This window comes from Mesocricetus auratus, unplaced genomic scaffold (assembly GCF_017639785.1).
Source record: "Mesocricetus auratus isolate SY011 unplaced genomic scaffold, BCM_Maur_2.0 Super-Scaffold_100020, whole genome shotgun sequence".
In the NCBI taxonomy this organism is placed as follows: domain Eukaryota; kingdom Metazoa; phylum Chordata; class Mammalia; order Rodentia; family Cricetidae; genus Mesocricetus; species Mesocricetus auratus.
In genome coordinates this window covers 5,169,438-5,241,526 of record NW_024429201.1, presented here as the reverse complement: position 1 = coordinate 5,241,526, position 72,089 = coordinate 5,169,438, and the positions used below count along the sequence as shown (strand labels likewise).

At 41.1% G+C, this 72,089-nt stretch overlaps 1 protein-coding gene across 5 annotated transcripts; it reads right to left on the bottom strand.

Moving 5' to 3' along the window:
- Positions 1-57,475: 57,475 nt before the first annotated feature.
- Fst (follistatin) lies at positions 57,476-63,821 on the bottom strand. Of its 5 annotated transcripts, none has more exons than XM_040729043.1 (6): positions 63,287-63,821; positions 61,138-61,329; positions 60,478-60,696; positions 59,940-60,164; positions 59,080-59,307; positions 57,476-58,348 (listed from the first exon to the last, which is right to left on the bottom strand). In XM_040729043.1, the coding sequence occupies exons 1-6, from the start codon at positions 63,369-63,371 to the stop codon at positions 58,242-58,244; spliced, it is 1,056 nt and encodes a 351-aa protein (XP_040584977.1). In that variant the 5' UTR covers positions 63,372-63,821; the 3' UTR covers positions 57,476-58,241. The 5 variants fall into 5 exon arrangements, with proteins under 5 accessions (XP_040584977.1, XP_040584976.1, XP_005082828.1 ...); XM_040729042.1 differs by having other exon boundaries at positions 59,080-59,310; positions 63,287-63,810; XM_005082771.4 differs by having other exon boundaries at positions 57,476-58,324; positions 63,287-63,810.
- Positions 63,822-72,089: the final 8,268 nt, after the last annotated feature.

Sequence of the window (72,089 nt, the reverse complement as noted above, 5' to 3'; positions counted from 1 at the left end):
CCAAACTAACCAAAAGGGAGAACATGAAAATGAACAGAATCAGAAATGAAAAGGGGGACATAACAATGGACACTGAGGAAATACAGAGAATTATCGGTCGTACTTTGAAAACCTGAATTCCACAAAAAAATTAGAAAATCTAAAGGAAATGGACAATTTTCTGGATAGATATTACTTACCAAAATTAAATCAAGAACAGATAAGCGATTTAAGTAGATCTATAACCCCCAATGAAATAGAAGCAGTCAGCAAAAGTCTCCCAACCAAAAAAAGCCCAGAGCCAGATAGCTTCGGTGCAGAATTCTACCAGAAATTCAAAGAACACCTAAAACCAATTCTCCTCAAAGTGTTCCACACAATAAAAATAGAAGAGGCATTGCCAGACTCTTTTTATGAGGCTACAATTACCTTGGTACCAAAGCCACAAAAATACATGATGAAGATAGAGAATTACAGACCAATAGCCCTCATGACCATTAATGCAAAAATACTCAATAAAATACTGGCAAATCAAATCCAAGAACGCATCAGAAAAATCATCCACCATGTTCAAGTAGGCTTCATCCCAGGAATTCAGGGATGGTTCAACATACAAAAATCCATCAATGTAATCCACCATATAAACAAACTGAAAAAGAAAAACCTCTAGATCATCTCACTTGATGCTGAAAAAGCCTTTGACAAAATCCAATACCCCTGCATGATAAAGGTCTTGGAAAGTTAAGGGATAATAGGAACATACCTAAACAAAATAAAAGCTATATACAGCAAGCCAACAACCAACATCAAACTAAATGGACAGAAACTCAAGGGGATTCCGCTAATATCAGGAACAAGACAAGGCTGTCCACTCTCTCCATATCTCATCAATATTGTACTTGAAGTTCTAGATAGAGCAATAAGACAAGAAAAGGAGATCAAGGGATACAAATTGGAAAAGAAGAAAATGAATTTTCACTATTTGCAGATGACATGATAGTTTACATAAGTGACCCAAAAAAACTCTACCAGGAAACTCCTAAAGCTGATAAACACCTTCAGGAAAGTGGCAGGATACAAGATTAATTTTTTAAAAAATCAGTAGCCCTACTATATACAGATGATAAATTGGTTGAGAAAGAAATCAGAGAAACATCACGCTTTACAATAGCCACAAACAACAGAAAATATCTTGGGGTAATACTAAACGAAACAAATAAAAGACATGTAAAACAAGAACTTTGAGTCTATTTTTTTTCTTTTTTAAAAAATTTAAATTAGAAAAAAGCTTGTTTTACATTTCCATCCCAGTTCCTTCTCCTTCCCTCCACTCCTCCCCTGTCCCCCACCAACCTCCTATCTCATGACTTTTCTGCTCCCCAGGGAGGGTGAGGCCTTACATAGGGGATCTTCAAAGTCTGTCATATCATTTGCAGCAGGACCTAAGCCCTCCCCAGTGTGTCTAGACGGAGAGAGTATCCCTCTATGTGGAATGGGTTCCCAAAGTCCATTTGTATACTAGGGATAAATATTGCTCCACTGCCAGAGGCTCCACTGCCAGAGGCCTCCTACCTGATACCCACAATCATAACTTTGAGTCTTTAAAGAAATAAATTAAAGAAGATACCTGAAAATGGAAAGATCTCCCATGCTCTTGGATAGGTAGGATCAACATAGTAAAAATGGCAAGCTTGCCAAAAGCAATCTACAGATTCAATACAATCCCCATCTAAATCCCAGCACAATTCTTCACAGACCTTGAAAGAACAATTCTCAACTTTATATGGAAAGACCAAACTCCCAGGATAGCCAAAACAACCATGTACAATAAAGGAACTTCTGGAGCCATTACCATCCCTGTCTTTAAGCTTTAGCATAGAGCTATAGTCCTGAAAACAGCTTGGTATTGACACACACACACACACAAAAAGGTTGAATTGAAAACACTGATATGGACCCACATACCTATGAACACCTGATCTTTGACAAAGAAGCTAAAATTATTCAATGGAAAAAAGAAAGCATCTTCAACAAATGGTGCTGGCATAACTGGATGCTGGCATGTGGAAGACTGAAGATAGATCCATATCTATTGCCATGCAAAATCTTAAGTCCAAATGGATCAAAGACCTTAACATAGATCCGGCCACACTAAGCCTCTTAGTAGAAAAAGTGGGAGGTACCCTGGAACCACTTGGTACAGGAGACTGCTTCCTGCACATAATACCACTACCACAGACACTGAGATTGACAATTAATAAATGAGACTTCTGAAACAGAAGCTTCTGTAAGGCAAAGGACACAGTCAACAAGACAAGAAGGCAGCCCACAGAATGGAAAAAAATATTCACCAACCCCATATCTGATTTCCAAAGTATACAAAGACAGGCAGTGATGGTGTTGGTCATTACTTCCAGCACCCAGGAGGCAGAGGCAGGCAGATCTCTGTGAGTTCAAGGCCAGCCTGATTTACAGAGTGAGCTTCAGGACAGGCTCTAAAGCCTTACAGAGAAATCCTGTCTTGAAAAACAAAAATAAACAAACAAACAAACCAAAATATACAAAGATCACAAGAAGCTAGTCACCAAAACACCAACTAATCCAAATAAAAAGTGGGGTACAGAGCTAAATAGAGACTTCTCAATAGAAGAATCTAAAATGGCTGAAAGACCCTTAAGAAAGTGCTCAACATCCTTAGCCATCAGGGAAATGCAACTCAAAACAACTCTGACATACCATCTTGCTCCTGTCAGAATGGCTAAAATCAAAAATACCAAAGACAGTTTATGCTGGAGAGGACGTGGAGAAAGGGGTACACTCCTCCACTGCTGTTGGGAGTGCAAGCTTGTACAACCATTTCAGAAATCAGTGTGGCAGTTCCTCAGGAAAATAGGAATCAGTCTACCACAAGACCCAGCAATTCTACTCTTAGGCTTAAACCCAAAAGATGCATATTCGTACAGCAAGGATATCTGTTCAACTATATTCATAGCAGCATTATTTGTAATAGTCAGAACCTGGAAGCAACCTAGATACCCCTCAACAGAAGAATGGATAAAGAACATTTGGTACATTTACACAATGGAGTACTACTCAACAGAGAAAAAAAAAAAAGGAATCTTGAAATTCGCAGGCAAATGGATAGAACTAGAAGAAACCACCCCGAGTGAGGTAACCCAGTCACAAAAAGACAAACATGGTATATACTCACTCATATATGGATGTTAGACATAAAGCAAAGGATTACCAGCAAAGGATTACAGTCCACACTGCCAGAGAATCTAGGAAACAAGAAGGACCCTAAGAGAGACCTACATGGTCCCCTGGAGAAGGGGAAAGGGATAAGATCTCCTGAGCTAATTGGGAGCATAATGGGAGGGGAGAGGGTGTTAGGAGAAAGAGAAGGGGAAAGAAAGAGGGGAGAGGAGGACATGAAGGAGCAGGACGATTGAGTCAGGGGTAGAATATAGGAGAGCATGAAAAGAGATACCATAATAGAGGGAGTCATTATAGGTTTAAAGAGAAATCTGGCACAAGGGTAATGTCCAGAGATTTACACGGATGATCCCAACTAACAATCTAAGCAACAGTGGCTACCTTAAATGCCCTCTCCTGATAATGAGATTGATAACTATCTTCTATGTCATCTTAGAGCCTTCATCCAGTAGCTGGAAGCAGAAGCAGACACCCACAGCTAAATAGTAAGCCAAACTCCTGGAATCCAGTTGTTGAGCAAAGGGGTCAAGACCAGGGTGGAGCAACCCACAGAAACAGCTGACCTGAACAAGGGGGGAGTTCATTGACCCCAGACTGATAGCTGAGAAACCAGCATAGTGTGACTGATGCAGACCTTCTGAAAGTGGGTGTCAGTTAGGAGGCCTGGGCAGTCTATGGGGCCTCTGGCAGTGGATCAGCATTTATCCCTAGTATATGAATGGACTTTGGGAGCCCATTCCACATAGAGGAATACTCTCTTAGCCTAGACAATGGGGGAGGGCCTAAGTACTGCTTCAAATGAAATGACAGACTTTGAAGATTCCCCCATGGAAGGCCTTACCCTCCCTGGGGAGCAGAAAGGGTATGGCACAGGGGTTGGTGGGGGACAGGAGAGGAGGGGAGGGAGAGAGAACTGGGATCAACATGTAAAACAAGCTTGTTTCTAATTTAAATAAAAAAGAAGAAGAAAAAGATGTTTTAATACAGATTTTAGCAGCAGTATTAGTAAAAAGAGGTGCTTAGGGTAAAGACAGTGACCACACAGTTAAGTGTCTTTACAATATCCGTATATACAATTTTAGTGGTTTCTGGAGCTATATCTAAAAGAATTTTAAGAAAAAAGCTTCCTTCTCTTTCTCATTAAATGAAATCACAGAATGGTTCCTGAGATGCCTTAAATGGGATTGCAGCTTATAATGTAAAATCCATAGTTCATGTAGATAACAGGGTCATTAAGATGCATTTTTACTGTATGTGCGGGTTATCCTCCTGTTCATGTGATTCCCAGGAAAGTGTAGGTTTACATGTGGGAAATAAATTCATATATGCATACTACTCATTTTTATTTGAAATACTTATGTATAAAAGGAATATTGTCTCTATGAACACAACCTTCATGGCAAATTTTATTTATTGTGCTGGAATCCTTAACTCTTGGCAAATGAGAGACCTCAACCAGACTTGGGAATAAAAGACTCCTTCCCCTTTCCATAATCTCTTATTTTTTCCTGTTGTTCTATCTTGCTTCAATTTGACTGCCGTCCTAAAAAACTTTGCAAGAAATGTACCTTCCCTACCTTCTTCTCCTAATCATTATCTCACTTCCATGACTTTTTTCTCTCCTCAAGCCTCTGTTTGCTGTCTATTCTATCCTCACTTCTTTTTTTATATTTTAAAATTTGTTTTTATGTTTTGCACATTGGTGTTCTGCCTGCATTCGTGTCTGTGTGAGGCTGTCTGATTCCCTGGAACTGTAATTACAGACAGTTGTGAATTTCCATGTAGGTGCTGGAAAGTGAATCCAGGTCCTCTGAAAGAGCAGCCAAGGCTCTTAACAGCTAAGCCATCTCTCCAGTCCCATCAATCCTCACTTCTTGTCAAGACTTTAGACTTGTGGGAAATGAAGCAATCAGAAAACCTTTTCAGACAAAGCTCTAGTCACTTATCAGCAACTGCATGCACATTCTCTCTCTACCTCCTTTTTGTAACTGCAGATCAGCCAGCCATTCAGGTCTCTGTCTACAGCCAATCCCTCTACATAGTAAAGGAGACATGGTCTCATCTTGAAACACCTACCTAAAACCTGCCCTTCACTTTTATCTATAGATACTTCACTCGTTCCTGAAGCATGCTCTTTGGTTCACAGGCAAACTGTTATTTCTCCTATTTTGATTATCAGCTATACTTTTACCCAACTTAACTCACCAACTATTGCCCTGTCTCTTTGCAGCAACACCCCTCTAACTATGCTCACTGCCTCTGTTGTTTCTACTTTATTCTCTTTTCTCTGCATTCCAGTGGCACTTTCCCTCCTACTACTCTACAGAATCCCCCCACCACCACCCCAGGTCACCAGTCTTCATGTTGATAAATCAATAATTAGTTCTCTGGTTTTCGATTTTTTGCTTATCATTTGACACAATTCATTTCTCAGTCCTCATATATTTTCCTGGAGTCACAGGACATCATAGTGTCTTGATATCTCTACTGCCTTGCTTGGATGCTTTCTTTTAGACTCCAGTGCTGACTCCTCATTCTCTTCTCAACCTGGTACCATTACAGAATCCATGACTCAATCTTTGTTTTCTTTTCCCATCCCTAAATGACATCATCTGCTCCGATGGTCTTCAAATGTCATCTGTACATGAGCAGCTTCTTCACCCATGCCTATCCTTTCTCATAAATTTCAAAATTGTATTTCTATCTGTTGGTTTTCTCAATTGGATATTAGATGTTATAAACCTAACTCAGTATTTCCCCAAATCTGTTTGACCTATAGTCTTTCCTGTTTATTTCTTTAAAAAAATGTGTATAGGTGTTTTGCCATATGGAAAACTGCGTACTGTATGTGTGCAGTGCCTATGGAGACCAAAAGAGGGAGTCAGATCCTCTGGAACTGGGATTATAGATGGTTGCTAGACACCATGTGAATGCTGAGAACTAAACCTCTTCCACTGGAAGAGCCCAAGTATTCTTAATTTCTGAGCCATCCCTCTAGACCCAGCCTTCTCTATTTTTAAAGAAGCTACTCATTTTTCAATTGTGTTTCTGTGTGTATATATACATGAATTCAGGTGCTCCTGGGCCCCACAGCCATTTAGCCCCAAATAAACACACAGAGGCTCATATTAAATATGAAATGCTTGACTGATGGCTTAGGCTTCTTACTGGCTAGCTCTCTCTTAATAATTAACCCATTTCTATTAAACTATGTATTGCCACGAGGCTGTGACTTACCTATAATCCAGCATATTGCTTCTTTGGCAGTGTGGCCTGTGTCTCTCTCTCTCTTTCTCGTAGCTTCTCTCTCTGTCTTCTCTCCCCAGAATTCTCCTTATCTCGTAGCCCTGCCTATACTTTCTGCCTGGCTACTGGCCAATCAGTATTTTATTCATCAACCAATAAGAGAAACATATATACAGAAGGACATCCCCCACCATTTCTTCTTTTCTGTCTAGATAAAAAGAAAGGTTTTAACTTTAACATAGTAAAATTACATATAACAAAAGTTATCAAGTAAGAACTAAAGTTAGCAATATTTAGTCCATTAACATTTGGTAAAATTTAAAGAAAATATTCTATCATCTATCCTGTCTCTGTGAGTCTAAAGCTTTATGTGTAATTTATCTTTTATCAAAACTAAGGGAAACGATAACTATAACTATATGTCTTCAAATCCATCAAAGACCACAGAAGGATAATATATAAACTCTAGAATTGACAGAGACATCTCACTGCCTAGACAGTCACCCAAAGTTCTTCTCTAACTTTGGAGCATCCATCTTCCGTCTATAGTTCTAGAATGTCTGGCAGACTTCTCAGTGAAGCAGGAAATTTGAAACTGTCCATAACAGGGTTTCTAGTTCCCTGGAACTTGAGTTTGTACAGCAGTTGCAATGGGTCCTGGGGACAGAACTCAGGTCTTCCTGAGTTCAAACTAATAATTCTGGAGTTTTCCTTAACTTATCCTCTCTCTTTGGAGTATTAACTCTGAAATATATTTGGATAGTTTTGAAAAACTAAATTCCATATTAGAGCATGGCCACAAAAATCCCTTTACCTGAGATTTGACAGTAGAAAAGATCTAAAAGCAGTTTTCAGAAGCTACTTCAATGACTTTCTGTAGAGAGAAGCCTTTTTCTTGTCAGCCGCTTTGGTTTTCCCTACAAGTCGCCTGGGTTCTGCCACGTTGTAGTCCCCAAATAACACACAAGACGCTGTATTAATTATGAAGCTGTTGGCCTTGCTTGTTTCTTACTGGCTATCTCTGACTTAAGTATTTACCCCATAACTGCCAATCTAAGTATTTCTCTTACCGGAGAAAAGGGTCTGGGCTTCTTACTCCTATGGTGGTTACATCTTGACTCCCTGTGTTTCTCCTACCCAAAGACCTCCTCGACTCCTAGTCCCACCTATCTTGCTTCCCTATTGGCCAACAGTGCTTTATTGACATATACACAGGTCTTCCCTATCAACTTTCAACCATTCACTTTGGAAGATGTCCAGAAAGAAATAAGAAGGAGCTGGAGAGATGGCTCAGTGGATACGAATACTGCTCTTCCAGAGGACCTGGGTTCAGTTCCCAGTAACCACATGGCAGCTTACAACTCTCTGTAACTTCAGGTCCAAGGGATCTGGCACCCTCACACAGACATACATGCAGGCAAAAGACCAATGCACACTAAATAAAAATAAATCTTAAAAAAAAAAACAGAAGGAAATAAGAGAAAGATTTTATACCAGTACTAGAGGATCCCAGTGGCAAATCATCACTGAACTTCCTTTTAACACTTCCCTTAGGGCCGGGCGGTGGTGGCTCATGCCTTTAATCCCAGCACGTGGGAGGCAGAGGCAGGCGGATCTCTGTGAGTTCGGGGCCAGGCTGGACCAACAGCCTCCAAAACAATACAGAGAAACCCTGTCTTGTAAAAACAAAACAAACAAACAAACAAAACAAAACAAAACAAAAAAAAACCACTTCCCTTGGTCACCCAGGGGCTCTTGCCTTAAAAGCTCAACTCCAGCAGGACTACTTACCACCTATGTTGTTGGCACATGGGGCCAAACTACCATCATCTCTTGCTTGGATTGACAGCTTGAGTCTTTTAACAACCTTCCATTCTTCTATTTTCCCTCCTACAACATCTCTTCTTTTTTTCTTTCTTCCTTTCTTCCTACCTTTCTTTCTTTCTTTTTTTTTTTGGAAAAAAAATGCCATCTTAATGTTGCCTGTTCCTATGTAAATTACATTGTCATTTTCTGAGGCTCCTAAGAAGTCTTCTACTTCTAATGCCTAGCATCCCTAGCCACCAATCTGGCATGCCCTCTGTCCTGGAAATACAGAACTCTCACATTGAGTTGCTTCTTACTCATCCTAGGAGAAGGTTGCTGGGGAAAGTGTCTAACTCCCTTGGTTGTATCGTCCTCTGCATCCTCCTAATATGATGGAAAAGAAGAGAAGAACCAATGTTCATTGTGCGTTTACTGTGTTCCTGCCTTTTTAGTCAGCTACTCTGGGTGTTTTCTCATTTGATCCATCCTCAAAGTAAAAAGAGCAACTGAGATTCATCTAGGTTGAAAACAAATCTCAGAGTCATGTGGCTAGTAAATAGCAAAGCTAGACTGTAAATTCAGGGTGGGGCAAGCTGAAGCCTTCATCGTACTAGCCCATGGGCCTTACTTAGAAAGATTTGAGATGGCTAGTAGTCATCCATTCTGCAATGTGTTGGTCCACTATCTGACTTGCCTGTCTTCTACTCGTGCTTTCCTTCTAATTCATCTTTTTTTTTTTTTTGGTTAGCATACAAAATAATGAAGTTGATTATGACATTTTCATAATATATGTTAATATATGTCGCTCATATTCACTCCTCACTTGTCCACTCTGAGTCTCCTTGCTTTCTGGTCTACTTCCTTCACCTACAATAGTTTCCTTTCTGATTTCATGTTATATGTGGTATGTGTGTGTGTGTGTGTGTGTGTGTGTGTGTGTGTGTGTGTGTGTATAGTTAAATTTATATTCTCTATATGTATTGATTAGTTTTGGTTGACTTGACACCAACTAAAGTCACCTAGAAGAGAAAAACCTCAATTGAGGAATCAATTCCATCAGAGTGACCTGGAACATTTTCTTGATTAAAATTGATATGAGAGGACCCAACCCACTGTAGTTGGTGTCACCCTTGGGTAGGTGATCCTGGGGTGTTTAAGAAAGTAAACTAAGCAAGCCATGATATGCAAACCAGTGAACAGTGTTCCCTCATGATCTCTGCTTGCTTCCTGCCTCCAGGTTCCAGTCTTGAGTTTCTGCCTTGACTTTCCTTGATGATGGACTGTGACCTTTTTCTAGCTAGTTTTAGGTCAACTTGACACAAGTTAGAGTCATCTTAGAGGAGGGAACTTCAACTGAGAAAATGCCTCCTTAAGAGTAGACTGTAGGCAAGCCTGGAAGGCATTTTCTTAATTAGTGATTGATAGGAGGGCCCAGTCAGTCTGTTGTGGGTGGGGTGGTGCTATCCCTGGGCTGGTGGCCCGGGTTTTGTAAGAAAGCAGGCTGCATAAGTCAGGAGGAACAAGCCAGTAAGCAGCACCCCTCCATGGCCTTTGCATGAGCTTCTGCCTTCAAGTTCCTGCCCTGTGTGAGTTCCTGTTCTGACTTCTCTTAATGATGAACAGTGATGAGCAATGAGGAACAGAAGTGTAATTTTAATAAACCCTTTTCTCCCCAAGTTTCTTTGGTCATGTGTTTCATCGCAGCAATGGTCATCTTTACTAAGACAAACTTATAAGCCAAATAAATGACTTTCCCCCCAACAAGTTGGTTTTAGTCAGTGTTTTATCACAACAATAAAACAAACCAGTTCATTTTATGAAAGAAAACATTTAATATCTGTATTTCTGAGTTTGGCTTATTTCTTTAATACTCTTTCACCCAACTATTAGGTAGTAGTTGAACCTAGTGCCTCATATGTGCTCATAAGTACTAATGTCAATACACCACACACTCATCCCCTTTATTTCTTTTTTTACTTTGAGAAAGGAGCTCATTAAATGGCCCAGGCTGACTTTGAATTCACTCTGAAGCCCAGAATGGCCTTGAACTTTTGATCTTCCTGCCTCAGTTTCATAAGTAGCTGGGATTGCGGACCTGTGCCACCAGGCCTGACCCTACAGCACATTTTCAGTACAGCTGCCATCATTGCTTATCTTGAAATACAAGGCTTTTGTCAGCCACTCCCTCAAAGCCTTCCAACAGACACTTGGCGGCCCTTCTGCTTTCATTTTCTTCTCTTACCTCCTCTGCTATTACTCTTCCCATTTTCACTGTTATTTCCTTAAATGTGTCAGACATGTTCTCCCCTTAGGGTTTAGTAATGATTGTTTGTCTGCCTGGAATGTATTTCTCTCGCATATCAGCATGGCTAACTTTATGTCTTTGATCAAATGTCACTGTTTTACTGAGTCTTTCCGTGACGTATGTATTAGTCAGTGTCCTGTCAGGAGAACAAACCACCTTAGCTATTGTAAACAGACACATTTAATCCATGAGAAATGTTTATATAGGTGATTGCCTTGTACAGAAGCCAAATCAGGGAGCTCATGAGTCAAGGCATATATTACAATCGGTTGGTAGGCTGTTGTGTTATCTCCCCTAGGGCTAAGACACCACAGAACGTCAAAGTTCATGGGATCTGAACTATAGCCAGGCAGGTGTAGCAAAAGCTGTGATCAGGGAAAGAGAGAAGATTCCAAACGAACCAGAATCATGGGGAAGAAAGCATTCAATCTCTGCCAAGGCTGCTCCTATCTGTAGGCATAAAATGAGAGGTGGGGCTGGTGATAGGGATGGAGGTAATGTTCCTGCTTTTCCTGTTAATCCGCCAAAAGTCAGAAGCAGGAAATTGTGGAGAAGGAATCTACCTACATCACCTGCGTCAGTTACTTTTCTGTTGCTGTGATGAACACCAGGACAGAGGCAATGTATGGGGAAGAAGGGGTTTCTTTAGCTTACAGTTTCAGAGAAAGAATGATTCCATCCTGTTGGGAAGGCATGGCAGCCACTGGCAAGTGTGGTGGACAGATCAGGAAGCTGAACTCACATCCTCAGCTAAGCACAAAACAGACTCAACTTTAAACTCTCAAAGCCTGCATTCAGTGATGTACTTCCTCAAGCAAGGCCATACCTCCTAAAGTTCCCCCAAACAGTGCCACCAACAGTGCACTAAGTGTTTAAATACCCGGGAATATGGGGAGACATTTCTCGTTCCTACCAGCAGCCTATCCAAAAGCGTCTGGCTCTCCATCCTCATCCGTACTCACTCCCTGACAATCTTCATCCTGCTCTCTGATTTTGTCTACAGAGATTCTGAGTTACGAGAGAAGCCTGTTATTGTTATAGAAAAGGAAACTATACATCCAATCCAGGGCCCTGTGTGGAGCTCTACCCCACCCCCAACCCTTCACCCCAGGCCCCTTAGCTAAGTCTAAGCAGGGCTGTAACAGGGAAAGCTGGGCAGATGAAATCATGCCACAAAAACTAGTCCAGTGAATACTCGGGTGTTAGGCTGAATGCAAGATACACAGCTGCTCATGTTTACCCTCTCTGACCACTAATGCCACATGTCTCTGCAGCAGGTTCTCTGCTATCCTGGGCCCTTGTTGGCTCATTGTCCATGACCTGAAGCAAAATATACTGAATACCTGAATCTAACGATATTGGATGTTTGTATTCTTTTGCAACACGTACTTATTTTCTCCACTCAGTTCGACTAGTGTTGAAGTTTTAGGGGCTCCCTACTTTCATTCAGGTCCTTCTTGGAGGCTTGTTTTTTTTTTTTTTTTTTTTTTTTTTACTATGTATTTTGCTTCTAGGTGTCACTATTCACAGTTTTTCCAGCTCCAAGCTCAGTTTCCTCTTTGACACCAAGTCACTAAGCTGATCTCAACAATGTTCTTATTTTCAGCAATATTTTACTTCCTATATGAAATATATGGTGGTTCAGAAATGATGCAGATTTCCAATTCACATAAAATCCATGGAATGAGAGAACGTCTTCTTCCCTTTGGTTTGGTGGTAGCCATTGCGGGGGGTCAAAATGGGGGCATACAAGTACTTCCAGGCTCTATGGAGGAAGAAGTAGTCCAAGAAGTGAGGGTCGGCTGCTGACAGTACCCCAAGGTCTCTTGAACTACACAGGGAGCCTTAGCCCAACCGTGTTCAGCCTGGGATACAAGACCAAGCAAGGTTATATTATATGAAATTCATATGTGTACCAGGCTTTTTCTTTTGGGCCATCAATCAGCTCCTAAATCAAGACACGGAGACTCAGTATTAGTTATGAATGCTCAGTCTTATCTTAGCTCTTTTTTTTTTTTTTTTTTTTTTTTGGTTTTACGAGACAGGGTTTCTCTGTATTGTTTTGGAGGCTGTCGGTCCAGCCTGGCTTCGAACTCACAGAGATCCGCCTGCCTCTGCCTCCCACGTGCTGGGATTAAAGGCGTGCGCCACCACCACCCGGCCTTAGCTCTTATTTTAATCTGTTTCTTTTCGTGCCTATTTTGCCTCATGGTTTTTACCATTCTTCCTTTCAGTCTGTCTTACTTTACTACTGTCTCCATGTCTGGCTGGCTAGTGGCTGCCTGGCTTCTGGTCTGAAGCATGTCCTCTCTTTCTCCCTCATTATCATCTCTCCTTCTTCTCTTCTCTCTCCAGCCTAGATTTCTCCTCCTACTTACTCTCTGTGCCTGCCAGCCCTGCCTGCTCCTCTCCTGCCTAGTTATTGTCACTCAGCTGTTTATTAGAGCAATCAGGTGCGTTAGGTAGACAAAATGAAACAAATGCAACACATCTTTACATAATTAAACAAATGCATAGTTAAAATAATACTCCACAACACATGTGTGTTGCCAAGACTGTAACTACCTGTCTCCGAACCATGTAGCTTATCCAAATCTGTCCATTATGGCCCTAACCACCTAAAAGTTTACCTAACTAAGTTGCTGAGGAGAAAGTCGGATACTACTCTGGGGCTTCGAGAGTCTTGAACTCTTACTAGGCTTGTCTTTGAATATGAATTCTTTGAGGGTATCCTCAGAGTCTTGAATTCTTACTAGGTTTGTCTTTGAATATAAATTCTTTGAGGTTATCCTCACTGGTTCAGTCCATAAAGCTACCCAGTGGATCGCTCAACCAGTCCACAAGCACAGGGAGACACAGATGTGGGATCAACTGCAACCCACATTAAAAAAAATTGTAAAACAAATTAAAATGAAATTAACTGAGGCATTAGAGTACCACTCAAGTTCATAATGCTGGGAGCTCCAGGATCTGTGGGGTCTGGAATCTTGGTAGAGAGTAAACATTGCACCCAAACTGGTGCACTCAGGGCAGTAGGCAGCAAATTGAACATTGGGCAAATTATGTTCCTTAAAATTTGTAAACTGGGGATGAGCACCAGAGTTGAATTCAATTAATAGCAATCAGTGACCTTAGAAAAAGTTTTGATTAAGGTATAAATTTTTAGTTGGACATAGTGGCTCATGACTTCAAGCCCAGTATGCAGGAAGCAGAAGCAGGTAGATCTCTGTGAATTCAAGGCCAGCCTGGTTTACATAGTGAGTTCCAGGACAGTCAGGGCTATATAGAGAGACCCTGTCTCAAAACACACACACACACACACACACACACACACACACACACACACACAGACCTTGGGTCAGTTCACAAGTTTCCCACAAGGCTGCCAAGAAAAGGATTTCAGATTTAATTGTTTCAAATCAAACCTCATGTGTTGTCTGTAGTTACTTTTCTCATCTTGGTCAAATTACCTTGAAAGTTCTTTCCACTTCACAAAGCCCATCAATAAACATGCTGCCACATTGTTTTGTTTCTGTTTGGGGCATGTCTTGGTAGACTATGCTATTTCTTAGAATGAACGTGAATGTGGAAGAAATGTAAAAGGAATTGCCCTTATTACAGATCTGGATTTGTTGTCTTAAAAACATAGCTTGATTTTAAAATCCAATTAATCTTTTCCTTAAACTGACTTTCCTCTATGGTTTGTAAAAATGTCACTATTAATATCTAGAAATTATCCATAGCCAACTTAAAATCCTGAGATCTAAAATTCTTTTCCTTCTTTAAAATTTTAGATTTACTTTTTGTGTATGAATGTTTTGCTTGTACATGTCTGCATACCACATGTGTGATTGGTTTCTGCAGAGTTCAGAAAATGGCGTGGAATCTCCTGGAACTAGAGTTATAGATGGCCATAATCTGCCATATGGGTGCCAGGAATCGAACCAATGTCCTCTGCAAGAGTAAGTTCTTCTCGGCACTGAACCATCTCTCCAGCCCCTAAAACTTTTTTGATATATATATTTAGTTTTCCGAAACAGGGTTTCTCTGTAGCTTTGGAGGCTGTCCTGGAACTGGATTAGTAGATCAGGCTGGACTTGAACTCACAGAGATCTGCCTGTCTCTGCCTCCTGAGTGCTGGTATCAAAGGTGTGCACCATCACCTGGCTAAAACTTTTTCTGTTGAACAAAGCAAGCCAGATTATGTGTAGTATTTATTTAACTGAGGAAAAAATGTCTGTTAAACAAATGTGGGTGGTGCTGGGTGATACATTATTTGTATTCCTGCCCTGCTTGTGATGGTCTCCTTAAAAATATTTCTGAATCAAGACTTGTTCCAGCTCCTGGCTCAGTTTCACCAAAAGTTTTCAAAGTCACCATGCTCTGAGCCAGGTTGGCAAATAGAGGAAGGGCATAAAGGAACAACTATGAGAAACTTTAATGGGCCAGGCTTGGCAGTGAGGAGTACTCTATTAGGTAAACATACCGTATTAGATGAAACTCAGTCACATAATTGCATCAAATTGCAAAGGAAGACAGGATGTGAGGTCTAACTCTGTGTCTGGGAGAGGAAAGGAGGAGGAGGAGAAGGAAGAGGAGGAGGCTACTGGCTTTATTTGTTTTGCTCTGTTTTCTGAAAGGCCAGTCAGTCTCTTACTATTTTAGAAAAGACATGATTTTACTTAGTTATTAGTTGTACAAAATGCGAGGGTAAAAAACTAAATAATACTGTGCATTGGGCTTTGAGAGGTAATTTCTTTTTACATTTTGATATGTATGGGGTTTGTATTCTTGGGATGTCCTTCTTAAATTAGATATGCACATTACCTAGCTCTTGTTAATGCTGGACCCTGGACCTGGAACTGGTCAATTTCTCCATCCACCTCTTTATAGAACCATTTATAGATACTCTAAAAGTGTCCCACCTTTCAATCTTTGGAACCAAGTATGTGCTATTTCAACAAGCATATTGGTTTGCAGAGTAGATGTCGATCAGTATAAGACATAATAAAATCAGTGATCTGTCAGTATAGAATCAGATACTGTCTGAGTCATTTCCTTTCATTTTCAAATGACTGTTTTGTGCTTATTCCATTGTACTATGCGTGCTGGCAGTTAATCAGCATGAAAGGAATATTTTTCAGGAAATGAAAAAGAGACAGTGCTGGGAATTTAAAAGTTGACTGTACAAAGAAGTTCAACATTGTTTATCTTTAAGCCAGTTTTTAAAAAATTGCTTTCCACGTGTAATTGTCAAAAATGTTTGCAGAGATTTTAAAATCGAAGGACATAGCAGAAGCTGTCAACAGGCTTACCAGACAGATTAGGTCTGCCTTTTTAGACTCTTAAAAACTAATTAGAGGAGAAGCTAGTGGTTTTATTTGCTGAGCTCCCCCTCTCCCCATAGCTCTGGATCATGTCCTTGTAAGCATTAGAAGACTGAGCAAGAAGAGTCACTAGATTGTATTACCAGAAAGAACATTAATTTCTGGAAGACATCAAGATTCCAAAGTTTGCCTTGAAATTATCAGTCAGTCACGTGGCCCAATTGCAACAATTGAGGAGAGCAGGATGGAGCTATCCCATGCCACTAAAAGGCTTAGCATACTAATGGCCCTTTGACACTACCAGCCATTCAGAAATCAGACTTTGTCATGCTGAAGAATAGGCCCCTCACCCCCAACAGGAAGCATTGGGGAGGCAAACGTGACAGTAATTCCCTGTCAGATAAAACTGAGGTATTGTTTTGGATTCCCGTCATATGGGAAAAAGAATTATCTAGTCATAAATTCAAAATATTTCTTCTTTACCTGTTGGACACTCCACGTTCAAGTGAAGGATTGGCATTAAAATTGTGATGAGCAATTTTTAGAATCGAGGCATCGTTGAGCAGGTCATGGGAATTGGAATTGAGGCAACCTGCTACACTTTCTGGTATTCTAACTGTTGATAAAGGTTACAGATACAGTTTGGGGTGGGGGAGGAAAAATTAACCAAACACCCAGTACTTTCCACTTTTAATTAGCTAGAAGATAGAAAGCAGTGTGAGAAAAACCGAGACACCAACAGGGGCAATCTGTTTCAAGGTTACTTTTCTGTGTATTTCCACCGTTCCAAGTGATTTGTATTAATGCACAACAAAGCAGGAGAGACAAGCCAGCCTGGAGCCCGCCTGGAAACCAGGAACTGCCCTTGGAAACGTAGGGAGGTGAGGGGGCTCTCACATTAACACATCAAAACTAATTTGAAGAGGGTTTAATTGATCCGTGGGCTGTCAAAGGAAGACTTCAGCTTGTAAATTACAAGTGGCTGTCTGCTCATTACCTCTCCCTTTTGAAAAACAGAGCAGAGAGAAATAATCTTGGTATTTTTGTCTGCTTGGATTTATTATTTCTCCACTTTAGCCCTGTGTGGAGTGCCTTATTTTGCCCAACTCTTCGTTTGTTTGAAACATTTTTCAAAAGGGGGAAATATTTATTTCAGGGCGATTATCCCTTGTTCTCTGAAGGAGGAAAAAAACAGGTTCAAATGAGGGAGACTTCGTCAAAGACATTTGTAACCCCCATTGTGTCTGTGCATTCTTCCCGTCAGTTGGGGATAAATATCTCTTTGAATCAGGCATTGGTACTTTAAGTTTCCAGTCCCCGACAATTTAAATGTGATGCAAAAATAGTCTCTTCAGATACAGTAATCTGTGTACTGCATTGAGTTGCTTTTGATTGTTAACAACAAAAAAAGTCTACTTGCTCTCTTTAAAATGTGGCTTTCGACTAGAACCAGATTAATTTTTTTATGAATTTTATCACAATATGTTTTGGGAGGAGAAAAGGAAAATAAACTAAGATCACCCTTTGTGACTCAAAATGAGTAATTGCAAAAGAAAAAGAGAGCTGAAGTCTCACTCAGCACTGAAAACTTCCTCAGCTCCAGCAAAGGCCCCCTTGACAGCTTCAGCACAGGTTTACGACAATATGGGTGCATTTTTCTTCTTTTCAGAGACCACACTTTAAGAAAAAAAATTGCTTTCTAAAAGTTTGCCTGATCTACCTTCTGAATTGTTTTGATTTAATGTTCACCACTGGCCCCTTTATTGCTCCATGCTGCCTTGCTCTTCAGATACAATGTTGGTTTTTTTGTTTGTTTGTTTGTTGTTTAAACCAGAAGGGTGATCAACGTTATAGGTAGATGTGGAGTTACCTGTGGGCTTTATTAGAAGTTTAGTTTTGAAAAATAATTGTGATAATAGCTTTCTTGAGATAAAGTGCATGCAGGGCAGTATAATATGTTTTTCCTGGGGGCTAGACACAGCATTTGAATTTTGTTTCATTGGCCCAGCAGTAGACTTGAAAATACTTCATATTAAAATTAAATTTGATATTGTGAGTAGTAATAACTGGGGTCTTATTTGTTAGTTTCTGTAAACATTTTACAGAACAAATCTACACTGAAGGGGTAGTATTGATAGAATACCCATAAGTTCATCACACACAAACACACACACACACACACACACACGTTTCAGGTTTACCTCTAGTTTTCTCTTTAAGGTCTTATCAAAGCACTCAGTACTGAGAGAGCATATTTTACAAACAGCACCGCCCCCACCCCACCCCCGCCGCCCCCTGTATTTTCTTCTTAAACTGCTATTTTAATTTTCAGGATTTGGATGCTGAAAAGAGTTGATGAGGCAAACAGTACGTTTTGCGATAAGGGTGAGCAGAAGCGGACGTATTCCGTGACGTGATCATCAAGAGTTTTCCTCCCAGGTGCCGCAGTTCCCATCGGGTGTCTAAGCCCTGGGCAGAGCTGGTGCTTCAGTTCATAGCTGCTTGGTTCCTGGTGACGCTGCTAGTAGCCTCTGCATTTTCCATGCTAACTCGCCTGCCTCTGGAATGGGGGATGGGTATCCAGCCACTCAAGCCTAGCAGGCTCCCAAAACTGTTTCTTCGAGGAACTTCTGTCTTACTCTTGCACCCGCGATATAAATACCTCTCTTCGCATTGAAATATTTGATGAAATACAAAGAAAAATTCTCATAATGGTTTACAGATAAGCTAAGACTTGAAAGAAAATCTGAGGTGGGAGAAAAACATCAAGCCATCTTCTGAGGCTCTGTGCCATTGAGACACCCAGGCAGTGAAGTGTGACAGACCCTGAAATAAGCCAGACTGTGGTGACTTGTGCCTTGAGTCCCAGCACTCGGGAGGCAGAGGCAGGAGGATCTCTGTGAGACCATCCTTGTCCACAGAGTGAGTTCCAGGACAGTCAAGGCTACACAGAGAAATCCTGTCTAAAAAATACCCTGAATTAAGCATAGGAATGTGAAGTCAGGCTTCAAATTTTCTCATCTAGATCCTCCTCTGTCTGAAACTTGGGCTTTTAAACTTGTAAATCCCAGAATAGCAGTATGAACTCAGCTAAAATCCGAACTGAGTGATTAATGGTTATCAGGACTATGATAGCATATGACTTATATGTTGGGAGATGGGTGGTAAAACTGTTAATAGCTTATTTTCTTTTACAAATATCCCTTCTACTTCTAGTCTGGCAGTGGCTCAGGAGACAGAGGCAGACAGGTCTCTGAGTTCAAGGCCAGCCTGGTCTACAGGGCAAGTTCCAGTACAGCTGGGGCTACACAGAGAAACCCTGTCTCAAAAAAACAAAAACAAACAAGCCAACAAAATTTTTTTTCTATACTTGAAAAATATTTGTTTACTTGAAGCTAAAACTATAGCACAGAAAAATAAAAAGAAAAAATTAAAACTCATCCAAGTCATCTTTATGACATTGGAAATAATACTGATTGAGTGTTCACTGTGCAACAGAAAAATCTTTCCACATATACCTATGGACAATTTTACATAGATATACTCCATACATTACTTTTATTACTTTTCACAAATAAGAAAACTCTATCACAAATAACAAATCCATGTCCCTATGATTTCTTACAGTTATCTAGTTCCTTTATAGACAACTTTTTTAATTTTAATTTTTAAATTTAAATTTAAATTAGAAACAAGGTTGTTATTTCACATATCAATTCCAGGTCCCTCTCCCTTTCCCTCCCCTCCTCCCATGCCCTCCCACCAACCCCTCATTTCCCCAGGGAGGGTGAGGCTCTCCATGGGGGTGTCCATAGTCTGTCATTTCATCCAGGGCAGGGCCTAGACCCTCCCCTGGGAGTCCAGAGTGAGAGTGCATCTCTCATTGTTGGATGGGCACCCAAAGTCCATTTGTATACCCGGGATAAATACTGATCTACTACCCAAGGCCCAATAGATTACCTAGGCCTCCTCACTGACACCCGCATTCAGGGGGTCTTGATCAGTCCCATGCTGGATTCCCAGCCATCAGTCTGGGATTCAAGAGCTAACCCTTGTCAGGTCAGCTGATTCTGGGGGTTAAACGAGCCCAGTTTTAACCCCTTTGCTCATTAGTCCTCCCTCTCTGTCACTGGGTTCCTTGAGTTCAGTGTTTAGCTGTAGGAGTCTGACTGTTTTAATCAGCCACTGAATGAAGGTTCTGTTTCCCAGACTCTCTGGTCATGGGTTTGTAGGCTGGCACTCCCCAAATCTATAGACAACTTTTCTTTAAAGAGTTTTTTTTTAAATAGAGCCCTAGACTACTTACATAATTGGTTTTCTTAATTCCTTATGCATTCTTAGCATCGTTCCTGAAATAAATATTTCCACCTTCTTAAGACTTTTCAATTGAAAATGGCAAAAGACAGCCCTTTCACACACTTAGGAGTTAATTTCTCTATATTCGTGTCTGTTTGAAATATGCATATCATTATCAACTTTAGATTCCATTCTCCATTTTAAACAATTTTCTCCTCAAGTAATAATAAGAAGCCCTAGATATCTTTACAGTCATCAAAATAGGTTGTTTCCTGAACATAAGTCCCCTGAGCACAGCAGCTGCTCCCTTTGAAAGAGACCTTTCAGATCTGGAGCGTCTGCCTTGAGAACCAATACATTTACTGAATTCACAGCGTAACTACACAACCTGATCATGTCTTCTAAAGCGATTCTTCTCCCCTTCTCTGTATTTCATCTTCTCATGGAGTTAATCACCCAGACTGATTTTTTTTTCTCCTCTGAGGAAACTGTATGCACATTTTGTGCATAATCTCTAGAGGCTAAAGGGTTTAGGGTCTTGGTACATAATGGAAGAGGAGAGTCCTTTGACCACGTTGTCTTAATCCTTAAGATGTTTTGTGTGTCGTGAATGGGGAAGCCATCATGTCTTCTAAGGCATCCTGAGACACAGTCTGCAGGATATTTGCTTCTTGGTGAATTTATTGAGTAACACATTGAAGAGTTGAAGTTAATAACTACTAAATAAGCTCATGCTAAGTAGATTCTCTGTAGGCGTGTTTTAAGGCTAAGTGGTACCTTCAGATCCTATCTTACTATACATGTCAGCATGATGAAGGCATTTGTGTCATTGAACAAAGTAATTTCTTGAAATTGATAAAAGTAAAATACATCACTTCTCATTGAATGTAGGAATTTAAAACCTTCTTCTTGTAATGTTTCTGATCTTTAGTTTTGGATCTTTTACATAAAGATAGCCTTCCTAATAATTACTTTGTTACCAGTATCTTAAGTCAGAATTCATATAGGAGTCTGTTACATTTATAAAATAATTTTACACTGTTTGTTGTGAGATTCAATATAGAGTTAAAGGAACATCCCTCCTCCATTTTTAAAATTGTTCCCCAACGAAAATGCATAGACTTGCGTATTTCCTCTAGTGTCTCAACCTGCAGAACCCTCAAATACAATGGATGTATTTAAGAACATGGAAGCTCAATGAATACTGGATTTCTCTTTCCTAAATATTTATCTTAAAAGAGACTTAAACATATTTCCTAGTGTACAGTTTGCTTTTGGGTAATAAAGTGAACTTCTTAAGATTCCCTCCAGTCTAGTAATGGGTCTTACAGGCCATGCCAATTCTACTTTATCTCTCTTATTTTTAGTCTTCTCTAGAGATAGCTGAAGCCTCGCATCTTTAGAGGCTTAATCACAATTCCTATAAGTTTGATATAAAATAAAAATTGCCTTTGCTTTAGCTCTGGAAATGTTGACATATAAGCCTTTGAACACTTACATAATTAATTTTCTAAGTTTTTATGCTATTCATGTATTCCTTTTTGTGAATCCAGTCCATATTTCAGCAACTAAACTGAAAAATATACAAGTGATTATTAAAGTAACGCAAACTCATCATAAAATAGATAAATAACATTACAAAATATTTAAGTAAAAACAATTAGATATGTACGTTTGATAAATAAATTTGAATAATCTGTGTTGAAATATATTGTCTAAGACAGATTTCTCAATGAAGAATTATTAAACAACAGTATAATGGTATTTTTTTCCTGTGATGCTGGCAATCAAACCCCAGGAGCTTGCACATTATTGGTGAGTGTTCTATTACTGATCTACACTTCCTGACCTAGTATGAGTATTTTTCATGGTCTTGGTTCATGGTAACACATTGCTTTACGTATTTATAATCTTCCTAATTCTTGAGACAGACAGACAGACAGAGATCTGGGAGAGTTACCTTTCCTGTTCACATTGAATCTTCAATTTAGCTCAACTAATTTGATTGGTACAGTGTGCTGAATGATGAGATTGCCCCCCCCACGCCAGTCCCCAGATAAGTCCACATCCGAATCCCTGAAATCTGTGGCTATAATTTTCTGTGGCAAAGGGTGGGTATCACCTTATATGTAAAAATACACAATTAAGTTACAGAGAGGGAGAGGATGGGTTACCATGGGACATTCAGGTGAGACTGAAATAGAATCGCATACATTCTTGTAAGGTAAGGGGCAAAGGAGGTTTTAAGGGAGACACACAGAAAAGGAAGTGATGGGAACAGGGGTCAGAGGTTGGAGTGCTGTGGCCACAAGCCAAGGATGTCATGTTGGATGTTCCCAAAAGACAAAAGAAGTAAGAAAGGTATTTACTCCCAAGTCCCCTGAGAGAATGTTGCCTTGGCAACATCTTGATTTTAGACTTTTGGCCTCCAGAATGTGAGAGAATAAAGTTCTGTTGCTTCAAGCCACCAAGCTGTGGTGACTTGATATTTAAGTCTCAGAAAGTAAATACAATAGGTTTAAAAGAATGAATTATATGTTATAACCAGTGCGATTTTTTTCACTAAACGTTGAAAGTAATGAAATGTATACTTGATTATTGCTTTAATCTACGTTTCCTTCACTAGAGACAGTTTTAAACACACATGCACACACATTATTGATTGGGTTAATAATGAGGTTGGAAGAAGATGAAGCACAAGGCAAGAAGGGGAGGGGCGAATCCTTGTTGAGGCCACTGCGGTGTTTTAGAAGAGAAAAAGGCCTCATGATCTGAGATGAGGCGATGGCAGAGGATGAACAAACAGACACAGGAGATGGGGCTACAAAGATCCTCGTGGGTCATGGTGAGGGACTGCAGAGGAGGAGGAGGGGACAAAGCACGAGGATGGGTAAACATGCAGTTTCCTGAGACACAAGGTGGTGGGGGGCTAGAAAAAGGTATGGAGGGGAAATAAAGACCTCAACTAGGACTAAAGCACCCATGATGTAGGGAAGCGCAAATGTTAGGTGTATGGGCCAAGAACTTAGGATGGAGAAGTTGACCAGAGTAGCATACTGAAGTTGTTGATGTGAACAAGACTTTTAAGGCAGTGTGGGGGGGACAGAAAGAGCAAAACTTGAGGCATAAACCTAAAGGGCATCATTTGTGGGATGCCTAGAGAAAGTTATCTCTAAAAAGTGGCAAGGAGCTGATCCAGGACAATCAGACAATGATTCTTAAGGACAAAGTGATTCATAATATAAAAAGCCCTGGAATGTTATGTAATTTTATTATTTCGATTTACAGCAGTCTCAATCATTTAGCAAAACAGAGGTTTCGGTGGCTAGGCACTACTTAGGTTTTTTTTCAAACTGAACTCAGTGTCTAATAAGCATGGCTAGAGCTCAGCTGTTAGCACCTCTGGATGCTGCCCCGGCTTGCAGAGTTCTTCTTGGGTAATGCCAGCCAATGATGGATAGAAACATCAAGTGAGACATTTCTTCTCCCCAACTCCAAGTCCCGCTGGACTACCTTAGAAAGTTCTCAGATTTGCCAGGCATTGGTGGTGCATGCCTTTAATCCCAGCACTCTGGAGGCAGAGGCAGGCAGATCTCTGTGAGTTCAAGGCCAGCCTGGTCTACAGAGCGAGTGCCAGGACAGCCGCCAAAACAATACAGAGAAACCCTGTCTTCGAAATCCCCCCCCCAAAAAAGTTCTCAGATTTGATCACCATATAAAGCCTTTCAGCCTCAAATCTTACTTTCTCCTCATTTTATGTTTTCCAGATAAAGCTCTCACTCTTAATATGTGGCACGGTGATTTAATGTGAGCAGTTTCCATGGAGTTACAAGAATTTCCAGAGTACATATATAGTAAAATCCACGACATTGGATGAAAAGAGGAAGATGAGAATTGAAGACCACCTGGACTAAGAGGTTCTTCTTTTGTAAGATGGGACAAGCATAGCCCAGTTAAGTCTGGTAACTTGGAGGAGGAGAAAGGAAGCTTGCTAGGGCATCAGGATGGCCAAGCAGTCTAAAGTCCTATCCTCAAGCACGATAGCCCAAAACCCATGAGAAACATGAGAGGGGTGGAATCCAAAGCACAGATTGAACAGAAGTTTCTCCTCCTTTCATCGTAGAAAGGGGGTGGGGGTAGGAAGGAAGGGACAAAGGGAGGAGGAAGAATGTATAGGGAAGTTTATGGATGCAGTAGCTAGAACTTTAGTGTGTTACTCCTGAATGACTTTGATGTGACTTCCAAAGTAGCCTGTGTGATGAACTATTGTGGGGGGGTGTTGGATGGGTGTTCAAAGATAATAGAGTTTTCTGGAGTTGTTGCGTAAAATGGTTAACAGTAGCTAGGAGGTGGTGGCACACGCCTCTAATCCTAGCACTTGAGAGGCAGAGGCAGGCAGGTCTTTGTGAGTTCAAGACCAGCCTGGTCTGCAGAGTGAGTTCCAGTACAGTCAAAGCTACATAGAAAAACTCTTATCTTGAAAAACAAAAAACAAACAAAAAAAGTTTAACAGTAGAGCATTACAAGCATTCCAAGTTGAGCCAGGGATGTATAGAACTATTCACTATAACTGTTGGCATGTTTTAGGCTTCCCACAAGAAACAATCATACTTGTATTGGGATATTCAGAGAAGAGAATGAAAATGACTATTTACCCCAATTTAAGGGACATGCAAGAACATTGGAAGGTTGGCAGAAACACTCAGGACTGACAACCCAAGACTCTGTGATACAACTGCCCAGACTGAACCAAAAGGAAAGCAGACATGAACTGATGTTTAGAAAACTGCCAAGGAGTCTGAAGTTCAGGAGCACAGATTCCTTCCTTCCTTCGTTCCTTCCTTCCTTCCTTCCTTCATTCCTTCCTTCGTTCCTTCCTTCTTTCCTTCCTTCCTTCCTTCCTTCCCTTCCTTCCTCCCTCCCTCCATTTAGTTCTTCCTTATTTCCTTTTTCAACAGGGTTTCAGACAGCCCAGGCTAGCCTCACACTCACTATATAGCCAATTCTCTTACTTAGGATTACTATCACTGTGATGAAACACCATGACGAAAGCAACTTGGATCCGTGGGGGGAGGGTTTATTTGTCTGACATTTCCACATCTCTGTTCATCATTGGAGGAAGTCAGGACAGGAACTCTCAAACAGGGTAGGAACCTGGAGGCAGGAATTGATGTAGAGACCATGGAGGAATGCTGCTTACTGGCTTACTCCTCATGGCTTGCTCAATCTGCTTTCTTGTAGAACCCAGGACAACAAGCCCAGGGCTTGCACCACCTACCATGGACTGGGCCCTCCTTCGCTGATCACTAATTGAGGTTTCCTCTTTTCAGCTTGGGTTAAGGTGACATAAAACTAGCCAGGACACCAACAATGACCTTCAACTCCTGATCCATCTGCCTCCATTTCTCAAGAATTGGGATTAAAGTGAGTACTACCATACTCAGTTTTATGGGGGAGCTGGGAGTGGACCCAGGGTTTGATGAATGCTAGGTAAGTACTCTACCAGCTGAGCTACCTTTCAGTCTTCTGAACATATGCCCCCTCTACAGAGAATAACATGTGGGGAATTGGAAGGATATTTAGTCTCACCATTGTTAGTCTCTCCATCTGCTTATTGGCTGGGCTCACTCAGAAGTTTGGAGGCCAATGAATCTGTGTTATCTGTGTTGTAATTCCAAAGAAGTCATTTTCTTGGAGCCATGTCCAGGTGAAAAGGATAAATCTAGAGAGGTATAATATACCCCCACCATACATTAAAATGTACTGTAGAGCTTACATTTACAACAGTGTGGCTGGGCCTGGTAGTATAAGCCTGTGACCTCAGCTACTCAGTAGACCAAGGCAAAAGAATCTTAAGTTCAAGGCCTCCTTTAGTTATAGAGTGAGTTTGAGATCAGTCTGAAAATGTAGTGAAACTCTGTCTCAAAAAAAAAAGTTTGAAAAGGTGTAAGAACACACACGCACACGCGCACACATACACACACACACACACACACACACACACACACACACACACACACACGCACACACACCAATATCACCAGACCCTGGTGGTGCATGCCTTTAGTCACAGTACTTGGGAGGCAGAGTCAGGTGAATCTCTTGAGTTCAGGGCCAGCCTGATCTACAGAGCAAGTTCCAGGACAGGCTCCAGAGCTACACAGAGAAACCCTATCTTGAAAAACTGAAAAAAGAAAAAAAAAAAGAAACAATAAAAAATAAATAGGAAAATATATTCAACTTTATCAATCATCAAACACCTATAACTGAGATCTGTGAAAGATAGCTTCCACATCTAAAAATCTCTAAAAGACTTCCATGGTCCATTTGTTGCAGGAGGGAAAATAGACCTTCTCATTCATTGTGGACATATAAATCAGTAAATCTCTTCCCGAAAGGCAATTTAATACAATGCATCAGGAAAGAGCTAAGTACAAAGGGGTGATTGCACAGTGCAGAATGTCTTAGGTAATATTTTAATGGCTGTGAAAATACACCATGACCATGACAGCTCTTATCAAGACAACATTTCATTGAAGAGGTTCAGTCCATTATCATCATGACAGGGAACATGGTGGCATGCTTGCAGATGTGGTGCTGGAACTGAGAGTGTTACATCTTGCAAGCAACAGGAAGTCAACTGAAGCCTGAGCAAAAGGGGCCTCAAAACCTGCTCCCACAGTGACATGCTTCCTCCAACAAAGCCACACCTCCTAATAGTGCCACTCCCTCTGGGTACCATTTTCTTTCAAACTACCACACAGGCCAGGTGTTGGTGGTGCATGCCTTTAATCCCAGCACTCAGGAGGCAGAGGCAGGCTGATCTCTGTGAGTTTGAGGTCAGCCTGGTCTACAAAGCGAGCTCCAGGACAGCCTCCAAAGCCACAGAGAAACCCAGTCTCAAAAAAAAAGTCTACCCTGATTTTGTTGATATTAGCTCACCACACCCAGTCCATTCATATGGGGACTGGACAATAAAGTTAGGGCTCAATCTTGCAGTAGATTTCTATGTGGGTGTTAAAAATAATATCTGGTTCTATATTTAGTCATATAAAAATATGTTTGCAAGATCCCATCAGTTAGAAAGAAGGTAAGCATAGAATGATTCCAAATTGATAAACTCAGGATTTTGAAATAATAGAACATGGACAAAATTGAGAGTAGCAACTTATAGCAGGTATTGGTTTTAGTATTTAAGGCTGTTTCTTTCTCTTTTTTTCTTTCTTTCTTTTTTCAAGATAGGGTTTCTCCGTGTAGCTGTGACTGTGTAGAACATGCTCTGGAGACCAGAGTGGCCTCAAGCTCACAGAGATCCTCCTGCCTCTGCCTCCCTAGTGCTGGGATTAAAGGTGTGTGCCACCACGCCCATCTTAAATTCTGAATTTATTAGTGACCATATTATATTCTCCTTTAGAGCTCAGGAATGCTCTACTCCATATAGTGAAGTCATATTTACAGAAACTCACCACAAGTCACGCTGTAATAGCCATAAACAACACAGTGGATGGAGACTACCCATCAGGGAGGAAGAAAAGGGAAAAATGGAAAGTGATGGAGAAGAGTGAATAGAGTAGAAAGGCTTGCAAACAGAGAAGAAAGCAGTAATGGGCTTCGGGAATGAGGATTTGGTAAGGCATTATTCTGGGACCTTTGGCAAAGCAGGAAGGAGTATGGCAAGGTGATAATAACAGGAGGGAATCTGAGGACTTCTGGGCTTCTATTCCGTTTTCCTGATGTATTGTCACAGCCCATGAAAAGAACAGGGAGCAATCTAAGGAAATTACCCTGGAATATTAGGTAGGAAGGAGAGGTGCTGCAAGGACTGGTAGAGGAAAGTAGCTTGGGGTGGACAAGAAAAGCCGGATCTAGTGAGGAAGTTACAAGTGGAGGCCACACCAGGGAAGATGGTTCCCACCAGTGACATTACCATGCAGAAAACGACCTTCCTTTGTAGATGTCAGTGTCAGCTGCTGAGGAAACACATAGACCAGTGGCCCTGCATTAGAGACAAAATACCCAGGGTGCTGTCTGGAAATACAGTGCAAGGTGCATATGCAATTTAAAGCACATTTACCAGGTTAAAAGAAGTGAGATCTGTTGTTAATACTTAATATCTTTTTTTTTTTTTTTTTTTTTTTTTGGTTTTACGAGACAGGGTTTCTCTGTATTGTTTTGGAGGCTGTCAGACCAACCCGGCCTGGAGCTCACAGAGATCTGCCTGCCTCTGCCTCCCGAGTGCTGGGATTAAAGGTGTGCACCACTACCGCCCGGCAATACTTAATATCTTATTTAGCCAAATGTATTAAAATATTTTAACTTCCACCAATAATCGCTATAGAAATATTAGTACTCCGTATAATAATTATTGTGACTAATCAACATAATATTTTGTAATCTTCCTATATGTTGGGAGTGATCATTGTTATTTAGAACCTCTTGTAAATATTGTCAGTCTTTTTTAAAGACTAGTCCGTCCCCTCCTGTGCTTCCCTATGAATAGAACCTGGGCTCACAGAAATAGCTGATAGCAATCCACAGTTAGGTTACTCAACCCTCCTCCTTGCAATTAGGCTACTTGGCACTAACACCTCTTCATTCCTGCCTCAGTGGTGGTCTGCCAGCACCCCTGTACGTGACCAAAAACACACTCCTGGGTACGTGATCAAGAACACTGGTTAGCCAATTACTAGGCACCGACCACCCCTCCCGTATTGTCCTGCATCCCCCGACCTCATTTCCCCTATTTAAGCCTGTACAGAACTTTCATTAAACGACAGCTTGATTGGAAGGTCTGTCTTGCTGTCCATCTCCTCTTGTGTCTCTTGTCTCATTCATTCCAGGTTCCCTTGGGCTCAATCCCGTTGTGCCCTGCTGGCCAGGGCACCTATAGGCGAAGCCTTTGGAATCTAGTGTGCATTTTCTGTTGATAGTACACCTTCATCTGGAGTACCCACTTTCAAGTCCTAAATGCCTACATGCTATTAGTGTCTACTGGGCTGGATAACACAAAACAGGAGAATGACTGCACACAGGGCAAAAGTTCTTTTCATTTCCACCACCATAAGCATCTACAAGCCTGCATCCCCACTCAGAAGCAGGGGTGGCAAAAGAGGAAATCATCCATCCATGAGGAATATCTTTATTGAGTTAACTTAGATAAAAGGAATAGTTAATTTTAAATAGACACTACACTTTTCTTCAATTACCACTGGAAATAAGAACTCAAGGACAAAGACAGATTATCAAAAATAATGTGTAATTATTCTGACCTATCTAAGTAATATTGAGTATGTTTCAACCCATATTGCAAAAGTTTGAATTGTTTTTACTGTGGGAAACTCTTTCAATTACTAAGCATATTGCTTAATTAAGTCACTGTGCCTTCCACTGCCAGGCATGAGATTAATTTAAAAAATTACTTTTTGCTTTAATTGAATCAACTGGGTAGTTTGTAATGATCCAATTAAAAAATTAAAGTATCAAAATGTAGACACTTCAATCTAGTCATATGTGTTAGCTTGGGGATAGAGATATCAAAAGAAGAATTCTGAGAATCAGTAGAAAGTTTCAAGGAATTGCATTCTAAACATTGGGTTAGCAGTTTTGTTTTCATTCTCAAATATGCTGAGCCAAGAAATAACCCCTACTTTATATTCTTTCTTCACTTTTCCCAAAGCCACAGGTCATTCTTGGGTGCAGCCAGGCCAAAGGGAGATCACTGTCCCTGTGTGCCTCGAAATGCCATGTGTAGTTGCTTTTCACCAGTGTCAAGAAGATGCGGAACTTCCATAGGCCCCTTAACTTTCAAAGTAATGCTGGGTTTGCTTCTTTTGAAACACCTCCAGTTCCTCAACACACACACACACACACACACACACACACACACACACACACACACACACACACCACATCTCACACACACCCATTCTCACATGCATACCACATATAGACATGCACACACAACAGACACATATAAATTCACAGTCACACAAGCACACATTCAAATATGCATATATATTCATGAGGAGCTTTGGGGTACTATATTTGAGAAACAACAGTAGTACTACTCAAACCAGTGTTAGGAAAGTGTGGTTCTGGCATTCCAGGGTCATTTGAGGCCTTCTGGCACACTGTAAGACAATAAAGATATCTAAATAAAGTGATAGCCCTCGTCTGATTTCCAATGGCTTTAGAGAACCTTGAATTTTATCCTGTTTTAATCATGACCCTTTAACATTTGCCAAACACATGGCTTTTCCTCCTGCCTTTCTGTCTTGAGAATATTCATGTAAGTATTCTACTGTGTAAAGGATCTTTGTGGGGCTGTAGATGTAGTTCACTGGGGTAGACAACACTCACTCAGTATGTGAGGCCCCGAGTTCTATTCCCAGCACTGCAAAGATAAATTATTTTTTTATTGACTTCATTGAGGTATGTGTGCTGAGATAATTATTTAGTCCAAATTCTACTTTGCTTTTATGATGGAATTCAGTTAAAAGACTCTTTACTTATTTGAAAAGAGAGTTGTATTTACTTGGAAGAAATAGGCCACTTTAGTAACTGATTTCTAGAGAGTCATAGACTTAAATCTAAGTGGCTTCAAAGAACGACTTTTTTTTCTGAATTATTTCCTTATGTCTTGTTCCGTTGAAAATAAGTGTGAATCAGAGGATTAGCCAGGAAGATGATAATTCATAGAATTAAATATTTATATACAAGAGTCTGTGTAAAGATTGGTTATGTTCAAACTACATGTAACTAACTATTCATTAGCAAATATCCATTGAGATTTGCTATATGCCACACATTGTAGGTGAACTGTTATGAAAAATAGAGACCGTTTCCGATGCTGGGAATTTAGAATCCCATAGATGCTCGTGTACGGACGAGGTGAGGGGACCAGAGGTATGCTGGCTCACTCCAGTACTCTTTGGAGTGATGGCAAAGAAAACATTGATTTTTTTCCTTTGTCACATTCCATATTAAAGGGAAGTTGGGTTGGATTTTACATGCCACAGTATTTAGTGTCTTGATAAAGGAAGCATAAAATCTCATTTTTTTTATTCATTTATGTGTTGAAAGTGCAGACAGTGTGAAGGCTTTTACTTCATTTTTTGTTGTCCCACCCCCCCCCCCCTTGGCTTTTTTTGAGACAGGGATTCTCTATGTAGCCCTGCCTGTTCTGGAACTAGCTCTGTAGACCAGGCTGCCCTGGAACTCAGATCTGCCTGCCTCTGCCTCCTGAGTGCTGGGATTAAAGGTGTGTGCCACCACTTCTGGCTTCACCTCTAATTTTTTAATTCACACTTTTTCCTTGATCTGGAATGTACTCCTACTTTGTAGCTAGCTTTCTCAATTTACTCAGGCCCCTCGCTCACTTTCTCTCTGTGTCTCTGTCTCTGTCTGTGTCTCTCTGTGTCTCTGTCTGTGTCTGTCTCTCTCTGTCTCTGTGTGTGCGCGCGCATGTACATGGTGTATGTGCCTGTGTTTACTCATGTGCAGGCATGCCATAGCACATAGGTGGAGGTCAGAGGAGTTGGTTTTATCCTGCCATAGTGTAGGATCTGGGCATCAAACTCAGGTCATTAGTTCTGTGCAAATGCCTCTACCCACTGAACCACCCAGTCAGTCCCTTACTCCTATCCATTCTTATAAGTTTCATTCTTTTTCCTTTAGGCAAAATTAACCTCTCTTTTAAGACAGAGTCACAGCATTTCATATACTTTTCAAAACAGAACTGATGGTAGAATTGTTTATAACTATGTCTGTGTCTCATAGGACTGAGGATATGTTATCTGACACAAAATCGAGCACATTATCACTTTTAACCTTCATCTATTTATTTATGTATGTTTGTGAGAGTGTGTGGATACAAATGTTCCATGATACATATGCAGAGGTCAGAGAACAAATTGTGGGAGTCAGTTTCCTTTTTCCAAATATTTCTCTGGGACATAGAGCCACTTAAGGTTTTTTGGGGTGAGTAATGACAAAGGAAAATTGGACCACATAAAAAATTAGAACAGTCTCTTTCAAAATACTCTGCCCTCATTGTTTCATTCATTCACTCATTCGTTCATTCATTCATTATTCATTCATTCATTCATTTTGTTTAGTGTCTGATATGTACCAGGTAACATTCTAGGTGTTAGAGACACAGGAGAGAACCATCACTCCTTCGTGGAGCACACATTGTGAGGGAGGTGATGAATAGAATGGTAAACAGTTAAATAGACTTTCTAAAAGTGTATGTACAATACATTTGGAGACAAGCTTGCGTGTGGCCTCAGGCTGGCCTTGAATACCTGAGAATGATCTTGAACTTCTGATCATCCTGCTTCTCCCTGCTGAGTGCTGGGATTACAGGCGTGTGTTACACACCTGGTTTTATATGGTGCTAAGGATCTGGCTCAGGGATTCCTGAACGCTAGGCAAATACTCTCCCAAATGAACAACATCTCCAGGCACATGGATACACATATGTTTTAAAGTCCACTGTACCCCTTGGAGGGGAAAAAGAACAATGGTGTCGGAGTTGCTCTTTTATTTAGGGAGCTCATGGAAGGTGTTCTAGGGAAGGTGCCACTTGGGCATAATCCTCAAAGGCACCTTGGAGAACACATTCAGGAAAGAGCAATCCAGAGGGCTGAGACGTCAAATGTGATGGTTCTGAGGAAGTCTTGTCTTTGGTATGTTCAAGAGATGAATAGATTTTTTTCCAGCAACCCTCTGAACTAATGGTTACAAATTATTACAGTGCTCATCAAAATTAAGCTATGCAAGCGTAGAGCTAAGTAAATTATATTTATACGGCCGGCCAGTGGTGGCTCATGCCTTTAATCCCAACACTCGGGAGGCAGAGGCAGGTGGATCTCTGTGAGTTCGAGACCAGCCTGGTCTACATAGCTAGTTCAGGACAGCCTCCAAAGCCACAGAGAAACCCTGTCTTGAAACCCGCCCCCCAAAATTATATTTATACGAAGGTAACTAATATGTTATAGTCAACTTTCTATTGTTTCACTGTTGACAGTGATGGTGAAGTCTTTCACATTCCATCAATGGATCAGGGCCTCATCTCTTCCCAGCTCTGCACTCAGTGACTTCACCACTGCAGCATGAAGCCAACTGGTGGGATAAAAGCAAATGTTATAGATATGTCTTCTTCTCCCTGGAGAAATGACTGCAGGATATGAGCACACCATAAATTCTCAGCGGAAGCAAACTGTCTCTACCCCTCATAGAGTAATGATAAACAGTATCAAGAAGTTTCTGCAGGTAAAGGTGCTGGTCATCAGGTCTGGTAAGTTGACTTTTAGCCCTAGAATCCACACGATGGAAGGAGATAACTCATTCCTGAAAGTTGTCCTCTGACCTCCATATACTTGCTACACTGTGGCCTGCCAGTATGTGCACAATAACATGTACACACACACACACACACACACACACACACACACACACAATGTACATGATTTAAAATGTTTTGTATGCAAATGAAAACAAACAAATCAAAAACAAAATTTTGAAAGAGAAATCACAGGTTGATGGGAAACAGGGACAGGTACCCAAAAAACAGAGATTTTTGGTTACTTTCTTTATTGTTCATAGCATATAACACCAAACAAATTTATAGAGGTTTTATCATTTGGATTTGTAAGAAGCCAACTTTAGAATTTTTCCAACTTTAATACTTCCTAAAATCATGTGTCTTTTGAACCATACCAGTACCACTAACAGTATGTGTCCCAGGTTAGCTCATGATATAAATACATTTCCAGGAACAAAAGTCCTGCTTGATTGTTGGATATGACCATGATGTGGGTCTACTCAGCAGTATGTGGTATTGGTTTATATTTTGACTTATTGCATTCTTAATTGTTAGATAATTGCATATGCTATGGATTCCTGGATAATGCAAGTTTATTTTTTATTTTTAAGCATTAGTAACTTTTATTGCCAACAAATATTTGCAAAGGTTGTTTGGTTAAGTTTCTTCCTTGCTACATCCCTCGGTCCTCTCTGCTTTGGCTGTCTGTCTTTCACATTTATCTTCCTTCTTACATTGGCTTCTGGGTCTCATTTTCTTTTGTTCTCTTATTTCCAATCTGCCTGACATTTTCTTCTTCTCCTCATTATTTGATCCAGCCCTTCCAGGATGCTTCTTGGGTTTATAGTATCTTCTTTCTTCTGTGCTTTGACCACATAAATGTTTCCGATATGTAAGTAGAAGTGGACTTGGGTACTTTTCTGTGTAACTTTATATGGATTGTCTCCTTTCCCTCCGTACCACACCCTACTTCTGCAATATGAAGCAGTACGTTTTATTCTCACTGTGTTTGTATGGTCTTGCTTGTCAGTACCTCCCTTTTTGAGGATGATTTTGCTAAATTATACAGTATTTTTATTCTGGTCAAGAGAACAGTCTGGGCCTGCTTTAAATATGGTAATTATGGCTCTGTGAGGATCTTCCAGCAGAATTTGTACCAAATCTTCTCTTCTGTGTGCATGAATCCTTCCTCTGGCTTTGTGCTCTCATCACCTCTGCCTGGAAGAGCCCAAGGAACAAGCGGCATTAGACTTCGCTCCAACACAAACTGCTTTTCTTGTAGCTACCCACAAAAGTGTGGGTTCTTCTGTCATTTTGACTTATTTTTCAAAGTTACAAATTAAAAGCTTAACAAAATAATTAGTGACCTTGCAAATAAGATTTTAAAAGGATTACTTTATATAGTGACTTTTTAAATGTTCTATATAATTTGAATATTTGGATCACATATTTCATCATAGTATTTCTAATAAGAGTCTCATGCTCTACCGACTGAGCTAGCCGGGCACCTATAGTATTTCTATTAGTTTGTCATACCCTTCTCAAATACACAACTAGAAAGAAGTGCTTGTGTTTAAAAATGGGAAACGAGAGCCAGGAGTTGGTGGTGCACGCCTTTAATCCCAGCACTCTGAAGGCCGAGGCAGGCAGATCTTTAGAGTTCGAGGCCTCAAGGCTAGCCTGGTCTACAGAGCGAGTTCCAGGACAGCCTCCAAAACAATATAGAGAAACCCTGCCTGAAAAAAAAAACAAAAAAAGGGGGGGAAGAGTCCTTATATTTGATTTTTTAAATTTAGCTTAATTAAAAACTTTTGTTTTGAAACAAGGTCTTGCTCTATAGACCTGGCTGGCCTCCTACTTGCTATATGCCTGAGTTGGCTTTAAATTCCTGGCAATCCTCCTGCCTCACTCAACCTACTGAATACTAGGATTACAGGTGTCTACTACCAAGGCCTCTTGATGTTTTTGTTTTTTTAAACTAATATGTTTATTTATGGGGTACAGTATTACACCCTAATACATGTTTGTGGTGCCTAAGAATCAAACCAGAGCAATTAGCATTACCATCTCCCTAAATACTACTACACATCAGGTACCTCCAAACTCTCTCCTAGTTATTTCAAATGCATAGTTAAATTGTTGCAGACTATATTAACTAATGTGCTATAGACCATTACAACTAATTCTCATGTAAATCTATTTCCATCCTCCTTATTTAAATAATCACACTTTAAATGTAATAATGCTTTAAATAGCCTTATTTCTCATAACAGTTCAAATACACTTTTATAAGTCTATGAAGAAGGAATAAAATGTGTTTTGTTTGTAAATGATATGTTTGTATGCTTCATTCCCCCAATTTTAATGAACCAGTGTTCCAAGAGAGAGAGAATGAGGGCACACAATTTCCAAGAATATAATTTGTTTTTTACTTGATTTTATAACTTAAGTGAACATGATGAATTATGAAGCAATAGGCATTAAATAATGACAAGCAACACTTTTTTTTCCTTTAAATTCTGTAGTGTGGTGGGTATAATCACAAGATGGCACATTTTCACCAGTTTGGGCAGCTGTGGCAAAAGTGTCATGGAGTTGCTGACCTAAATAGGCAGTTATTAGTATTCTGTGACCTGGAAGTCCAAGATCAGGTGCCAACCTCAAAAGAGTTCTGTTGTGGATGGCTAACTTTTCAATGCGTTCTCAACCTAGTGAAAGGAGTATGAAAGCGCTCCTGGGTCTGTGAGAAGGACATTCATAAGAACTCTAAGATCAGGACCGTTGGTAACATAGACCTTCTCCGAGGTCTTCAGGCAAGCCTTGATCCAGTCAGTACTGCTGTGAGAGGGGGTAGCACGCGTCACTTACTCCCCAATTCCGTTGATACTAAGGAAATTATCAAGACAAGAATGACCTAGTGACACACGCTGTTTACATCTGGTCTTGGTGTAAGACAAGCCTGGTTTGAGTTCTAAAGTGTGGGTCAGCCCTAGAGAAAGTCTGGACGGATGCGAGTGTGGAAGGGGCTCTCAAAGGGCTCTGAGGCAAGGGAGCAGCCAACAGCCTCTGGTTCACAGCCAGCAAGGGACTGAATCCCAGGTCCCAGAGCTTCAACCGGCCCCAGAGCTCCAGATGAGAGCACAGATGTGTCAATACCTTGATACTAACCTTGTGAGACCACCGGGATGGAGGTCAGTCATGCCATTCCTGAACTTCTGGCTGACTGAAGGGAGGCAGTAAGTGCAGTTTACTTCAATCAGCACCACAGTACTGATTACACATTTTTTAAAGAAATCACACAAATTCCTAAGAAGTATCTCACAAGCATAATTCCAATGTCATTTGAGGGTCTAGAAAACAAAAAACATTTTATTTATTTATAATACACCACTATAATATTCCTTACTACTCATCCATTTATGGATTTATGAAAAACATTTCAGAAAATTTGTTTCACAAAGCATAATTTTGAATTACTTTGCTGGATTTTCTTTCCTACAATAAAAGGGGTTGTGTGAAGCTTATATACTGGCCTAGTTTTGGTTCTGTGTTATATATATATTTAAATGATTTATTTACTTTTATATTATGTGCATTGGTGTTTTATCTACATGTATGTCTGTGTGAGGGTGCAAGATTCCTTGGAACTGAGTCACAGACAGTTGTGAATGACCATGTGGGTGCTGGGAATTGAAACCAGGTCCTCTGGAAGAGCAGCCAGGGCTCTTGACAACTAAGTCATCTTTCCAGCCCTCTGTATTATGTATTTATTTATCCTTTCCTTTCCTTATGTTTGTTCTCTGTTTTGTGGTTTTTTCAAGACAGAGTTTCTCTGTATAGTCCTGGAACTCACTCTATAAACCAGGCTAGCCTTGAACTCAGAGATCTGCTTGCCTCTGCCTCCCAAGACATGGACCATCAAGTATGGCTTATATTTTCATTCTTAAACCAAATTAAATCCTGTTGATTTCTCTGATTATAAAAAATTGTGATCTTAAAAACAAATGTTTTTGTTATTGCTTTTATTTTTATTGTTTATTTAGGTTTTGACTTCCAATTAGATTTTCCTACTTTAAATCTATACTTTATTATTGATCAAATCTCTAATGATTACTTTCACTATCAAAATGTAGAATACACTTTTTCTTTGGCTTAGATATCACAGTTCTAGGAATTGACTCTGTATATGTGCATGGGAGATCTTTCCATTTTCTGGTGTCTTCTTTAATTTCTTTTCTTTTTTTTTTTTTTTTTTTTTTGGTTCTTCGAGACAGGGTCTCTCTGTGGCTTTGGAGGCTGTCCTGGAACTAGCTCTTGTAAACCAGGCTGGCCTCGAACCCTAACCCTGCCTCTGCCTCCCGAGTGCTGGGATTAAAAGCGTGTGCCACCGACGCCCGGCTAATTTCTTTCTTTAAAGACTCAAATTTCTTGCTATACAGGTCTTTCACTTGTTTGGTTAGTGTTACTCCAAGGTATTTTATGTTGTTTGTGGTTATTGTAATTGTTTCTCTGATTTCTTTCTCAGCCCTTTTATCGTCTGTATATTGTAGGGCTACTGTATTTTCTTGAGTTGATCTTGAATCCTGCCACCTTGCTGAAGGTGTTTATCAGCTGTAGGAGTTCCCTGGTAGAGTCTTTTAGGTCACTTATGTAAACTATCATATCATCTGCAAATAGTGAAAGTTTAACTGCTTCCTTTCCAATGTGTATCTCTTTGATCTCCTTTTGTTGTCTTATTGCCCTAGCTAGAGCTTCAAGTACAATACTGAAAAGGTATGAAGAGAGTGGACAGTCTTGTCTTGTTCCTGGTTTTAGAGGAATTACGTTGAGTTTCTGTCCATTTAGTTTGATGTTGGCTGTTGGTTTGCTGTATTTAGCTTTTATTATGTTTAGGTATGTTCCTGTTATCCCTTATCTCTCCAAGACTTTTATCATGCAGGAGTGTTGGATTTTGTCAAAGGCTTTTTCAGCATCTAGTGAGATGATCATGTGATTTTTGTTTCTCAGCTTGTTTATATGGTGGATTACGTTGATGGATTTTCATATGTTGAACCATCCCTGCGACCCTGGGATGAAACCTACTTGATCATGGTGGATGCGTTTTCTGATGTGTTCTTGGATTTGATTTGCCAGTATTTTATTGAGTATTTCTGCATCAGTGTTCATGAGGGATATTGGTCTGAAGTTCTCTTTCTTAGTTGTGTCTTTGTGTGGCTTGGGTGTCAAGGTTATTGAAGCCTCACAAAAAGAGTTTGGCAAATACCCTTCTGCTTCTATTTCGTGGAATACTTTGAGAAGGATTGGTATAAGAAATTCTTTGAATTTCTGGTAGAATTCTGCACTGAGGCCATCTGACCCTGGGCAGAATTCTACCAGAAACATACACACAGGCACACATACATACACACAGACACATGAACACACATATGCACGCATACAGACTCACACACTGACACATACACACAGGCACACAGTTAAAGGAGTGGATGAAGGAATCTGTACAGCAAAATTTCAGTATGCTATTATTTATGTAAATACAGGTGTCTGCTGGCCATACAGTGCCCATTTCTGTAAAATATATAGGAAGCTGGTGATCTCAGGTGGGAAAGCATACTTATCAATAGGTGATTCTTGTTTCTTTCTTTTTTTTTGTAGCCATGTGCATGCTTTTTCTGTTCAAATCAAACTAATATGCTTGCTTTTCTTTTAAATAAGTGCTTGAATTTGATGGCCTTAAGAAAATAATGTCTAAATGGCTTGCAACCTAAAGTCTTAAACTATAGGTTGCCAGCCCACATAGGTGGAGTAACTGAATGCAAGTTTTAAAAATTTGGCACACTGAGTGTGCAGTGACAAAAACAACCTCAAGTGCACAGTAAGGCAAACTGTTTCTGGCAATGCTAAACTTGGTTGCATGAAGCAAATTCACTGTAGCGCTGGTTCTCAGCAACCAACACACACACTTTACACTATGCCATTGCTTCATGCACTGCCAACAAACCAGTCTGAAACACCTCAGCTCAGATTCCTGGCAATGGTGTGTTGTTTACTGCAGTGTTTGACGGAATGTGTAAAATGTTCTGCTCTTGTAGAATATTCAACTATGCAAAAATGTGCTGCAATGTTTAATTATACAAAGATGTGTTGCTGTTTTACCTTGCCTGCCTAGGGCACATGATTGATCTAATAAAAAGCTGAACAGCCAATAGAGGAAGTATAAGCAGAACTTCCAGGCATGGGAGAGTAAGTAGCAGGAGGAATTTAGGTTCATAGGAGAAAGAAAAAGAGCCAGTAGGGAGGTGCCAGGTGCCAGCCAGCCAGCCAGACATGGAAGAAACAGAAAAGTAGGACATGCAGAATCAAAGAAAAGTAAAAAGCCCTGAGGCAAAATGTAGGTTAAATTATATTAAAAGAGCCAGTGGGACAAGCCTAAGCTAAGGAGAATATTCATAGTTAATACTAAATCTCCATGTCTTTATTTGGGAACTGGTTGGCAGCCCAAAGAAAATGCCAACTACATTCTTCCCTTGAGGAAGCACAGTGTTTTAATTATGAAAAATGAAGACTTTTTAAATATTTTTCTACCATCATTTTGCAATATTTTAGTATAGGTCCGTATAATTCTGGATTGTATTGTGTCAAGATGTTTGTTTTTAAAAACTGTTGTTTGAGTTGCTAATTGGAATTTCTCTCTCTCTCTCCCTCACACACACACACCACACACACACACACACACATACACACACACAATCACACATACACAAACCACTAAACAGATCTTATTGCTTAGGAATAGAATTTTCATCGGGCTGAAATGGCTGTAAACATGTTTTTGCCCCTTTGTATTACACATTTGTGTGAAGCAGTGACCCCCTACACTGATGATTATAAAATCAAAATAGCAATGGATTCTGAAAAACAACTAAAGATGCTTTCCCTCCTGCAGTGTCAAATATCCAGCCAATACTTAATTCTTTTTGTAAAAACTATACAAATGCAGCTGGGCAGTAGTCGAATATACTTTTAATCCCAGCAGTCAGGAGGAAAAGCAGACAGATCTCTTTGAATTTGAGGCCAGCCTGGTCTACAGAGCAAGGTACAGGACAGCCAGCCTGACACAGAGAAACCCTGTGAAGTTATATATGTGTGTGTGTGTGTGTGTGTGTGTGTGTGTGTGTGTGTGTATGCATTCATCTTGTTATGGTTTGTTTTCATTTTTAATAAATGGTGAAATTATGTGGATTCCATAATTTTATTGCCAGTTATCAGTAAATGTTTGGCTTTGTTTTCCCAAGATCTGATCATTTATTTGTTACTCTTAAAGACTTGTTTTTTACAGGACTCAGACTTAGTAGTAGAAACTCTCATCATGGATGGCTTACATCTGTTCTGGCATATCCTACAGCTTCCTCCTTATTTTTCCTTAGTGTGTCGTCTCTTAGTAAAATGTCAGCATTTGTATCACAGGACACACAGAATAACAAGACACTGAATCTTGGGCACTTCAGTACTGTGTTTCTTACCTTCCTTGTTTAAGGGCTTTCTGGCAACAAATTGGGAATGTCACCTTCTTGAGAGATTGAAAGAGATTTGGATTCTGCTAGCTCTTTTGGGTCCCAACCATCAAGACACAGTAGTATCTGTCAATCCAGGAATATACTCTCTCTCTTCCTCTACCACCCTCTCCCTGCCTCTGCCACCAATAACCAAGTTTAGGGCTCTCAGACTGGCGTCCAAATGGATCCATGAACAGCTTTTGCTTCCACTCTTCAGTTCTCCTTGATCTGTAACAAAAATATCCCTTACTCAACACACCGCCATAGGCAAAGACGTCTTGCTTCATGGGAAAAACTCATTTGTCGTTCCTACTATTGATTTTAGACCATACACCCATTCCACTCTTCACCCAGAGCATCTGCAGCTACTTCTGAGGGCCATGCACTTCTCACAGCAGGCACAAGCTTGCATTCGTGGTCCACTTCGATGAGTTTCTGACAGCCAGTGGCTGGGGAGGAGATTTTCAGCTTCATCTTGTACAGCCCACCGCCTAGGTGGCTTCATGGAAAAGAACAGTGTTTGATTTTCATTTCTGTATTTATGTGCCTATAAGTCCAGGGTCAGGTAAATTTTCTTGGACAAACAGGCTTGGAATCAGAAAATACTGAAGAAGCCTTGGCCTAATATGGAAGGGAGAACAAAGTCCTCACACCTTAAATGTTCACATTTTGTCTTTTAAAGCGGAATTATGGCGACTATAATTGTTTATTATATGAGGACAGAAAATCTACTGTGACATGTGGTACCCAAGAGTAGAGACTTTATTTTTTTATTGGTTAAGGCTGATCTCAAATTGTGTCAATATCCCACTAGATATAAATACTATGTATTAGAAGATGGTTACAGGAAGTTACACTATTCAGGTAAAGATATAAATGTTTAACAGTTTGAGTGTATCCACCTAGTTTGAGATAATTAATACGTTGACTATAGTCTCATCAATCCTCCTATTGACATCTTCTCCATTGACTAAGCACCACTCTTAATTCCAACCTGAAATGGGTTCTGAGTCTAGATTGCCTCTTGGGTTGTATAGGGAATCAAAACATGCTCATTGCAGATTCATTATCTGAAACAACTGAAAACCATGCTTCAAGTGAAGTGTAGAGATTGTCTGAGTGGAACATCTCAATGGCCCCAAAACAAGGGCTGCTAATAATGATTGGACAGTTTCTGGAACCCTACTGTGGCTTTCAGTTGAAGCTGTCTGTCTTTGCCACGTATTTATTATCCTGGAAAATTCTTTACTCTCTAAGTTAGATGAAAAGAAATACACATATTCAGGTATTTAAAGGCAGTGTTTTATCTACTTAGCATTGGCATATAATGTCTGCATATGTGGGATAGTGAATGATGCACTATTTAAGTATATGCATAAGAGAACTATCTTGACCAGATAAACGTAAAGATATAATTATCACCCTAAATGTTTTAAACTTCAAAACAATTATTTATGCTCTCTCTCTCTCTTCTCTCTGTCTCTCTCTCTGCCTCTCTGTCTCTCTGTCTCTGTCTCTCTGTCTCTCTGTCTCTGTCTCTGCCTCTCTCTCTCTCTCTCTTTCTCTCTCTCTCTCTCTCTGTGTGTGTGTATGTGTGTGTGTGTGTGTGTGTGCCCTACATGGCACATATATGGAGGTCAGGGGACAACATATAGGAGTCGAGTCTCTCCTTTCATTATGTTGTAACAGGCCCCAGGCCTTAGCACAACTGATACCATTAGAGGTTTCTGACTTAAAACCCAGCACATAGGCCCCAACACCTGCTAAAAAGAGAACAAAGATCTAATCCATCGAAGACCTAGCCCATAGTTCCAGGAAAGTCCTTAAATGTACTGACCTTGCTTCTTGGCTTCTGTAGCTCTGCTTCTTGCTAACTGAAGTATTACAAGCAGAATAAAAGACAAAGGGTGTAAGGCTTGGGGCTGCATGATTTGGGCAACTTCCCCATGTAGCTGCTAGCTATTTCTTTTCAGCTCTAAGAGTGTCTCTGTGGTGGTCTTTCTCTTGGGCTTACTTTAAAATGCTGTGGATTCCAGAGATCAAATGCAGGTCACCAGTCTAGGTAGCAAGTGCCCGATAATCTTGCCAGCCACATTTCATTTTTTTGTGTTTTGTTTTTGGAGACTGGGTCTCATTATACGGTCCTAGCTGATCTGGGACTTGCTTTATAGATCAGTCTGGCCTTGAACTTACAGATATATGTCTATCTCTGCCTCCCTGCCATCCTTGTGATGGGATTAAAGGCATGTGCTTCCATGCCTAGCCAATTTAATTAATTTTTATAGATGAGTAGTATTTTCTCTCTCTCTTTATCTCTCTCTCTCTTTCTCTCTGTCTATCTCTTTCTGGTTTTTTTGAGACTGGGTTTCTCTGTAGCTTTGGAGTCTGTCCTAGAACTCACTCTGTAGACCAGGCTGACCTCAAACTCACAGAGATCCACCTGTCTCTGCTTCCTGAGTGCTGGAATTGAAGGCGTGTGCCACCACCTCTTGGTGAGTTATATATGTTCCATACTTTATTTATCTACCTATCTACTGATGGACATCCAAGTTGGCTATTATCAATAAAGTATCAGTGAATCTGGGAGTTCAAAAATACCTTTGACATTTACTTGCCTTCTCATGGATATATATTTAGCAGAACGGTGACTGGTAGTTTTATTTCCAGTTTTTGTTAAGAAGCCTACCTACTTGGTTTTCGAAATGGCTGTATCAATTTATATTCCCTCAGGTTGTCCTTAAGTGACTTCAAGGCTTATTTACACTTAAGTTTTTTATCCAGCCTGAGTTTTGTTTGTTTTGAAATGGGGTCTTGTGTATATCCTCAGCTGGCCTGGAACTTGCTGTGAAGAACTGAATGACTTCAAGATTGTAGCAATCCTCCTGCCTTTTCCTGCTGAGTGCTGGGGTTACAAATGAGAAAGACCATGCTAAGCTCGAGTTCATTGTTTTTGTATTTATGGTGGGAGACATGGATATTATTTCATTCTTCTGCATGTGGATACCCAATTTTACTAGCACCGTTTATAGAAGAAATTGTTCTTTCTATAATAAATGTTCTAGTTGCTTTTGGTGGAAATCACTTGATTATTTATGCACTTATTTCTAGTTTTTTTCTACTCTATTCTGTTGGCCTATAAGTCTGTTTTTATGCCAGTATAATGCTATTCTAGCTGGGTAGGATATTTGAAGTCTAACACTGTGACATCAGCCTAATTGTTTCTGTTCACAAAACTTTGGCTATTCAGGGTCATTTATGGTTACACATGTTTTTTTCTGAGACAGATTCCATTGTCTTGTTGAGTGGATAGATCATTTTGGTGGTGTGAATATATTAACAATGTTAATTCTTCTCATTTATGAACACATGATACCTTCCCATTTCTTGTCTTCAGTTTTTTTCATTGCTGTTCTAAGTTTTCAATGCATAATTTTAAAAACCTTGTTGGTTAAATGTACTCTTAGGCTTTTTAAAAAATATCAGTTTTGTAGGTGTTGTAAATGAGATTGCTTTCTATTTTTTTAATAGGTAGTTTTTTACTGCTGTATACTTGCATGCTGATCTATCTTGCAAAAGCCTTAAGCAAGATCTCACATATCCCAAACTGGTCTTAAAAGCATTCTGTCATTGAGAATAAACTTGAACTTATCCTGAGTGCTAAGGTTACAGGTGTGTCCCACTATATCTGGCCCATGTCCTTTGTAGGCTAAGCAAGCACTCCATCAGCTAGAAGAAATCCCCAGTCACTCATCTGTGTTTTCCATGCTATGAAATTGACAGATCAAACTGAGAAGCTGTTGCGTGAAGTTGTGGTAGACAAGCCATTCTCCCTTGAATTATTTTCTCTACTTTTTCCGGTATGGGTTAGGGACTGGTTAAAAAATCCCGCCTGACCAGATTGCATAGATAGCTGCAATGAACTTGCATTCTTTTGTTGTTTGTTTTTCAAGACAGGATTTCACTGCATAGCTCTGGCTGTAGTGGAACTCATTCTTTAGACCAGGCTGGCCTGAAACTCATAGAGATCTGCTTGACTCTGCCTGGAGGAGTGTTGGGATTAAAGGCGTGGGCTACCACCACCTAGTCAATTAACATTCTTAGCAGGATTAGTTGAAACAACATGGATGTTGGGCTCATGGCAAAATTTCTAGTATGCAAGACAGATAAGAAGTGGGGGCCATCCTGCTTCTAGTCATAAAGAAAGGCATCAGGTTTGGGCAGTGTTGACACAAAGAGTAAATCCTGCTTGAGTGCTTCTCCTACTCTCTTCTCAACAGCCTGAAAATCAGTGTCTGTGGCTGTGTGGGAGACGCCATCTTCACGGTGCAGCCTTCTAGGGCACAGAGCAGAAGAGAGATGGACAGAGAATGGATAGGGAATGGAAATGTAAAACAGAATAACCAACGTGGGCAGGGTCATTCCTACTCACTTGGGACAATCTCAAGATGAAGCAATGTGTCTTGTCCTCTGTCAGGTAAGTTACTGGTGAATTTAGTTTGTCTCAACTCCAAATGGTTTGGAATGATTTTCAAAGCCCTGTGTTACTTCAGGTAAAGTTTTAAGGAAAGCTGTGTTGCATATGATATTCTGATACATATGATTAATATTCCAGATAAACATCACAGTGTTTGCATAAATTCACAAGTCCCTCTCCCTATAGAGAAAGTTAAATTAACAAATTGAAACCTGTAGAAAAAAAAAACACCTCAATACCAACTTTAAACAACATAAAATGGAAGCTATTGTGAGTGATCTGGTTCAAGAGAAAAGACACTTAGTCCTTTCTTGCAACATTCTGAAAGAGCAAGATAGAATTTTAAAAGAAATTTGTGACAATAATTTAAATTGGTTAAAGAAAATTAGTATTCAGATGGGTTCTAAGTGGAAAGTAACACATATTTATTTTAGGTGTGAAAATATTTCTTAAAGAAGGAGTAATTTGCTGTTACCAGAAAGAATGAGAGTGTATAAATACATTTGCAAAAAAAGTTGCAAGCTTTTTTATTTTGAGATAAAATATAACAAGTAAGACTATACTATTACTACAGATTGAAAGCTTTATGCAAATTACTTTACTTTCTAATATCGTTTTGTATCTAAAATGTACATTAATTTTTAACTTAAAGGATTATATATAATATTTATATAATAAAAATATTTTAATTGCATGTATGTATGTGTGTCTATGTGTTGGTATATGCGCTTGGTTTTAGATAACCTTAGAGACCAGAAGAGGGCGTTAGATCCCATGGAGGAGTTACAGGCAGATGGGAGTGGCCTGATGGGTGCTGCAACAGGTCTTCAGAATGAGCAAGCCATACTCTTCACCACTGAGCCATTTTGACAGTCCTGACATTAACATTTTCTAATGGTGGAAATAAACATAAAAGCATTCGATAACAAACAAATTTAGTTGCTTTAACACTGTCAATAAAAGCTGGGCTTGGCAGTGCACAACTTTAATTCAGCACTTGGGAAGCAGGAAGCAAATCTCTGTGAGTTTGAGGCCAGCCTGGTCTACAGAGAGAGTTCCAGGACAGCCAGGGCTACACAGAGAAACCCTCTCTCAAAAAGCAAAACAGAACAAAACACTGCTATCAGGTGCAATCAAAATGATTCTTTCATTTTTGATAAAGATTTCATAGGAGTTTGGTGATGACTGCTTTAATTTAATGATACAAACCTTTCACAGAAAAGGTGTATGTAAGTATAGGAAATTAGCCATTTTTCTTTTTTGGCTTGTTGCTTTCTTAGTGATGCTAATACGAGTGTACATTGGGAAAATAATTTTTTTTTAATTTCTTAAAATCATGACACTTTTTTCTATCATCTCTAGCAGCAGTGCAACTATACTATTAATTATATTTACTATTTCAGTAAATTAAACCAGGATTAAACATGTTTTCTTCTTACCCATGAAATAATTCAATTATTTTTTTTAGTGACTCACATTTTCAGTTCTTATGTTTATAATCATCAAAGCTAGCACCAAAGGGTTTAAAAATCTAAGGTAAACATGGGCACATAATTACAATGTGTTTAAATGAATACATTATATTTCCTTTATAAATCAGTCTTTGTAATAGTAAAGGAAACATTTAAGAATTAAGTAAAACTGAAATTCTGTCACTTAAATTACTTTTCACCTAAATTTTATTTAAATTTAAAAATAACTTTACTGACACATAATCATAACACACATTGCATCCACTTAAAGTGTGAAATTCAGTGCTTTTTATCTATCAGCCAAATGGGAGGACAGCTCGCATACCATTCATTTTAAAGTGTAGTCTTTCCTTAGAAGAACTGTCTGTCTATATTTGTTTGTTCTGGATATTTGAGCAAAATTTTAAAAGTATAATTTATCTTTGACTGCTTCTCAATCTTCATACTGATAAATGTTTGTTCATATTTTCCTCATGATGTTTTGGATTCATATGTAAGAATTTTGTAAATAAATTATGGCTGACTTGCAAATGTTAAATATAGATGATACAAAAGGATGCTTGTTTAGGTCCTTAAAGAGGTGAAGCAATTTTGAAAAAAAAAAATTCAAACCGTATAGCCTTCATGATGTTATATAAATCTGTATTTATTTCTTATGTCCCTATATATTGTGAAGGGAAATATTTATTCTACACGTTTCTTTTTCCTTCCTTCTTGTTCTCCCTTCCTTTTTTCTCTTCCATTTTCTTTTGGGGGGGGTCACTTGTGACAAGGTTTCACTTTATTGTTTAGATTGTTATTTAATTAGCAGCAACCACCTGCCTCAGGTCTTAAGTGCTGTGATTACAGGAGTAGCCTCCATACTTGGCCTGGTCCTTTTTGTTTTATTGCCTAGAACTCTGGCATGCACCACAAACATGGGCCCGACCTTCCCATGCGCATTTTTTTCTGTTATCAGAGAATTCTTAATTGCCCACCAGTCTTTCTTTGAGGTTAGGTGCAGACTTGGAATACATATTTGTAAATGCGCCCTGCTGCACGGATCCACCCAAGACTAGAGTTCTGCTTATCACTCTTGTTGGTCATCTGGGAAATTGCTTTTCTTTATTATCCTGTTGCTGTTCTCAGCCACCCTCCATGTATCTGTAGAGTGTTTTGAAATAATGCAGTATTTGGCAGCTGCTGTATTATAAGATGTTCTGAACAGCTCCCAGATGTTGAGCGTACTTCAGAAGGCACTCTTGGACTTTGTAGTTAGTATCTATGTTTGTTCTCTCTTTGGCTGCAGCCACTTACAGCTCTATTTTAAACCACTCTTCAGTTGTTATTATTTTCTTTTGTAAGTAGAAGGGCTATGCATACCTGTGTGTGCACTGTGAAAGTCAGAGGAAGACATGGTATCTTGCTCCAACAGTCTCCACATTATTCTTTGAGACAGGGCCTCTCACTGAACCTGCCGTTAGGTTGGCTGATAGTCAACAAGTTCCAGCAATCCTCCAGTTTCTGTCTAGCACAATGCCAGGCATACGAGGAAGTGCCTAACTTTTTAACCTGGATGCTGGGGTTCTGAACTCGGGTGTGTGATACTCGGGTGTGCAAATGCTCTTACTCAGGGAGTGCATCTTCCCAGCTCATCATTACTTTTGATTATCTAATTGTACCTCCCTGCCCTTGATGCTAACATCTTTGGAATAGCCTTGTTATAATCTTTTACTTCTTTACTTCTCTGGGATGAATTTTTTTTTTCCGAGTTAGAATCTAAGCAACCCTCACAGGGAACTTAGTTTCACTAATCGGATGTTGCCTGGTATGCTTCTGATTTGAAAGGACTCCAACTGGGTAAACAAGCAGGACATGGGGTGGGGGTGTCATCCATTCAAGAGGGTGGTGTGTTTTATGGGTGTCCCATAGAGAACCAGCATCCTGTCAGAGACGATGAGGTGTGAGCTGAAGCCCAAGTGTGGGTCAGCCACAGAGATCTGCAGTTCAAACTCTGATGGCGGTGGGACACTGAGAACCGGATAGGAGGTTGTAGACAGGTGAGCAGGAGTGCTGAGAGCGGAGTTCCGGGCTCAGGAACAGGGAAGTCAGGGCCAGTGCGCGAATGCGCAAAGCAGTCTGGACAGTGGGGCAAGAGTAAGGGCAGCGGAGAAGGAAGGCTTCTCCCTTCTAAAGGAGAGAGCTGCGGCCTGCTTTCCTCCTGGTAAAGGTGCCGCCCTGTCACAGTGATGTCTAAGCTTTAAGTATAATAAACTAATGTAAGTTTTATGCCGCTGTGCTGTCCGTCAACTAAAATTCAAGTCAGCTGGGATCTGGGGATTGCCCACATGCTTTAATAGTGAGAAGCGCGGAGTTCAGAAAGAAGATAAAGGCCTGGTGAGGTAGGGGGAGGTGGGCACTGTAGGGTGGGAAGAACTGACAGGAGGAAAGGCTAGTTAGCAGTGGAGAATGCTAAGAGAGGCCCTGTTAGATAAGGGCTGAATGGTGCCCATTGTGTTCATTGTGTTAGGAATCTCGGGAGTCCCTGGTGATCTTTGTCAAAGCTCTTCAGAAGAGTACATGAGAAAAGTCCAAATAGCAGTGTACTGAAGAATGGGTGAGGTGAGGCAGTGTCGACAAAAAGTGACCACTCTGCCAGTGGTCACATCTACAGGGAGGTGCAAGGTGCTTTATTATGATATAGCTAAGCCCCCACTGTACACACACACACACACACACACACACACACACACGCACGCACGCACGCACGCGCGCACGCACTCACGCACATGCACACACACATGCACGAACACACACACACCACACACGCACACACACGCACGCACGCACTCACCACACTTTGAATGAATTATGTAAACTTTACTAACCATATTATTTCAATTTAATATAATTAAAAATATGAAGTAGAGGCCGGGCGTTGGTGGCACACGCCTTTAATCCCAGCACTCGGGAGGCAGAGGCAGGTGGATCTCTGTGAGTTCGAGGCCAGTGTGGTCTACAGAGCGAGTTCCAGGACAGCCTCCAAAACAATACAGAGAAACCTTGTCTCGAAAAACAAACAAACAAACAAAAAAACAAAACAACAACAACAAAAAAAAACAACAAAAATATGAAGTAGATACATAGATTAAGGTGAGTAAAACCACTGCAGAGGGAATTGTGTAAAAAGATGAGGAAGAGAGAGGAGACTCAGTAGAAAACACAGATAGAGAAATGAAGTTCACCAGGACTGAAGGGAAGGAACTCAGAATACTATGGGATTGGGCACACCTAGGCTAATGACGCCAGCGGAAGGAAACCTTTCAGGTTTGGTAGATGAGCAAGGGGGGAGAGAGGGTTTGAGCAGAGTTGGAAATGGGAGTGAGGGGAAGGTGAACGTGTAATTACCTACATTGCATGCTGATATTACCTTACTGGGATTCTACCAAAGTTGTCCAGGAGAATTCTGGTTTCCTTTACAGTCCCAGGTGATGAGGATTACTTAGAGAGCTGGAAATCATTGCAGGAAAGTTCTTAAATTTGTGTCGTGTTCACGTTATCCAAAGTGTCTGTTTAAACACGGATTCTTGGATGTTGCAGTCTGTGATCTGGGTGAGTGATACAGCAGTGGAACACATTTGTAATACATTTCCAGCCACACCGATGCTTCTGGTCTAGGCATTGTGCCTTGCTTGTGTTTCAGAATTTCAGTCACCATGCCTTGACTTTGTCAGTGGCAAGGGGAGCTGGAGAAGGCACAGCTAGCTAGTGTCATGCTGTTATTTGGAGAAGGCACAGCTAGCTAGCTTCATGCTGTTATTTGGGGCCATTCTGTGGCGGTCTTCAGTGTCTTCTGCTCTGTGACATGAGTTACATGCCAGGTATCCTGAATATCAGACATTTACATTTCAATTTATAACAGTGACAAAACTATGATAATGAAGCAGCAATGAAATGACTTTCTGGCTGGGGATCACCACAGCATGGACCGTATTCAAGCATGGCAGCATTAGAGGAGAGTTGAGAACCACTGTAGATGCAGGAAAAAAAAATTCAGGACCAGTCTGTACAGAGCAGAACTAGAATTCAGAAAGAAGAAATTTTAACATAGACTTAAGCATGGCCTTTACTAGAAAGAGCCACACTTTAAAAATGGATAGCCAACATCATTCAAGTGTGGGTGTGGGCTGCAGTACGAGAGGGTGGATGTATGTGTGTGTGTGTGTGTGTGTGTGTGTGATTAATAGTAGCCAGATGCAGGACTGTGGTGTCTTCTGAAGTTTGGTTGTTCAGAGCAGTTTTAAGGTGTGTTCTTCCCCTTCTTTTTGGTGAGATCACAATGTGGTTTCTGATTGTGGTAGACAGGATTGCAGCTGATAAGGCAAAGCCATAGGTCACAGTGATTACACAAGGGAGTTATACAGTTTTTTTAATATTAATTTTTGAAATTGTAAATGGCTTAAAAGCTAATTTGTGAGATTCCCAGAAGATTGTAGGTTTATGCATGGGAACAGAGGGAGGCCAAACCAGGCCATACATGCTTGACCATCAAGCATGACTCCTTGCTTTCTAAACATTCATATTTGAAATATCTATATATAGATGGAATATTATCTCTATGTAGGCAACCTTACTCGGTGAGAGACTTTAGCCAGTCTGTGGGGGTGAGACCTCCTTCCCTGTGCTGTGTCCACTTTATTTTTACTATGTTTCTATACTTTGTTGTTGGATGGATAAGTTGCACAAAGCTCATTTTGATGATTTCTCCTGGGGCAATGATCTCACGGAAAAATCTACTTTTGGGGTCTCTATTCTTACTGCTTTTAGAATTATTCAGTCCCTGTTACCTGCAGCATGGACTCAAGCCCACAACATTGTCAGCTGTGGAATCATTCAATTGATTTTGTTGTTGTTGTTGTTGCTAGAGTAGAGATCTATCAAGATTTGGACTTTTTTTTTTAAACTGGACTCAATTTAAAGGCACAGTTTTGATTTTAAAAATGTTTGTGGGTATGTGAATTTTTTTTCCTCAAATTTCCATGGGAAACAGTACATCTAAACCTCTTCCTTACCCGGACTTTAACTTTTAACTCTGACTTCTTGCTGGAGTCCAAAGTTATTGAAAAAAGCTTATTTGCTGTAGCCAGAGACCTGAGTCCTTGGGGAATGAATACAAGAGATATTTGGTGGGAATATATCTAGTCACTAGCCTTGCCAGTTGGTTCCTTGGCCATATTCTTAAAATAGAAAAATGACAAAGTATAGCTTTGCCAGGACGACATTTGTTCTAATCCAGAGAATATGTTTTTAAGTGTTTGAAGGTCTCTGCCACAGGAATCTTGGTGGTACCAGCCAAGATGTCTGAGGCCCAAGGATGGCAAACCCCAGTGACCATTCAGTGTTCATGGGGGGATTCCAGCAAAATAGAAGCTGGGATTTGGACATGTCTGGGCAGGTCTGCTGACTACATAGGGCAAGCATGCCTGGAGTCTATTTACATAACAACTTTTGGCTGGAGTAGGATTGTGTTGTGCTGTGGATGGAAAGTAGGGTGGGACCAGCAGAGACGCGTCAATCTTGGGAGCTAGATTTTTGAAAAAACAAAAACCAAAGACCAAAAAAAAAAAAAACCCTCCTTTAATAAATTATTTTCACTAGTCAACAGGCTTCTTTCTAACCTGATAATTGCATAGTTTATTTTGGCATATTTGATAGCTTGTGATCTATAGCCTCATGCAGATATCTGAACCAAAATTAAAGAACATTGACTTTGTTTGCTTTACTTGCGAGAATTAAATTAGGTGTGAATAAAAAGATACAAGGTACCTTTTGGGGTTTAGGAAAAGTTGATAGGTGATTTCCTTTTTTATAAAACTTCATAGGAAATAATATCTCCAAGTCTATTTTTGAAAATAGTGCACCTTTGCTATTGAACTCAGAACTGTTAAGTTTTGTTAAATACCAACATGTATAAAATACTTAAATATTATATTTACCTTCCCTTCAAAAATTACGTATGTTCCTGCTTCAGGCCCCAGTTGGTATCCTTTCTCATTTAATATTATTATTGAGTGATAATCACAATGGTATTTTTTCTTTAGCTAATAGAAATTATGACACTAGGGAGGAAACTTGTTTACTGTTGGTTTGGGGTGCCAGCCCCTGAAATCAGCACTTTATAGATATATATATCTCCAGTCTTTTAATTCTCATGACATTGTTGTGAGATAAGCAGTTTCACTCTCCTGATGTCAGATAAAGAAACCAAGATCCAGGAAGACTGATTGAGTTGTTCACTTTGTATGGCAAACAGTGGGGAGAACAGAAATGTTGGGCATATGGAATGTTTTTCTCTCATTTTTAAGAAAAGACTAAGTTCCATTTGGGAAATTTATTTTTCAGAAATTCTCTTACTGCCAACATTGCTTATTTAAGTCAAATTACTGACTCACTGGAATTGCTCTACAGGCTTTTTGTCATACCATATCATATTCTTAGTTTTTTATTACATTTATTTATTCATCTTGTTTGTGTGTTTATGTGTGTGTGTGCAGTGGTAAGAGGACAACTTTTCAGGGTCAGGTGTTCTCGTCCGCCAACCTGGTTCCAGGGATCGAACTCTGGTCATTTGGCTTGGCTGCAAGTTTCTGAACCCCCAGGGTCATTTCACTGCTGGCTGCCAGAGGTTTTACAAAATGTCTTTGTGTTTTACTTGCTTCCCTGGAGAATGCAGAGATGTCTTCTGTGTCCTTTTCCTTGCTGAGAATGGCTTTTTAAAGTTTTAAGTTTTCATTTGGATGTATTTTTCAAACATACAGGAAATATGATATTTAGTGCTATCAAAAGTGATAGCACTAAGATTCCTACAGCTTGTCTGTTGGCAGCATGCTCTATCTTTTTGTGCTGTCTTTCAATATGCTAGATATGAAGACTATGATAAAACAGAGAATACTTTCAAAGTAGCTTAAAGATTATGAATACATTTTGTTCTTCCCCCTAAGTACCTCTATCCTTGCTGACTGTAGGCCTATTCTTTGACATAATTACAGTAACCAGTTTTAGCGTATTTAATGTGGATACAGGACTTTTCACTGAAGAATATTCCATGTCTGTGAATTAACCCAGTGCGCCTTACAGCATTTCTCTCCTAGGTACAGTCTTGCAGGTGCCTTTTAGTTGTCTGTTTGAAAGTGTTTTCAATTAAAGCAGATTTAATTTTTGTCATCCTTGAGGAACCATATTCCATATAGTATATAAAAATCTAAATTTGAGTGACATTTGACAAAAATTGGGCTTTGGACTGATTTTTCATTATCATTTCATATTTTGCAATTCTGAAGGATTAGGATGTTATCAAACCAATATGAAAATTACTAGCAACTGTTTCTCTTAATAGCACCATTATTAGATAATGTTTAAGTTCCATAGTTCTGAGTCATAGTTGAAATTCCAAAAATAATAATATTAATCTTTAAAAAGAAATTTCTAGGGTTGGGGATGTAACTCAGTGGTAGAGTGCTCACCCAGGGATGAGCTCTCTTCTTCCTTTTCTTGTCTGTGTGTGTGTGTGTGTGTGTGTGTGTGTGTGTGTGTGTGTGTGTGTGTTTGGGGTGAGGGATGCTAATGAAGCTAATGTAAGATGAGTGGGAATCATGCAGCTCTGAGAAGGAACTTGAGATACAGGTGTCTTAAAGAGGCATTATTGATACTGCCAACTGTAGAATACAATTTTACATAAATAAACCAATGTTGTTTAAAAGGCAAGCTGTCCGATTTACCAGACCTGCTTGCAAAGTGTGATGCTTTTACCCTGATTGTCAACGGCAGCTTTAAGGATGTGTAGCATCCCAGGGTGAAGCCACAAACTCACTTCAGGAAGGGTCATGAAACTGTGTCTGGCCAGTTCCCTTTCTTCCTGAGAGACTCGCCCTAGAGAGGCTAGAAGTTTGTCTGCCCTGGAGAATTTATGAGCCTCTCCTTCTTAGGGTTAATGGCAGTGGGTTAGATTTCTGCACCTGCATTTCCCCCTTTCTTGGGAATCTGGGAGACAAAAATTCTCCAGGATCCTGATCATTAAATAAGTGCCTACCCTTGTTTCTGTGTAATATCTCCTTAGGTGACTAGTTGAGAGCCAATGGCCTCTGATGGTAATTTTTGTCATCATTCATAAGAAAAAGGGATAAACCAGGACGTTGGGATTTGAACGAACATACTTGTTTATGCTTTTGGCTCTTTGCCTCCAAGTTTTCTCCCATCCAAGTACTAACCAGACCCGACCCTGCTTAGCTTCCAAGATCAGATGAGATCGGGCATATTCCTGGAACTAGGTCTTGTAGACCAGGCTGGTCTCGAACTCACAGAGATCTGCCTGCCTCTGCCTCTCGAGTGCTGGGATTAAAGCCTTGTGCCATCATCACTGCTCAGCTTCACTGACATTTTTAACATGCTTAGGTTTAGAATATAAAACACACAATGAACTAAAAACCTGTGTTGATGATTTATGTATTCTGGTGTATTACAGAGACTATTGTTTCTATCCCAAATACCATTCTGAGGTTCTTCAATGTATCGTAAAACTACAAAATATTGACAGGCTTTCTCCTACCTTGTCATTATTCACTGTGAATCATAGACAATATGGTAGAAATCACCCCTGCTCTCATCTTACCATCACTATACTGCCCAGTCCAGTATGTGATATTGGATTTTTGACTGTGCTTGTCAAATATGCATCAGTCTGTTTCTACTTTTCCTTGTGATGTACGTGATTGTCTCTTTTTTATTTTAAAGACAATTTGATTTTTGTGTATGTCTGTGTGTCAGAGTTTGCACACTTGCATGCAGGTGTCCAGCTGAGGTCAGAAAGATCATTAGATCCCTCAGTGTTAGAGTAATAATGGGCAGCTGTGTACTGCCTGATGCAGGTGTTGAGAATTGCACTCTGGTCCTCTGGAAGAACAGCAAGTGCTTTTATCCACTGAGAAATTCCTTAGCAAGTTCTGCCTTTTAAATAATAGGAAACATGCTTTATTTAGATGAGTTCAGTAGACTATAGCAGGTGCCTGGCTGTGACAAGATAGCTAGTTCTAGTAATGAGGTATTTATTTGTTTGTTTATTTATTTAGGTTTTTCAAGACAGGGTTTCTCTGTGGCTTTGGATGCTTGTTCTGGAACTAGCTCTTGTAGACCGGGCTGGTCTCAAACTCACAGAGATCCACCTGCCTCTGCCTCCCGAGTGCTGGGATTAGAGGCGTGTGCCCTCACTGCCCAACAAGGTGTTTATAGACACTGTAATATCGATATGCTTCAGGGAAAAAGTCACATCTACAGTGGCTATTGACACATACCTGTCCTGAAAAGAATTGCTGGATCTCTGATCCTCTTAATTTTCCAGCTCCACTGGTTTGTGTCTTTTTTTTTTTTTTTAACATGTAAGGCTGGTGAGATGGCTCAGCAGTTAAGAGCACTTGCTACTCTACCAGAGGACCAGGGTTTGGTTCCCAGCGCTCATATGACAGCTCACGGCCATCTGTAACTCAAGGCATAATAAAACCCATGCAAATGAGGTAATTTAAAAAATTGATATATTTGTGTTTCCCTGCATGTGTATACCATGGTTATGCCTAGTGATGGATTCTACAGAACGGAAGTAACAGATGGTTGTAAGACTTCATGTGGGTGCTGGGCACCAATCCTGCCTCCTCTGTAACAGCATCAAGTACTCTTAACTGTGGAGCCATCTCTCTAATCCCAATCTGTCATTAACAAAAAAGAGGCCATTTGATTTTTAAAAATTGTGAGTGTGAGTGAGCATGCACATATGCACACGCACATGAGTGCAGGTGTCCCTAGAGACCAGAAGAGGGCACTGGACCTATTGGAGTTGTAGTTAACTGGTGGCTGTGAATCACCTGATGTGGGCTGTGGAAGCCCCAGCTTGGGTTCTCTAGAAGTGGACGGAGTACACACTGTAGCCACCCTTTCAGCTCTGGGTGATTTGTATCTTACCCCACTTTGCAGCATCTATTGCCCTCAGCATTCAATATCCTTGTATCATGTATATTTTTACTCAAAGGCCAAAATAAGTAAGTTGCCACCAACAGGAACTGAGACCATTGGCTTTTTAATTTTTTTTTTATTTTTTCACTCATCGTTTATTTACAAATACACATTATAACTTTTATATACATTGCACATTTACATGGTAGAAAAGTACAAAACTATATATTTAAATGAATTTATATTTAACTTGCCATGTTTGAAAATATAAAATTGCATCAGAAAAAAGTATTATGAAAAGCAAGAAACTTGAACTGATAAAGCTTTGATGGAACTTTCAGTGACACATTGGTTGAAAAAGAACTAATTGAAAAGGTACAGCCGACTACCTCAAAGGAAACACTGAATGACAGGTTGAAAGTATAACTTTCACCTTCCTTCAGACTCCTGACGCCCACATCACCATGTCTTTGGATCTGTAACATCATAAAAGTACATTTCTAGAATTTTAATGCCGTTCGCTCTCATACTCGCTCACAATGTTTTCATCAGAACAAGGGAACGGAAGCAGACGTTTCCTCCAGGATGCATATCCTCTGTACCTGAGGCAGAGTTACAGTGCCTTTTGGTCAGTCAAGATTCCTTGTAAACAAAACCCGAAGGATCAGGTATGTACAGAGTAGGCAGCTGAGAATCCAATAAATAAACATGACAGGAACTGACATGCAAATTTGTTAAAAAGTGGAGAAGAGTCTAACAGCAGTGAAATGAAGGGAGACAGATGAGTGAGTGAATCGTAAGGAATGGACTTCAATGGTTTACAAGGGGGAAAAAAACGGTTTTACTTTACAAGCAAGAGACCTCACAATAAATAACAACTGCTCTTCCTTTCACGAATAAATTTCTTCAAAAACAAGGTGTACAGTCAACCAGACATTTTATGTATAAATTATAAAACATGACACAGTATAAATAAACGTCTACAAGTCTCAACTATAGGCCTCATCCAGTAGACCACAAAATGACAATCTCTCCATGCCCAGTGAGTAACAATGTGGCCCGGGAGAGAGCTTTAGGACAAGGTCCTTTCATGTATACTTTTCCCCCCAAATAAATAAGCATACACTTATTTACATTATGGACAATATATTTTTTCTTTTCCTTATTTTCTTTTCTATCTTTTTTTTTCCTTTTTTCTTTCTTTTGTGGTGTTTTGTTTTGCCCAGAGGCTATGTCAACACTGAACACCGGTGGAGCATTTACCACTCTAGAATGGAAGAGATAGGAAAGTTGTAGTCCTGGTCTTCTTCCTCCTCCTCCTCCTCCGTGTCTTCCGAGATGGCTAGATGGGGGAATACAGGGGGAGCTGTTGTTTAAACATGGATAACAACAGCGCAGAAGCAGCTCAGTGTATGTTTTCAAAGCCCTCTGACACAGCCACATTACAGCGTTGCATTTTTACATGACTTGCAGTGTGATGCTTTTGTTTTGTTTTGCTTTTTTTTTTTGGCATCTGCAGTCAAGTTTACTTAAAAACAAACAACAAACAGACCACCATAATCTATGAAGTCAAAATTGCAGAAAGTTCTGAAGAATCAATGGCTCAGGTTTTACAGGCAGATTCCTGAAATCAGATAAAAAGCGCTCTTGTGTTCTAGGTATAACTGCTTTTCTCCTTAATCCAGAGTTAGTAGCGGCAACAGCAATGAGCCGCAGCCCAGGTGTGATAATATAAAGCTGTCTTTGAAAAAAAAAAAAGCCAAAAGAAAACAAAACCCCCACAAACTTTTGAAGCAGATAGTTTAGATTCCAGTGTTAATGAAGCACAGCAAAGCAGAATACTAGAAGAATGAGTGTCAAACTGGAGAGAGGCTTTCATAGGCAACCCAATGGAAGGCCATCAGGTGGTTCCTAAAGGCCAGGAAACACTGCAGAGTTTGGCTGAGGATCAATGAATTGCTGGTGAAATTTAGCAGCTACCTAGCTTTAACAGACACAGGTTTACACAGCCAGGTCTGCGTGCTTTTTAAACTGTCCGTTCCCCAGGGCTTGTCTGGAAATGCCTTAAATTGCAGCAAGGTTAAAAATCACACTTACAGTTGCAAGATCCGGAGTGCTTCACTTCAAGCAGCACGCCAGAAGAGCAGGCAGCTTCCTTCATGGCACACTCGCTGGCATAAGTGGCGTTGTCACTGGCGCAGACCGGCTCATCCGACTTACTGTCAGGGCAGAGCTCATCACAGAGAGAGCATCGGCCTCGGCCAACCTTGAAATCCCACAGGCATTTTTTTCCACCACCACACTGGATGTCTTCACAGGACTTTGCTTCTAGGATATAAGACACCTGTGATGAGCAAACTGAGTGTCTCATTTCCTTTCTTCTTTTCCTTCATTCCCTACTCACAGATACACATATTATACATATTATCACTGACTAAAAGGGGTTAATGAAGGTGTTAAATTAAATTGCTTTGCAATCACACACACACACGCACACACACACACTGTGGTTTCTTACATCTTATTGACCTGCATTAAATACAATATTCTGTGGGACACAATTTCACAGCATCCTTGAGTTAAGATATGCATCTGATTGCTTCCTATAAGTGGAATTAAAAAAATCAAATTCCGTCAATTACTGGAATCTGATAACAGGTTTTAGGACTGTTAAGTAATTATTTTTCGCTTCCAGCAAGTCTGGCACTTTAAAAAAATGTGTAAAATTGTGTGAGTTCTAAGTTTTCTAAGATAGAAAACCATTTTCCGCTTCTTGCTGCTGTGCCAAAGCATCTGCAAGACAATGGTTCCTTAGGAGGAATGCTTTAGTTAAACAGTTTTCACTTAAACTGAGGGGAACTTGGATTTGCTCATTGAATAACTAGCTCCACACAATAAGAACAGCTACATTTTCTTCCTCTCTCTCCCTCTCTTTTTCCACAATCCAGAATACCTACTGATACATTTCCCCTCATAGGCTAATCCAATCGATCTGCCCAGCAAACAGGTGGCCTTCCTCAGGTGGCAGGCACTAGAGTAAGTCACTCCATCATTCCCACACAGGTACTGCTCAGAAGAGGCCGGCTCTGGGCAAATCCGATTACAGGTCACACAGTAGGCATTGTTCGTCTGGTCTACCACACAGGTGGAGCTGCCTGGACAGAGAACATCCCGGCAAGTCTCTGGAAAAAAAAGAGAAAAAGGAGGGAGACCTTTTAGTAGGTACCTTCTGGTCCTTAGGGCATAAGCGGTTGCCATTATGAAGGAAATCATTAAAGCGAAGCATCCAGATTTTAACAGGCTTTTGGGAGCCCGGCTGTTTCCCAGAGGGCCAGTGACTCAAGGCTGGCTCCTTCATCACCCTTTAGAGTTACAAAAGAGCCTCTTTATCTGGTACCACTATTCTGATCCCCGGGTCGTTTATGCAGACTGTACTATCCCCCTTGGGTCTTCAAGAGTCTATGAATGTATAAGATACTAAAGGGTGGGACCTACTTTTACATTTGCCCTGGTACTGGACTTCCAGTTCCGGCTGCTCTTTACATCTGGCCTTGAGGAGTGCACATTCGTTGCGGTAGGTTTTCCCATCCAGCCCACACACTGGACCCTTCCAGGTGATGTTGGAACAGTCTGGGGCACAGACGCAGCGGGGTTTATTCTTCTTGTTCATTCGGCATTTCTTTCCAGGTCCGCAGTCCACGTTCTCACACGTTTCTAGGAGTTGGGAAGAGGCAGGGATTCAGACCAAGGCCAGGCAGTAGCGGGATCACATGGGGGGGGGTGTGGAGTGGTGGTCTCAAGCGCCTTGGGCAATCATGTGTCCGAGATGGAGGGCCCCAGGCTGTCTCCTGGAAGACTGCGAGGGATGGGGGCTGGGGACCTCAGGCCATGATGTCCTGTATCCAAAGTCTCTAAGACCACACTGATTGGCGGCTTTCACTACCACACTCGGGATAAGAAGCCCGAGGACCGACCTCGGCCGACCTTGCTTTGCCTACAGTGCGAGCTGGATTCCACCTCGCTCACTCCACCAGGGAGAAAGATGGTGAAACCTAACAAAACTCTGCCAGTCCTAAGCCCCAGTCAGACAGTGGGAAAGCTGAGGGCAAGACGCCCTCTACTGAGGGCCTGCCGCCGAGGGAGGAGAAGGCCCACCTTTACAGGGGATGCAGTTGGGGGCGCCCCCGTTGAAAATCATCCACTTGAAGAGAGTATTGTCGTTCACATCCTCCTCGGTCCACGAGGTGCTCAGACGGCCGGTGCTGCAGCACTCCTCTTTGCTCAGTTCTGTCTTATACAGGACCTGGCAGCGGCCGTTCTTGGCTTGGCGGAGCCAGCAATTCCCAGCTGTGGAGAGACAGGGATCAGGAGGTGAATGAGTGGGCAGTGGGGTAGGGGAAGGAAGGGGGCTGGAGCCGGGCAGAGAGAGGGAGGGAGGGAGGGAGGGAGGGAGGGAGGGAGAGAGAGAGAGAGAGAGAGAGAGAGAGAGAGAGAGAGAGAGAGAGAGAGAGAGAGAGAGAGAGAGAGAGAGAGAGAGAGAGAGAGAGAGAGAGAGAGAGAGAGAGAGAGAGAGAGAGAGAGAGAGAGAGAGAGAGAGATCACCGAGTGGGAGGTGGGCTAAAGCAGCCAGCGCCGCAGCGCCCTAGCCATATCAATGTCAGTTACCAGTGACCCAGACACAACACGTGCAGCTTGCATTGACTTTTACTAGACTGTTTACTTTTATGCGTCCCATTTCATAACCTGCAGCGGCTGGGAGAACGGATTAAAGAACCTGACAAAAACAGGATGCGACGGATGTTTTTACATGTTGGTTTCATGTAGGCGGTAAGAGAATTATTTGTGACAGGGGTTAAGAAAGTAGAGAGAGCAGACGTGGAAGGGAGGGAAGGAGGGAGCGAGGGAGCGCGGGTGGTGGGAGTAGGGAGAATGAATATGAATCTTCAGAAACAGATCAAGCAAAAGACACTTGTGAAAAAATGAAAGCAAAAAAAACCCCACACAAACAAACAAACAAACAAACAAACAAAAAACCCCAGCCGGGCCCAGCCCGGATCTGCCCTGTGCGGCCTCGAGGCGCAACCCGCCCGCCCGTCGGGCCCGTTTTGCAATCAGTCAGCCCGGAGCACGGCCGCAGCCACGGCGATCTTTCGAAATCTCCGAGGGCTGCTTTCCCTGGCGCCCACGTTCCGGCACCCAGGCAGCGCCCCTATCAGAAAGGCGGGCTGCCCAGCCTAGCGTCGGGCAGACGTCTAGGGCCAGTGCCCGGGAGGGCAGCTTACAACACACAAAACCTTACCACTCTAACATGCACAGCAGCAGTGCTAAAGGGGGAGCGGTGGCCAGTGGGTCACATACACCTACCTCATGTCTACCAAAAACTCTTTGAAAATATTTTTTTTCTCTAACCCTTTTCATGGGTTCGGACTTTGGTCAACATGTTTCTCATGAATCACCAAAGTGACTGGAACAACTGGAGCGCAAGCTGCATGGCCACCACTATTAAAAAAAATCCTGGCCGGAGACTAATTGTTATAAAATAAATCCATTTTTAAAATTTAGAAGATAAACTTCCGAAATTTGCTCTTCAGTCCACGTAAGAATTTAAATCGCTCGTGGGCTGCTTATTGTTTTACAGAAAGTTAGCAGACAGGAATGAGGCAAAGTGGAGAAAACTCTAAAGTACTTAGAACATTTAGGGCTAATAATTTGGCTTGTCCTTTTTCTTCTCCTTTTTCGCGGGGCTCAGGGAGAGGAGTGGAGGAGCATCCACTAACACTACCCCCCTCTAAAAATTTCAGTACCCACATTTCCAAGTTTGGGCAAAGTTTCTGAAACCACGTCCCCCAGCCACCAAGAAAATTCTGTATCTCCCATCCCCCACCCCAAGTCATTTTTTAAAAAGTCACCAAAAGATATGGAAGGAAGATAGGTTAGATCGTTAGTAGGTCGACTACAGTCTCCAGGCTGTTATGGATGCTCGTCCTTCTCCCAAGCCAACCAGAGGAGATAACATCTAAAGTCATTATGACCAGAACTTGGAGCATCTATCCCTAACTGCTGAGGCTCCAGCTCACCCACTCACGCCTTTTCCTTTTTGAGGATAACCGGACTCTAAACTCTGCTCTCTATCCTAAAGTGTCACCGCTTCAGTCCTTCCCCCCCCTGTTCCTTTCCCCTGGAGTAGCTGAGCGGTTCCAACATCTTCCGAGAGCAGCGTCGGTCAGAAACAGACCAAGTCGAGACGACAGAAAAGTAGAACCCCTGCCCGAGCCGAGCCTCCGGGTGCATCCCCTCCACTCACCCTGGGCGCTGCGGTCCTCCATGAACTGGCAGAGTAGCAGCAGCAGGAGGCAGAGGCCGCCGGGCTGGTGCCTGGCGCAGACCATCCTGGGGCAGGCGCAGGGCGAGGAGCGCGGCGGCGGGTGGCTCGGGTGAGCGGCGCGCGTCGCAGAGGCGAGCGGCGGAGGGCGCAGCGATCCTGGCGCAGCCCCGCGCTCGCCACCGGCCGCCCGCGCGATTCAATGGACGTCAGAAGCCGGGCGCAGCCGCGCTTTAAATCTAGACGGGGGTCTTAAGGTTTGAGGTGGGCGGTCTCCCAGTGTGTGGGGCTGTGGGAGGGCGGCCGCGACCGAGGGTGTGCCGGCTCTTTGGGGGTGGGGAGCTTTTAAAAGTTCAGTGTGAATCAGGTGACATTTCCCACCTTCTGGAAACCCTTCCCAATTATCTGTCGGAGGTGCCCGAAATCAAAGAGGCAGGAGGGGAATCGCTGAATTCTTATTTGCGTAGAAGCGGGAGGGGTCGGCCACAGGGGCGGGGGCTGGGGGCGACGCTTCGGGGTTGGAGAACATCCACTTGAGCCCTGCACGCCGCTTGGAGCCGGCGCGCCCGGGGTGGCGTGCGAGTGTGTGTGTGTGTGTGTGTGTGTGTGTGTGTGTGTGTGTGTGTGTGTGTGTGCGCGCGCGCGCGCGCGCGTGCGTGTGCGCGTGTGAGTGAGGACACTGGAAGAGGTAGCCGGCGGAGCGAGCGGGACCCCGGGAGTTGGTCCCCGACACCTTTGCTCCAGGGCTCCGGGAGAGACTTCTTCAAATGCCGCAGGATCCCGGAGCTGCTGAAATGCCCCGGGGGACAGTTTCAGGGTCCTCCCCCCTGAGCCTTGGCGCGGGGTCCCGGAGACGTTTTTTGTGTCCCGGGGTCTCTTACGTGTCTTACTTTGCGGCCACCGCGCCCGCTCCCCCGCCCCCCCCACCAAGTGCCCCCAGCCTGGAGTGGTTGCTAAGAACCCCGACCCCGGACACCTTCCACGCCGGCGGAGCGCTGCCGAGACGCGGCCCTCGGTCTCCACAAGTCAGAGGCAAACAAAAATGTTTAACACCTCGGAGCCGGTCGCCCCCGGCAGTCTCGCCCTCTCCCTTTCTTTTCTCCCCTTTCACTTCGCAGCGTCTGGAGTCGCAGCCCCGAGCGGGGGCGCCGACGTAGGCGGTCTGCCCCCCTCCTTCCCCGCTCCGAGACGCCCCAGTTTCTGTCCCGAGTCTCAGTCTCCCTGCCTCCCTCCCTCCCTCCCCCCTCCGTCTCTCCCTCCCTCCCTCTCTGCCTCATATTAAAAAAAAAAAAGATTGCACCATGATATTGAACTTCTGCAGCCTCAGTTTATTGAGTGCAATGCCTGGCATTCTTCGCCGAAAGTTGGCGGGTCTTCTCATTTATAACATTTTTCTGGCACGGCTGAATGAAACTGAGGAGGCGATATTTCCTTTTATATAAAACGATTACTTCACGGAAAATGCTATATTGTTGATTTCAAAGCTTCCTTTTAAATTTCTATTCTTTTCGCTTCTGAAGCCCCAGCGACAACAAACAGCGAACTATGCAGACAAAATTTCTTAGACATTCTCAGGTCATTGGGATTTGTTGTAAGGATTTCAAATTCTCCCTTCTTTTCTACCCCCGCCCTACGGCCCCCCCACCCTCCTCGGGTCCTCCTCTCATCCTCCCTCCCCCATCTTCCATCACCCTCCTCCCACCCCCTCCACAACTGCAAATAACTCAGTGATAACAGATTTTTTTCCACCAACTGCAGGAGATAGTGCTAATCTTTTAATAAAAGATCCCATTACAATGGGATCTGTCTGGACAGACTATAATAGATCCCGAAATACAGCCGTGCTAATATTAGAAGACAGTTGTTTGGGTGCCTCTCAGACGGGCCCAAGCCCCCCTTTGAAAGTGGGCATGAATCACAAAGCCCCGCGGCCGCCGCACCTGCACCGCGCGCATTCGGTGCAGCAGGCTGGTAAAAACGGGTGACCTCGCCGCCGCTTTTCGCTTTATAATTACAGTCATGAGGACGCGAGGAGAGGGGAGGGGAGTGGGTGGCCCGGGAGAGCCGGCTTTTTGCTCACTTTAGACGGCTCTGGGGCTCCACATCCTTCTTAATCTTTCCAGATTCATTTTGTCTGTTTCTGTCTGCCTGTCTGTTTGTCTGTCTCTTTCCTCTTCTGGCTTTTCCTCCCTCCTCCCACTTCCCTCTCCTCTCTTTCCCAGCCCTTCCCGGCTTCTGTCTCCCCTCCCTCTCCCGGGACTCTGCCCATACTCCCCCCCCCCTTCCTAGTCTCCTTTTCTCTTTCCTCCAACGCATTAATGTGGAGTTGTTTAGTGCCCTCTAATGGTGGGCATTAACAATTAATAGCAAACTGTCCCCCTTGCAGGAGCCGCCACTTAATGCAGAATTTCAAAGTTGAATTATTCCTTCTTTACTCAGAGATGCTTATAATGTGACACTAGAGGAAAAGTTTGTTTTCTTCCCTTCAAATGCCCCCACCCCCATTCCAGGAAAAACCTATCTAAAGGAAAACTAACAATTACTGTTACTTGTCTCCTCCCCATCCCATACATTTTTTCCCTACCTGCTTCTGTTTTAGCTAGATTTTTAAAAAAAAAGTCAAACTGTATATATGGAATTGGAAAATAAATTAAGCATTCTAGGTGCAGAGAAGATCTTAGGTGGTAGAAGACTGAATCTTATGGCTACCAATGGGCTTTAAAATGTCTTAAATATTGAAACATAATTGCACAATTTATGTTTCCAGTTTAAACACATCTTTTGGTTTCATGTTATCAGTTAGTCTTTGAAAGTTGAGGGGACTTTCTTAAACTTTTCAATATTGGGACCTTGTAAGATGTCCAAATTATACTTATGCCCACTTGTAGATTAGATCATTTTATAAAAAGATGATTATTTTTTAAATTAGTTTTGCTGTATACCTGTGAGTGCGGGTGTTCCAAGCGGTCCAGAAGATGGACCATGATGAGTGCTGGGAACTGAACTCAGATCATCTCTGCAAGAGCTGGATGTGTATTGAACCTTCTTGACCCCGGAGTCATCTCTTCAGCACCCTGTATGAGGTCTTTTGCTCAGATGAGTATAGGACTGTTGTTTAACAGTGAGGACTGAGACATTCTATCCTAAAGGAAACTCCTTAAGCAGGAAGGCAAACAACTCAAAATAGCTTCAGGAGGTCCCCCAAACTGACCAGATTCTCTGGGTTCCTCCTGGCCCGAGCTACAAAGAAGACAGAAGACTGTGATTAGATGAGCTGCCAGGAAGAAGCAAAGATTTGCAGAGCTGCCTGGGAGAGGTTTAGACTATAGTGACTTGGGAAAGACACTCTCTAACCTGTGCAGTGTGCTCTCCAGGTTTCCCAGTTTTTGTGAGTTGTCAGCCATGCTGGGATGGGCAATGGTGATGAAGATGCCTTTGAGTCATTTGTGCTCCTCATCCATTCTCCTGTAAGTAACCCCAATAAAACTCATTGATTTACCAGGTTGGACTTTGGTGCTATCTGTCCTTTGTTCTGTCATTGGATCCCTATCTGTAGTGAGTAGATATGTGTATTGCATCTCCCCCACGGAAAGTTTTGTCACACAACAAGAACCACATTTTAATTCAGTTTATTTTTTCAGCACTTTTTGGAAATACTGCTTTAAGGACTATAATTTCCCCCTTTAAAAAATAACATTAAGGATTGGAAACACTGATACACCTCGAATGTGCTTATTATATTTACATATTCATTTATGTAAACACATAATTTGGTATAAAAAGATCATACAAGTGAATGAATGCTACCCTTTTGGAGGGTGGTATTGTTTACCAAGCTAAATAGAAACTAGAAAACAAACAATATGAGGGAGTTAAAAGCATATTTATCTGGATAAAAATATTTGGTTTATCCACACAAATTAAGCATACATGTCTGAATGTATATGTGCCATAAAACTACTTAATTTAATCTAAGATCTACCAATGTCATTCCAGAATGACTGGGAAAAAAGTTAGTTTTTTTTGTTTGCCTTTCTAGACAGGACCTCATGTAACCTGGGTTGGCCTCAAACTTGCTATGTAGCTGAGGATGACTTTGAACTCCTGCCTCCACCTTCTAAGTGCTGGGATGACAGGTATGTGCCACCATATCTGGCCATCCTTTTCTACTTTTCATTTCCTTTTTGCCGTATCAAATACTCAGAGCACCCACTTGACTAACTGGGCTGCACTGATGAGTCATTTTGGTGTCATGTCATTGTCTGGCTAGGCCAACAAAGATACAGTAGCTATCATTGCCAGAAATGCCACCACTCCATAGGTTTCCCTTGTGGCCAGGAGACCAATACAAGATTACGTCTAGTCCCAGAGAGGGTGGCCTTGCGGGTCAGGGTTGAGGTCACGGGCAAACACACTGTTCCCATTGCTTTTGGTCTTGTGAATAAGCAGCTTTGGTGTTTGCTTAGCGGTACAAACCCATCCTGTTTTTCAGCTGCACCTTGGATAGTATTGATCTGTTTGGAAGAATGTCTGCTCCGAATTTGCCCAGATCGGTCACCAGGACTCTTGTCATTGCTGGTTGTTTCCTGGCCACATCTGAGGAAATGAGCCCCATGTCAATACCAGCTCCATATGGGCTTTCTGTGGGCATTCCCAAGAGATCCATCCGGTTTCTGTGGTGTGATGCCGCACCACACACCTGTTCAGTGACATCACAGAGAGCAGCTGTGGCTTCTTTTACTGTTTTGTCTTTTACAAATGTTAAATATTGGCTTGGTTGGTATCTAAATGTCAAAGGAACATTTTAAAATAAGAAAAGATGCCATCTTTCAGTTTTGTTGTATGCCTTCAAGTTTGACTTATTTTCTTTTCCTTTCTGCTACGCCAAAAAGTAAATGTAAATTACGAGAAACACAATAGTACCACTTTGCAACTGAATTTCTGGGCACCACACAAAAAAGGCTACTGTTCTCTGTTTTTTGTTTTTTTCTTAGCTTCAAAAGCTATCTTCCTTCTGAAGTTTATAAATTTAAAATATTAGTGTTTAACAAATGATTTAAACCAGCTCCTAAGACAGCTATTAAAATCATACTAGAATGTCTTGGTTTAATTTCAGACTCTAAAACCAACCCTAGAAGGAGAGAGATGAGATCGTATGTAGAGAATTTGGAAGCCATAACCTAGCAGATTTACTTTCGTGTTTTGAAAGTCAAACATTTTTGAATCAGATTTTGTCCTCCTGAGTAAAAAAACAGTTGGTGCATCGGTAGTTTTTGAAACAGTGCAATTTCATAGGCTAGAATAAATATTTGGGTAGGATGGAGCAGTAGTTCTGCATTGGCTAAATTATTGTATCCCTAAAATGTTAAGAAATATGGTCCTAATCAGGCAGTGTTTATTCAGGATATGCAAACCACAAAAGTGATCAGGTTTAGAAAAATTATTATAAAATACATCTTTAAATAAAGCACTAAGGTAATGATTAATTGGTGGTTTTATATTGTGCCAGTCAACCACAGTCTGCTCTTTCTTTGGGGGAATACTTTTTTTTTTTAAGTGTAACATTCGTATAGCTTTATTTTCCCTTTCAACTTTAGGAGTGCTTTGAGCTTTCAGAAGGCCCCTAAGATATGGGACACAGGTACTTAAATTAGTCACCATCAGTGTGTTCAGTTCAACATAATTAAGTCATTAAGGCAAACCATTCAGATTATGCCCTAGGACAGACATATTGCGTGGGATTAATAGGAAGGTCCAAGAGTTTCAGGTCAATTTGGTAATACAAAGGACTCATATATTTGGGCACGACTGAAAATTTCCATGTGTGAACTTTAGGGTTTTCTGTCCTAGTTCCATTTATGCCTTCTCCATCACAGAAAGCACAAAGAGGCCAAGCCAGTACTTGCTGGTCTGTTTTGCCACCTTAGGTTCAAAACAATGCACTAGTCAAAGAAAGAGTCTCCTTCTTGGATTGTTCATTGGCTAAAAGTGAGTTAGTATATTATGGTTAGGTTACTAAATTTTGATTTCTGATACCTCATTTTGGTTTTCCATCAAGTAGCAAACAATGGATTGCCTGCTGGAACAATTAGGCTTGCCAATTCAATACTGGAATTGGTAGTTGATGTCATTGTTATTTGGTCATCTGTCATGTTGTCACCTTCATTAAAAATATTCCATGGATCTTATCTTTGTTCTGATGTATACTTCACTAAAGTAGGAAGTATTATTGTTTGGGATAGATTTAGCGTTTAGTAGATAGACTAACTTTGGACATCTACTGTGTTATATTTATGATTTCCCACAGCCATTGCTATGGTTTAAAGGAACATATTCAGGAACTGAACCCCAAAAGTGATATTGAGAGGCAAGGCACATGGGAGATGAGGCCATGAGGGCCATGCACTTAGGGATGGGATTGCAGCTTTTATCAAGGGGTTTAAGGGAAGGAGTTTGTCTCTTTAACTTCTTTGTATTTCATTCTGTTCGAAGCTGCAGTAACAAGGACTTGTCCTGGGAGCAGGGATCGGCTGGTGCCTCGATCTTAGAATCCAAAACACTTCAAAACAGTGACCAATACATTCTTATTGCTAATAAATGCTAATATAAGGTGTGTTGTTATAGTAGTAGAATGGTACATGATAGTCACCTTTCCGCGGAGGGAAATTTTGTTTTGCATGGCTTTTGCATCTTGTTAAAAAAAAAAAAAGGTCACATGGCCTCATCATCCAGCTCTATATCTGGTCTGTGATCTGTTCTATTGATCTATTTGTTGATCCTAAGCCACTGCCAAACTGTTGTGATTACCAGCTTTAGGAGAAGCAATGAAGTCAGAGAGTGCAATTTCTACTGCTTTGTTCTTTCTTTTCAAGATCACGTTAGGCAATCTAGTTGTTTTTTTTTATATACAATTGATAGAATCTACTTGCTTATTTCTATAAAATCTTGATGGGGTTATGATTGAGATAGGTTAGTTGAGGAATGTATCCCATTAACAGTAACACAGCTTTAAAAACTATAAACATAGTATATCCTTTCATTCACATTAAAGTCATTCCAACTACGGTTTAGAGAATCCACACTGTGTTTTGTTTGTCAATGAAAATAATATGCTGACATAGGATGCTTTTGTGTGCACTATATACTTCCGCACCTCAGAGGAGCTGAATGAGTTACAAACATTTCCTTGTGCAGGCTGACACTCGTCTTCACCCTTCCAATGGCTGATTACCTGTGGCCATCAAAAGGAATGTATTGAACACACTTTCCAGATGAGCTATGCTAACTCAACCAAATCTCTTACATGTACTTTACTGGTGTTTCTTTTATATCATAGTCACTCTTTTTAAGGAAAAAAAACTTTCACCATGGAATTTATACTCAGTGAGTGTTAAGCAAGAGCCCTTCTTGGCTAGTGAATTGTTGAATATTATTTTATCATTTATTTTGGTAAGTAGATTTCTATGCAGAACAATCCATCATTACACTTTTGAGAGGTGGAAACATGCAGTTTCCATTATGCTAACATTTGGGTGGCAGTTACTGTCTGCCTTCATTCTTTATTGGTGAGTTATGACATCTTTTCAGTTGTGGTTGCTGCCCCTGACTCATTGATCTTCCATGGACTCTCCCTTCCCTTGTATTTCATTTTCCATCCATCAAAAGGGTAATGACTGAATATACCTTGTACCTTTTGGAGCATGTATTGGTTTATTTTTTCATGTAAATGTTGCATTCAAAAGTAAACAATACTTTGTATTGTTTATTCAACAGTACTATTAAATATTTAACAATGGGTTGAGGTCAAATGGTGATGACACAACATGTGGAAATACGGGACTGATGATGCATTAAGTGTTGAAATAAATTATTTCAACACATGGTGAGCCTTGCTATTTTTTGAACTAGAATGGGAATTTATATACATATATGTTTATATAAAAAACTGCTAGACGAATGAGAGAGAGGCAGTATTGGTCAATATGTGCTTAATCCCATAGTCACTGTGTAGCAATATAAAATAGTATATATTAGAGGAATGTTTATTTGGTTTTCCAATACATGAGCTAAATAATTCTTTTCAACTGGTCTCAGTGCAATTTCCTTGCAAATAGAGTATGAAAATCATCAACAGGAAGCATGTGCTGATGGCTCACATGCTGGACAGATGGAAACACAGAGTAGAAGAACCATTTAGTTGAGATCATTTTGGCCTCGAGACTTCTAATCTTTGCTTTAACAGAAAACATTGTTTTGGCCAGCCAGATGACACAACCATCACACTGTCAACATTTCCATTTTTGCCAAGGCACCAGATTTCCTGAAGAAACTGTTAGGCAGCGATTCTTAACTTTTTCATGTTTGTGGTCCCTTTGAACAGCTTTGCAATATATGGACCATCTTCCCAGAATAGTTCAGAAAATAGTATACTTGAACACTCAAGAGAAAAATTGCATTTGTTCTGAAAGAGTTACAGACACAGAAATCCATGCATGGATATCGGATGGTTTCATGGATCCTGGATGAAGACCCAGATTTTGAAAGTGAGCCTCTAGCACAGGGTGATTATTCTGCCAGTACAGTTTAATTGTCAACTTGCCTTCCAAGAACCCTTCAGATTTTAGAAGTTAGAACGTTCTTCCTAGTACATAGCTTCATATATTATGTAGTTTTACAAATTTACTGATTGCTACTACAATCGTGGCTTGAGCATCTCGAGTAACTCTTTCCCCCCTTCCCAATCGCCCTCCATACACCAATTAATTATTTTGATCTTTAATCATAC

What these genes read in the sequence shown, in the direction of transcription:
- Fst (XM_040729042.1), bottom strand. Translation starts at nt 63,371, where the DNA reads ATGGTCTGCGCCAGGCACCAGCCCGGCGGCCTCTGCCTCCTGCTGCTG. An exon ending in GGAGGACCGCAGCGCCCAGG is followed by an intron (nt 61,330 to 63,286) that starts GTGAGTGGAGGG and finishes GTCTCTCCACAG; the next exon opens with CTGGGAATTGCTGGCTCCGC. An exon ending in CTATGAGGGGAAATGTATCA is followed by an intron (nt 59,311 to 59,939) that starts GTAGGTATTCTG and finishes CTTATATCCTAG; the next exon opens with AAGCAAAGTCCTGTGAAGAC.